At 38.2% G+C, this 62,715-nt stretch overlaps 2 protein-coding genes across 3 annotated transcripts; one reads left to right on the top strand and one right to left on the bottom strand.

Moving 5' to 3' along the window:
- Positions 1–20,783: 20,783 nt before the first annotated feature.
- Positions 20,784–41,528, top strand: LOC132052646 (ATP-dependent DNA helicase SRS2-like protein At4g25120). Of its 2 annotated transcripts, XM_059444283.1 has the most exons (29): positions 20,787–21,082; positions 21,800–22,694; positions 22,775–22,816; positions 22,947–23,110; positions 27,989–28,175; positions 28,681–28,737; positions 28,812–28,917; positions 29,011–29,144; positions 29,248–29,322; positions 29,428–29,553; positions 29,628–29,759; positions 29,858–29,941; positions 30,021–30,134; positions 30,229–30,329; positions 30,653–30,719; positions 31,085–31,135; positions 31,695–31,772; positions 31,944–32,153; positions 32,279–32,317; positions 32,525–32,596; positions 32,715–32,801; positions 32,878–32,934; positions 34,099–34,280; positions 35,437–35,530; positions 35,782–35,832; positions 37,110–37,172; positions 37,282–37,341; positions 40,580–40,642; positions 41,238–41,528. In XM_059444283.1, the coding sequence occupies exons 1-29, from the start codon at positions 20,925–20,927 to the stop codon at positions 41,325–41,327; spliced, it is 3,639 nt and encodes a 1,212-aa protein (XP_059300266.1). In that variant the 5' UTR covers positions 20,787–20,924; the 3' UTR covers positions 41,328–41,528. The 2 variants fall into 2 exon arrangements, 1 of the variants encoding a protein (XP_059300266.1); XR_009414015.1 differs by lacking the exons at positions 35,437–35,530; positions 35,782–35,832; positions 37,110–37,172; ... (1 more) ...; positions 40,580–40,642; positions 41,238–41,528 and having other exon boundaries at positions 20,784–21,082; positions 32,490–32,596; positions 34,099–34,180.
- A 245-nt stretch (positions 41,529–41,773) lies between these two features.
- LOC132052638 (protein ORANGE-GREEN, chloroplastic-like) lies at positions 41,774–47,628 on the bottom strand. The gene is made up of 8 exons (XM_059444272.1): positions 47,312–47,628; positions 46,306–46,420; positions 45,391–45,507; positions 45,090–45,176; positions 44,830–44,906; positions 43,233–43,360; positions 42,656–42,792; positions 41,774–42,040 (listed from the first exon to the last, which is right to left on the bottom strand). Exons 1-8 carry the CDS (start codon positions 47,476–47,478, stop codon positions 41,963–41,965), a joined length of 906 nt encoding a protein of 301 aa, XP_059300255.1. The 5' UTR covers positions 47,479–47,628; the 3' UTR covers positions 41,774–41,962.
- Positions 47,629–62,715: the final 15,087 nt, after the last annotated feature.

The raw sequence follows: 62,715 nt of genomic DNA, 5'->3' as shown, positions 1-62,715 counted from the left end.
TTCATTAACTGTACTATGGTGCCAGGGTTAATTTCTTCCCCTTCGACTGAAGAGCCCAAATTGGCCAATGCATCAGCCTCGCTGTTCTGCTCCCTGGGTACATGCTGCATGGTTCATTCTCTAAATCGGTGTAGTATCACTTGAATTTTTTCCAGAAACCTTTGCATCTGTTCATCCTTGACCTCGAAGACGCCATTCACCTGGTTAACGACCAAGAGAGAGTCGTATTTTGCTTCGATTACTTCGGCCCCCATACTCCGAGCTAATTCCAAACCTGCAATCATAGCCTCATACTCGGCTTCATTGTTAGTCAATTTAACAGTTCTAATGGATTGTCGAACGGCATCCCCGGCGGGGGTTCTAAGGACGATTCCTAACCCGGAACCTTTGAGGTTCGAGGCCCCGTCTGTGTGTAATGACTAAATACCCGAAGCTTTTCCCGAGGTTAGCAAAAGTTCTTTCTCAACCTCGAGGACCATAGCCGGGGTGAAGTCTGCCACAAAATCGGCCAAGATCTGGGACTTGATGGCCGTCCGAGACTTGTATTCGATATCATATCCGCTAATCTCTACAGCCCATTTAGTTAGTCTACCCGATAATTTCGGTTTATGCATGATGTTCTTTAGAGGGTAAGTAGTCACTACACATATTGGATGGCATTGAAAGTAAGGCTTGAGCTTTCTAGAAGCACTTACCAATGCCAATGCCAATTTTTCAAGATGGGGCTAACGGGTCTCCGCATCCCCCAAAGTTCTACTCACATAATATATGGGGAATTGCATACCTGATTCTTTCCGGACCAAAACACCACTTACTGCTACTTCGGATACCGCAAGGTAGAGGAAAAGCTGCTCATCCGCCTTCGGTGTGTGCAACAGAGGGGGGATGGACAAGTATCTTTTCAATTCTTGTAAGGCCTTTTGGCATTCCGGTGTCCAGGTGAAGCCATTCTTCTTCCTTAATAAGGAGAAGAAACGGTGACTCTTGTCCGAGGATCTCGATATGAACTGACTCAGCGCCGCTATCCTTCCGGTGGACCTCTGCACTCCTTTGACGTTATTTACCACCTTAATGTCCTTGATGGCTTTGATCTTGTCCGGGTTGATTTCAATCCCTCGGTTGGACACCATGAAACCCAAGAATTTGCCCGACCGGACACCGAAGGCACATTTCTCCGGGTTAAGCTTCATGTTGTATTTTCGGAGCACATCGAAGGTTTCCTGCAAATGTTTTAAATGGTCCTCTGTTTCTAGGGACTTGACAACCATGTCATCAATATAAAATTCCATTGTTTTTCCTATCTATTCTTCGAACATCCCATTAACTAGGCGTTGGTAAGTTGCACCGGCATTTTTAATGCAAGGGCATGACATTGTAATGGGGAGTCCGTGCACGGTAATAAAAGATGTTTTCTTTTGATCCTCCGGCGCATCCGGGATTTAGTTATACCGGAGTAGGCATCGAGAAAACTCGCATCTCATGCCCGACTGTCGCATCGATCATTCTATCGATGTGAGGCATCGAAAATGAATCCTTCGGGCATGCTTTGTTTAAATCCTTATAATCAACGCACATTCTAAATTTATTACCTTTTTTTGGCACCACCACTACGTTAGCCAGCCAATCCGGGTATTTTACCTCCCGAAGCCTATTTTCAAAAGCTTTGTTACCTCATCCTTTACAAAGGCGTGCTTCTTCCCCGCCATGGCCTCCGCTTCTCGCTTCACCGGGGAAATCTCCCGTCGAGGTGAGAGCTTGTGAGTTGTTACTTTCGGTGCACACCTCGTCATATCTATATCGACCATACGAAACAATCGCATTAGCTTGAAGAAATTTAATTAACTCCGTTCCCGAGCTCCGAGGTTAACCCCGTGCCTGTGTATACCTTTCTATCCGTAGATATTCAAACAAGATGACTTGCTCCAACTCCTCTACGTAGACTTGGTTGCATCCGAGTCATCCCAAGAAGACGAACGATGCGGATACACCAAAATCATCCTCTTCATGCCCCGGGTCCAGCCCCTTCTGCTCCGTTGTTGAACCCGTGTACTTTAGTTGCTATTTAGAGTCCTTGCCACCGACTGATTCATCTTCTTTTTATCCAATTTTTGGGAAGGGGTGACGTTTCCTCGATCGCGAACATCTCTCTCGGGGTTGTTCTCCTGGGATGGTTTTATCCCTCCGGGTCAAAAATTTCGTAGTCGACGTAATGTCGATGGCATATTTGTACCCCTCATGCTATGTATCCATCGGTCTACCCAAAGAATGCATTATACTTTATATCCCCTTCTGGACACATGTAACACTTCGCCATTAACGGGTGTCGTCAATGTCGACCGGCAAAGAAATCTCCCCCTTCGTGGTTTCACTTTCCATATTGAATCCACCGAGCACTCGAACTACGTACGATCTGATCGAGTAGCCCTTTAGCGTTCAACCACTCTCCATGGGATGATCTTTGGCGGCTACTCGGGTCAATCAAAATACGTTTAACTTGCGATTTAAAAATAAGAATAGAGATTACCAATGCATCATTGTGCGGTTGAATGATGCTTTCTGCATCCTCGTTGTTGAAAGAGATGGAACCCTCGGGTACGTAATCCCGGCTGCGCTTCTCACGCACAACGAAAACCTTTATCCGTTTCATCACCGGCCCTCAAGAAGTATCGGTACCCCCAATTATCATGTTGATTATATGCTAAGGTTCCACTGGTTCGGCCTGTTTATGAGATTCCCTTTCCTTGTAGTGGCCTTTAGCTCGTTCACTTAGCGATTCTCGAAGGTGGCCATTTTTCAGTAACCGAGCCACCTCCTCTCTTAGTTGGCGATAGTGTTATATCCCGCATTTCGTACATTGGGACAATCCAAGCTAACCACGATCTTGTTTTAAGGCATAAGTGCTTATGATTTTGTGGTATGGAATATTAAGGAAATTTGGGGTCAAAAATGAATTAAGGAAAAAAATTTATTTCATGAACTAAAGGGGCATGTGGCCGGCCACATGGGGTGTGGGCCATGGCCACATGGAAGCCTAATATATGTATTAAAAAAATGACTAAGTCATTATATTCATCATCTTCATCATTTGAGAAAAATCAAGAAACTTGGAGAAAGAACAAAGAGGCCATTCGGCCATGAACAAGGAAAATCAAGGTCCAAAAATAGCCATAAAAAAAAAATAGTTTCTTCTAGCAAACCCGCTAATTAATTGAAGTGGTCCTTGTTAACGTGGAGTTGTTGTTTGGGCCAACAAACCACTCGTTTTCATCCTTTGCCAACCTTATCTAAGTTGTGAAGTTAAGAAGAAAGGTAAGGTTTAATCCTCTTTTCATATGTTATGCATGGTTTGTGTATGTTGTGGAGTGTGAAAATGAATAAAATTCATGAAAGTGTGGTGTTGATGTTGTGGCCGTGTGTTGTGTTATGGCCGTGTACATGTTATGTTAGGTAGGAGTGATGGATTAATTCTATTTAGCATGTTTGGTTGTTGTAGTGTGTTGAAATGGATGAGAATCATGAAGTTGGCATGTTGAGGTGGTGGCCGAATATGGTCTCACTTGTATGCCAAGGAATGAATTAATTTTGTTTAGTATTTTGGTTGTCGTCGTTATGGATTCTATGATGAAAATGAAGGTTTAATGATTTAAATTGAAGTTGGAGTCGTTTGTAGGTTGTTAGAGAAGATAATGTGATTTCAATATGGTTTCTTGTATTTATGAGAATGAAGTTGTTAATGTGTAGATTGTTGGTGTAGCTTATGAATTTGGAAGAAAGAATTGTGTCGTTGTTGTTCTTATTGAATTTGGAAGATTTCGGGTTATGTTGCACATTGGTTGGGTTGTTTGAATATTGTACGGATTGCTTGAAGTGTTTTGAACTTTGTTTGAATGGTTTCGGATTGGTATTTGAATGTATGAGCATTGGCGTTGGCTTAATTGTATGTGGTGATTTGAATGTAAATGAAATGCCGTCGCATTATATAGAAAAGAGTTACTAATGTTAGAATAAGTTTTGAATCACTTGTTGATGTGGTTATTATGGTCGTTGGCATTGTTGGTTGATTTGGCCAGTCAATTCTGGTTGTTGAATTTACTGTGGAAATGCTGCCCAAATTTCTGTAAATAAAGTGTTAGCCTAGAATTGGATTCCTAAGTGCTTACGACTAATGTTTGGTGTCTAACGACATTGTTGTAGATCTTGGGAAGTCGAGGCTTAAGTTTGGATTAGCTTAGGACGCGGACGAGGTATGTAAAGCCTAACCTTTCTTTCTTTTGGCATGACTTAGTTGTAAGTAAGCTATGCTACGAGCCTCGGGGTAACTCCATTCTTGCGATCCGAGCATGTCTACGATTCTTATTCACTTCTTAATGTTGGCATTTGTAATGTACTAGAATAATGGTCCTTATGTCTTTGGTATGATTGGATTTCAAAGTTGGCATAAAAAGTTTTATTCCTAAAAGGTTCTATGACGAAAAAGGGCCGTAACTTTGCGTGACGAACTCGATCGCCTCGATATGCTCGTAGAAGGCTACGTAGCGTATGATGACTATAATTTCCATAGGCGGGCTCGTATTGGGTTGACGCTCGTCCGTAGGTCCCGCGACTTTCCTTTGTATAGTTCTAACGATTTTTGAATGAACTTAGCATGACTATCGTCTTAACCCTCGAGCGTCGATTACTTACTTACCTATCGAGTCTGTAATGACGATTATGTTCTCGATTTCCATAAGCTACTTCTTATGGTTTTGAAACGTATCCATGATTTCTAAAGCCCTATTCGATATGTTCCCGAGTGACATTCGGGGGAAACTTGATTTGACTATTATTTTGGCTTTTAAATGATAGTTCGTTTTGACTATTCTATGGAGTTTTTGAAATGTTTTAACTGCATATAGTCTCCCACGACTGCCGTGCATACGGTCATATATGTTTCGCCGAGTCCCGGCCGTTATGTTATCGTGCGCACTATGTGATATTCCTCGAGTATGATGTGTCCGCCCCGCCGAGCCCCTCGCGAGGGCCGGTTCCGTGTATATTTGGTGTTATGATGTGTTATGGCGTTATGATGTGTCATGTGATATGCCGGGTTACGGAGATTTGAAATCTTCTGGTGTTATGCTGTGTTATGGCGCCAATTACGGGAGGGCGACCATATTCTAAGAGCCCCATGCATGATTTGTGTTTTGATAAGTAAGTATTTTGGTATTCTGAGTTTTGCATTTACTTTTCTGTACTTCTGGTTCTGATTATGATCCTATTTACTGTTTTTTTCATGCTTTGCATACTCGCACATATTACGTACCGACCCCTTCTTCGGGGGTCCGCGTTTCATGCCGCGCGAGTACGGATACTTATTTGGATAATCCACGGCTTAGATTCTGTTCGAAATTTGTTTTGGGAGCGCTCCCTTGTTCCGGAGCCTATACTTTGGTCCAGATTCTGTTATTGTACATATGTATATGTTTATTCAGGGGTACGGCGGGGCCCTATCCCGTCATATAATTTTGTTATGATTCTTAGAGGTCTGTAGACATATATGTGTGGGTTATGGGTAGTTACTGTTCAGTTGTGTTCGTGTGATTTGTGTGCTGGACGTCCCCCCTCCCCCTGCATTATGATAGCCTCACCGGCTTATGTGTGATATCGTCTGTTGAAAGATGTGATTATGATCTGTATATACATTTGTGACAGCTTTGGGGCGACGTTTCACCTTTCTGTACGTATATGTTATTTGTATACTGTATAAGTTATTCGTATGCTATTTCTGGTTGATGGGTGTGTACGGGTGCCCAGCTCGGGCACTAGTCGCGGCCTACGGGGTTGGGTCGTGACAGATAGTCCTCAGTTCTGTGCCCATGGGTTCTATGATATTCACACATCACGCTCGGATCCCATTGGCCCGGGTCTGACCTTAGTGGTCTCGGCCATCTTGCTTCGCGATAGCACGGCCAATAACAGACGAGGTCCGAAGTGTTGACGTTGAAGTTGTACTCCGATATCCTTGGCAAGTCTTTGTTGCCGTCGAGCTTCCGTCATCACTCCTAAAACGAGAGACCTCAATCGTTCGACGGTCGGGGTCCGTTTATTATCCCGACCGAGGATTGGCTCGCCTAACCCTAGATTTTTCTGACCTGAAGCTTGTCTTTTCCGAATGAGAGTATGGCCGATATCTTTCCCTCGATGGTATTGACTCCGGATCATAATTTTTCCTCGATCTTTCAGAGCTTTTGTTCATATTTACGGGCCCGGGGGGAAGTTCGAGTTGGTCATCCTCTACCCGAATCTTTGATTCGTATCTGTTATGGACATCCGCCCAGGTCACAGCCTCGTATTCCAACAAATTTTCCTTTAGTTTGAACGAGGCCGTCGAGCTCCGAGGATTAAGCCCTTTGGTAAAAGCTTGTGCAGCCCATTCCTCCGGAACTGGAGGGAGCTCCATCCATTCCCTTTGGAACCGGTTAACAAATTCACGCAATAACTCATTATCCCTTTGGGCTAGACGAAAAATATCCGCCTTACGGGCCTGCACCTTTTTGGCACCGAAGATGAGCTTTTATGAACGCATCCGCGAGCATTTCGGGCGAAGGGATTTAATGCTGGGGTAGATGGTCGTACCAAGTCAATGCTCCCTTCGACAGAGTTTCCCCAAACTTTTTCAACAACACGGATTCAATTTCATCCTTTTCAACATCATTGCCTTTTATGGCACAGGTGTATGAAGTCACGTGTTCCTGAGGGTCCGTTGTGCCATCATATTTCTAGATATCCGGCATTTTGAACCTCTTCAGGATCAATTTCGGAGCCGCACTCGGAGGAAAAGGCCTTTGAATGTACCTCTTCGAATTCAGCCTTTCGGAATGGGAGCCCGGATCTCGGGTCCACCCGAGAGTTATATGTTTCCACCCTCTTCTCGCCGAGTCTACTCGCTTTGCAATGTTTCGAGCATTCTCGTAACTTCGGTGGATGAACCGACCGAACCATTACTTCGACCATCCGTGTTTCGTCCCTTCGGGTTCGGCAACACCTTTCGTCCTCTCCCAGGGCGTTTCATCATTTTTGCTTTTGCAACCGGGCTATTGCGACTTTGTTCGACAACTGCCCTCTGTTCCCGCAACATTTCAAAAATTAAACGTAAGTTAATATCATCCGGTATCCGCACTCCCGGCACGTGCCGGACAAAGTAATTAAATTGTGAGTATTTAAGGGATCGGTGGCCGGGGGGCGGCGTTCTCCTAGTTCACGGTGTTCTGTCGGTTGAGGCCCTCCCTCGAATCAACGAGGTTTGGGTCAATGGGATCTGCTGGTAATCCCCGTTACCCACTGTTCTCATTTTCGGCCACAATCTCGTTGTTGTTGACGTGACCAGATTGTCCACTGCTTGCCATTTAGTCCGTTTTTACAGAAATTAGCAAAAGATTTCTTTGAACCAATAGGTAGAAGAGAAAACAAGACTAAAAAACCACTATTATCCTATGCCCCACGGTGGGCGCCAAACTGTTTACCCCGAAATTAGGTAATCAATTGAATTTATAAGTGAGGTATAGAATATGTGGGCAAACTTTAATCTTTGTTGGTTTTTGAGGGAATATATATATGTGGATTCGTGTATAATGGTTTGTAGATATGAATATATGCGTTAATAACTTGGATACATGCGTTGCGTATGTTTCTATGGATGATTAAGTATAGTGATATTAGAAGAATGAAGCTAAACAACAATACTCCACAGATCCGGACCAAAAGAGAGAGAGAGCTTCAATATATTTTCTATTACAATGTTCTTGATCTCAAAAAAGCTAACCCTTAAAAGTAGGGAAATGCCTCCTATTTATAGTTTTGCCTTATGGGCCTTGTATACAACATAAAGCCCTTTTAGAATAAAGTAAACCCTAAAAGGATAAGGTTGGGTCGTACGGTCTGATACCCGTACGATCGTCGGTACAATGTGACAGAACGATGTTGACGCGTGGTGATTTTATAACTGATTAACCGAACTAACGGCCACGATCAACTCGGCCATGTTGAAACCGGACCAACGGTCACGATCAACTAGGTCATGGAGAAACCGAACTAACGGCCACGATCAGCTCGGTCATGGAGAAACCGGACTGGCTATGATGCCGAGTTTGGTCTGGAGATGTCGGACCAAACAGGTTTGCTTTACTTTTCTCGTGTCGGCCGTCACGGCAATTCCATCAGTTCTAAGGGCAGACTCGGTGACCATGCCTGTCTCTTTTTATCTCCGGCCCCCGGTCTCATCGGTCTTTCATATATCCGATTTTTACCGTATACAAAATGCTAAAACCAATTTGATGACACTGCCTAACAGTAAGTATCAGCTGGATCATTGGGGGCACTTATTGTGTTTAGGTAGTCGACAAGGGCGGAGCTACAGTGTACTACGGGGTTTGGGGCGAACCCAGTTGTCTTAGAAAATTCAAGAATGTATATAAATATTCAAGTGCGAACCCATTTACTACGATAAGCTGATAGTTCAGTGGTAAGAGTGACGGAAGAAAAGCCTTTCACCTCAAAGAGCCAGGGTCGAACTTGGCTGTCAACATCCTTTTCCTTTTCTACGAAGCACGCATTAGTTAAGTACATAACCTCATCATCAATAATCAATTTTTCCCTTTGTGCTATATATGGAGCTTTTAAAAAAAAAAATTATTCTTTAGAACATTTGACAATTAAAAAACGAAAAAAAAAACTTCCACTCTAAAACAAAAGCGGCTCTTCTTCTTCTTCAAAAACCACAAAAGCCTTTGCCCACCCGCCACCCACCCTCCGCCAGAGTCCAAACCTCCGGCTAGTGACAGGTACGTATAGTAACTCTTTTAGTTCGTCGCTTCTTTAAATATATTAAATACCGATACTTGCTTAGTTAGGTGATTGTTATACATTAGTTTGAGATCGTTGTCTTGTCTTAAAATTTCGAACCCCCAAATCTCAGATCCTGACTTCGCCTCTGGTGGTCGAGGGTTCAAATCTCCTGAATGTAGCATGACGCATTTTATACATCTGAAGCCTTTTTGTGTGACTCGGTAATTTTTGGGACGAAGCTCCTACTAGCTATGATTTTCACTGTAAGTTTTTCTTGCTAATTTTTTCTTCTTTCTAATTAGAATTTCAAGAAATTCATTCTTCTCTCGATTGTTGAATTTGATAAAATTATTTAGGATTTATATATATTGATCTTTTGATATGTAATTCAATAAAAAGATATTTTTGTAAAGTATCTTTCAAACTTTTAAAACCAAATTTAACATCTAAAAATTTAACTAGCTTGGAAGAAGGGCGGAAAGTCAAAAATCGTCGATAAAGTGAAAGTGTTTATTTCAATTCCTTAAAAGTTGGAAAGTTTAGCATTCAGAAATATTATCCAAACTATGATGCTGCAGTAAGAATAACTTATCTTCAGAGGTAGTTTTCAACGACCTTGAAATCACAATTTTTCGCAGTTTTGTTTTTTTATGATCAATTACGTCATACGTCTTAATCTTTAATGGTTTGTTGAGTATGATGGATTGAAATAAAAGATGCAACATTTTAATATGATGATGTCCTCACATTGATTTGTCTCTTGTTTACATCTTTAAGGCGACGCTACTTATGAAAAATCCTGCGTACGCCACTGGTTTCGTCATGAAAACCAAATATTTTTCACTTTATTTGGAATTTTGAAGTTGGAGTTGTGTTTTTGGTTATGGTTTTTGCTAGTGGTGTCAAATATAGCCTAAAAGATGATAGCCCGCCCAACCAGACCAAACTTTTATGGGTTGGGCTCAAAATAATTTCGTATTGGGCTGATTTTAGCCTAACCCAACGTAGCCAAAAGTGATATCAGCTTAGCTCAATACTAGCCCATCATTAAGATTTACTTAAATTTGGGTTTATTGCTTGAGATTTACTTTATTTTTTCTATGTATTCAATTTTCTTATATCATGTATCTTATAAGTTTGTGGAGTGTTTGATATGAAGGAAAATATTTTCACCAAAATGGTCGAAAATATTTTCCATGAAAAATGTTTTCCCCAAAAATATTTTTCCACGAACAATCCGCGAAAATCTGGGTCAAGTCGGGGCGGTCATTCCCCAGCCCGTTTCAACCCAAGTAACTTTTAGGTCAATGTTAGCCCAACCCAAATATTACCTCAACCCATTTTGATTGGGCCAATTTCAGCCCAACCCACCCATTTGACACCCCTAGCTTTTGCAAAGAATATTTGGTTGTTTGAATGTGTTGAAAGTGAAAAAAATGAAAATAAGGTTTTAGGTGTTTTTCAAATTCCAAATACAACTTCAAGTTGTATTTGGAATTTTCATGGCTAAACATTGATTTCTAAATAAAGTGAAATAATTTTCTGAAAAAAGTGAAAAATTCTCATAGCCAAACGGGTCCTAAGATTTTTATGTAGTATGGCAGCCTAGAGAAAATAAATAATACTACACTTATTTTGACCCAACTCCTAACTCATTACCCAATTTTTTGGTTTTCCACCTGTTGTCCTGTATCCGCATTGGGCACGACTATATTTGAATTTGTGCTGTGTAAGGCCCACTTCTTGGGGAAGCTCTTCCTAGTAAGGATTTTTCCATATCCAAAGCTCGAAACCGAGACGTCTGGTTTAAAAGAAGCAACCCCAACCACTTGCACCACCATCCTTTGGTGGCAACTTATTACCCAATTAAGCCTTATTCTTATTATTTTATTTTTTTAACATAGTAGCCTAAAATTGTGAAAAATAGCTACTGAACATCGTCGACGAAGAGAGCTTTTCCAGCACCAAAATCTCCTCTGACATGATACCAACAATATCGCCGCTGACACCAACCCCACTGTATACAAACCGTATTTCATTAAAATTGTAGTGAAATCGCAAAATAGTGTAAACTAGTACAAGTTTCCTAGAAGTATATCTTCTAATTTATGGTAGGTGATTATGAGCCCGTTTGGCTTATCTTATAAGTTGCTAAAAACAGCTTATAAGCTGTTTTCAGCTTTTTTGAACATTTGGCTGGCCAGCTTATAAGCCATTTTGTGCTTAAAATAAGCCCAAAAAAATAAGTTGATCCGTCTGGCTTATAAGCTGCTTTTTTTAAGCCCAACCAAGCAGGCTCTATGACTTTGTCCTTGCCTCCAACTCATATATTGTTTTGTCCAAAATTAGTACATATACTGAATTAAACTTCAAACAATTGCAGTAATTCAAACTCCAGATTACTAGTTGAAGTTCAGTTGTTATAAGTTGAACTTCAATCCACTTATCTGAAATTTGACTCTGACAATTCAAACTTTAAACCAACGATATGAAGTTTGGTTGTGGATAAAGTTGCACTAATTTTTGATATGTGTACATATTTAATAGGAAGTTTTTGTATGGGTTTTCCTTCAAACACACTAGTCTTTAATTTTTGTCCCTGCTGCTTATTTAATGTAAATATTCAGACCTGTTTTGTTCTAAGATAAGTTCTGTAACATTTTTATCTTAGGAAATTGCACGTTTGCCTCGCTCGGCACAAGTTCTGGAGGAATTAAGTTATACGGCACAAGTTGTGTAGTATTTTTTAGATTATGTTGAGTATTGAAAGTTTTGCCTTTTCCGACATAACTTGTGTGAATGTAATAATACATATGCCGAAACTAAACGTAAACTATGTCGAGCTATATATTATGCCACGCCAAAAGTGCGAAAGACAAAATTAAAAGAGCACAAATTTAAGGGACAAAAATTAGAGTCCGGAACCTAAATGACCCAAAAAAAAGAGCAATTGAACCAAAATAACCCAACAAAAAAAAAGTGGTACAGATGTACCTTTAACGCAGGAATTTCCTGCGCTAAAGGACTTCCATTCTCTCCTTTAGAGCAAGAAATACTCTGCTATAGGACCCAGACATAAAACCATCACCCCCAACACTTAAAAAACAAATTGAGCCCGCCATTGAAGTAGAAAAAAGGTCGAGTCCCACAACCAAAAACGTCATTTTCTATTCAAATTTAGTTTGGAAAGTTTAGATTCTCGGTATATTCAAGTCAAGGAACAAGATTCCAAGGTCGAACTTTGGAAAAAAGAGACGTACATTCGATTCAAACAACTCTACAACAAGCTTCAAACAAGTATTTTACAATGAAATTTTCTCATTATCTTGTTAAATACATTATAATTCTAAGCATGATCAATGTTTCACAGTCTCGAATTTCGGAAAATGGTTTTTTTTTTTTCAGGCAGTTTGGAATTGCCACTGCCCTATTTTTTTTTTTTGGTTAATTGATTATGATTCGATTATGAATTGTTTAATAAGAAAAAAATATAGTAATCTCCTATGAACTGTCCCTTTTTTTTGTTAATTTATTAGTTGCTAATTGATTATGAATTGTTAATTTTCTATTATTTTTTTAATTAGAAAAAATATAGTAATCTCCTATTATTTGTTAATTATGCCATTGTTGATTTATTTATTTGTGAAATTATTTGTCCCATGTTAATTGTTAATATGCTAATTAATAATCTAATTTTATGTGTTAATTATTAATTAGGTAGTTAATACAATTTTTCATTAAATAAATTAGTTCGTTATTTCTTTAATTGTACTTAGGAGAACAATTAGTTAGCAATTAATAAATTATCATAAAATATAATACAACATAATTATTATAATTCACATATTCCCTATAAATGATTAAAACGTTAATATAATTTCACTTTAATTTCATGAATAATGAATAATGAATAATTTAGTTTCTACAGATACGACACCTTCATGGATCCAAACATTTACCTGGGGCTCGATGATAGGTCAGTACTTGCTTTGCAAGATAATCATAGGTCCGAGCTATTATGGGGTTGTCCTATAGGGATAGAGACTAGGCTCCGTTCCCGTAGGCAGAGCGTCGATTCTTTTACTCGAGCGCCCCCCACCTCCCTACATCTTAGACATATTGTTTCGGGGCGGTATCTATCGTTGCGTCTCTGTTGGTCGGGTACAACATGATTGGGGCCATGGTTGAGCGATGGAGGCCGGAGACGCATACCTTCCATCTACGCAATAGTGAGGCCACGATCACGCTTCAGGACGTGGAGGTCATGTTTGGTTTGCGGGTAGATGGAGACCCATCATACTGTCTGGTTGAGCTTCCACCTAGTAATAAATGGGTGTTGGAGTTGACCCGGCTCACCCACTTTGAGCGTGGGGGCCCCACCACTATCTTGGGACAGAGTCGGGTGCAGATTAGTGCCCTCTGTGATTATTTGCTTAAAGAGCCTCCTGTTGATGACGACACTGACCAGGAGATTGTTGATCGTCATGCCCGTTTGTATTTGCTCATTATATTCGAGGGCATCTTGTTTCCGAACACATTGGGTGCCTATGTCAGCTTACGGTATTTGATATTTCTGGAGCATCTGGACCATTTGGGAGACTACAGCTGGGGCGGTGCTATTTTGGCGTACCTCTACCGATGCCTATGTCGAGCGTCTATTGGCCATATCAGCGATGTGTGTGGATTTTTTGCTCTTCTCCAGGTATTATTTTAAGTGTGTGTTCCTTTAATATAAACATACCTCTTAAAACGATGACTAATTTTAATATCGCTTTTGTTATACACGTGGGAAAACCTGCCTTTTCAGCTCGTACCTAGGAATCACCTCTCTCCTGACATGCCCTACGCAACGAGGTAGACGACAAGGTTTGTCCGGGATGTGGATAGTCACCACAGTAGTCTTCCATTCCGAGACCATCTTGATCGCATGACGGACGATGAGGTAAAACTATTTAACTTTGCACTATTAATTTAATTATTTTATTTTCTACTTGCCGATCACTAATTTGTAGCTATATTTTATGCAGCTATTTGTATGGACGTCGTACGCTGCTATTTTGGATGGTTTTCCTGCCTTTTGCAAGGCTGGTCAGGCCGTGTGGATGTCGCGGTATTCGTTGATACACCTGGACATCGTTGAGGACCACATGCCTGACCGCGTCTTACAACAGTTTGGGCATCGACATAATATATCCCCCTGCGGTCGTCATGATCTCGGACACTACATGTGAGACGATCGAGTGGCCATCGATGATGCATTTTTGGCTTTCATGGACGTCCATATCTAGCGTTGGGAGAACAGGTTGGATAGTTTAGCGGAGGTAGGTCATGCGACTCCCATCATAGATTACATGTATTGGTACCATGGGATCACACGTCGCTTGATTGGCAACCCCCGCTCACGTCCCCTGGGATGTAGGGATACGAAAGACTTGCGGCGGTCTGTCGCAGGGTGTTGGTAAGTTTATCGCTCTTGGATCTGTTTAATTGTATTTATTATTACATTTAAAAATTAACTATTTTTTACTATTGAAAACAAATGCAGCTGGTGGCTGTACATCGCACTCGCTTATTGGGGTTAGACCATATATCTATCTCGAGGTTCCGGGGCTTGCTGGGGAGATGGTACGGATAACCGAGGATGGTATCCTGCAAGCAGGAGAGATTAGGCCCATGCATGATCCTGTTCCAAAGGGTCAGTATTAGGCGGCCCGAGGAGGTGGTGCTGCTAGAGGACGCGGTGATAGAGGACGCGGTGCTGCTAGATGATGCGGTGCAGCTAGAGGACGTGGTGGTAGAGGACACCATCTAGTAGATGAGCCAGATGAGGCCGCTCACTTTCCAGTCCATCCGCAGCCGTTCGAGCCCAGTGGTAGCTCAGCTGGACCGTCGTCACCTACGTTTATGCTGGCGTGCCTACTTGCGAAGATACCTGAGTCTTTATCTTAGCCGAGCCATCATACGTACCAGGAGCTACATGATGACATCGATTGGTCGGAGCTTCGCGCATCATTACAGGAGGAGCGACCAGTGAGAAATGTAGACGGTCCTAGGTTTCTTGACTTCACGGAGTTTTTAGTCACTGTTAGTGTTTAGGATACTTATTTAAAACATTAAAGTACTTATTTTAAATATATATATGTTACTTATAATTTCGTAATTTTTCATATTTTAGGATTCGGCGCTAGTGGGTCCATCAGAGCCACTCACTCAGGCGGTTTCTCATAGGCCTGCCGAGCCATATGTGTCTTCTCATCAGTCTGCCGAGCCACAAGTATCTTCTCATGAGTCTGCCGAGCCACATGTGTTTTCTCATGAGACTGTCGAACCACAGGTAAGATTTTTAGTAAAACTTAAATTTATTCAATACAAAGTGAATATTACTTTAATTTTTTAAACATTTATTTGGACCTCGAACAACACACAGCTCCAGCTTCAACCTCTCAGCATCATGTCCATGAGACTACTTCATATTCTGCACCAGACCCACCTCAGGCACCCTCTTAGGAGCCTGACTCAGACACCCGTCGATACACAGGTTTGATTTTTTAACAAACGTTAATGTATTCAATATAAATAAAAATTGGTACTAATTTTTATATATTTTTCAGGTTCATCCTTCAACGTCTGCGGACACATCTCCTGATGATGATGACGTCTCATCTCCCATTGCGGATCACCCTAAGATTCTGAGCGTACCAGCAGTACTAGATCCCAAGAAGAAGCACGTTGTACTCAAGGGGGCAAGGGCGAGGGGAAGGGCGGATGATCATGGCTTAGAGCAACCCCTTATTAAGAGGAGAAAAGGGGATGGGAGACGATGGCGATGGGGATGATATTAGCCTTAGGCCTAAGGATAGTCTCAGCTAGGGGTGGGCATAAATACCGAAAACCGAAAAACCGAACCGAACCGAATGAATTCGGTTTTTCGGTTTTCGGTGTTTCGGTTCGGTTCCGGTATTTTTAAATAGCAAATTCGGTGTTCGGTTCGGTGTTCGGTTTTGAATTTTCGGTTTTTCGATTTTTCGGTTTAACCAAAATTTTAATATAATATTTTTTTTATACCAATATATATTAAAATTTCAGTCCATGAATCACAAATTCACACTTCACAGCAGATATCTTCTCACTTCTCAGTCCACTTCTATGAGGCCCAATTAATTATCCAAGTCCAAATCCATTTCACTAGTAATTAATTTAATTATCCAAGCCCTAGTCCACTCCTTCAGAATTCAGAAATCAGACCTTCAGTGCTTCTCTTCAGTCTTCACGCCTCACTGCTCAGTGCTCACCGCCGCCGCCCTCGCTCTTCGGTTCTTCCACAACTTCTTGACGCTTACCTTCTTCTTGCTCTTGGTTCTTCCACAATCAACCGTTGAACTTCCATGATCCCAATCGGTTGTGTTTCTACTCCCACAAACTTAAGGTAATTTTATTTCCTTCTTATAATTTCTCATTTTGCTCCCACAAACCGTTGTCTTTACATTCTTAATTTTTATTCAAACGAAATTTCAATTCCCCCAAGTTTTAACTTGTACAAGATAGTAGTGACAATTTCCCCAAGTTTGTAATCTCAATAAATTCCTCAATATATCGTAGAGAAATGGGTATGTCAATATCTAAGTTTGTAAAAATGATATGGTATTTTTTCAGATTTGTTGTGGTATTTTTTCAGATTTGTTAAATTTTCTTAAATTATCAGTGGGTTAGGACTTAGGATAATTTCTTGCATATTTGTTGTTTTTTGCTTGGTTCTGTCGAGTGCGTGTTGAGTTGCTCTCCCTCTACTGTTATAGAGCTTTATCTTATAGTTTCTTCTCTTTTTAATTTTTTATAGATGGCGGATGAAACTAGATTAAGTTTGGCCGGTTCAACTGATAGCGTACCTAATACAGATGATAGCAATGACAACTCACTTGACACCGAGCCCCAGGTAACAAAGAAAAGAAAGAATATGAAATCTAGATCAGATGTTTGGGAGCATTATGATAAGGTCATTGTAAATGGTATTGTTAAAGCAAAGTGTAGACATTGTAAAAATCTTTATGCCTAATACATCCGTAAATGGAACAACGGGATTGAGACAACATATAGCTTTGAGGTGCCTACCATATAAAGCCAAGACCGAAACTAGCACTCGTAAAAGATAAATTTTGCATCTACGGATGAGCATGAGCGCGTTGAATTTGATCAACAATTAATTAGGGAGGGCTTTAGTTGAGATGATAATTATAGATGAACTACTATTTAGCTTTGTAAAAGGAAGGCTTCAAGAAGTTTATGCAAGTAGCCCAACCTTTATTTCAAGTTCCTTCCGTAGAACAAGAATAAGGATTGTTATGGACGTTACGATGAATTGAGACTAGATTTGAAGAAGTCTTTTTTAGAGAAACTAAAGCAAAATTTGCCTTACCACCGACACATGGACATCGTTGCAAAGAATTAATTATATGTGTTTGACCGCTCACTATATTGATAGAGATTGGGTTTTACAAAAATATTGAATTTTTGCCCTATCACTAGTCATAAGGGTGAGCATATGGCAGAGGCTATTGGCACTTGTTTTTTATTGGAACTTGGATCGCATTTTCATCATTCTTCGTTGATAATGCTTCTTCCAATGATGTTACGGTTAGAGAATTGTCTAAACAAATAAAATAATTGGGAAACTAATATAATGGATGGTAAGCATCTTCATGTGAGATGTATGGCTCACATACTTAATCTAATTGTGCAAGAAGGTTTGAAGGAAATTGATGCTTCTGTCAAACGTGTTAGGCAAATGGTAAGGTATGTTAGATCATCTTCGGCAAGAAGAGCTCACTTTAAGAAATGCTTGTGAAGTTGAAAAGGTGGAACGTTATAAATCATTAGAGCTAGATGTGCCTACTAGGTGGAATTCCACCTACTTGATGTTGGATACAACACAACACTTTGAGAAGGCCTTTGATAGGTTTGATCTTTTTGATGAGAATTTTAATAAATATCTTTCTACTCATGTTCTTGAAGATGGAAGTGTTGCAGTCCCGTCGATGTGATGATTGGGCGAATGTAAGGAATGTGGTAAAGTTTCTTGAAAGATTTCATGAGCTCACCGTAAAGGTTTCGTGTTCACATTACGTTACTTCTAATGTTCATTTTGAGGATATATGTGAGCTTGATGTACATTTGAAAGTGTGTTTAGAAAGTGAAGATGTTAGTTTGAGTCTTATGGCCGAGCGAATGAGACAAAAGTTCAAAAGTATTGGGGGGATCCCGAAAAGATGAACAAAATGATTTTTATTGCTTCCGTGTTGGATCCTCGTAATAAGTTTGTGTATGTTAACTTTGGGCTTGAAGAGCTATTTGGTGAGGAAGTAGGAAGAAAATAAGCGAAGGAGTGTATGATTATATGAAATCTTTGTTTGGACAGTATCTAAAAAATTATTCAAGAGAATTTCATCATAAATCATCTCCATCTACATCTTCTTCATCTCAATGCTCATCTGATGTATCTTCTAATTTTGACACCTCTTTGAAAAAAAAGCTTTGAGAGCTAAGCTTCACTTGAAGAAACAAAAAGAAGATTCTCAAAGTGCGGGTGCTAAATCGGAGTTGGATAGATACCTTAGTGAAGATCAAGAGCTTGAAGATGAACGTGTTGAGTTTTGATCTTAGATTGGTGGAAAGTAAATGCTCCTAGATTTCCGTTCTTTCGCAGTTGGCTCGTGATGTATTGGCTATTCCGGTTTCTAGTGTGGCATCGGAATGTGCATTTAGTACCGGTGGGCGTATTCTTGATCCATTTAGAAGTTCATTAACTCCTAAATATGTGCACCCTTATTTGTTCTCGCATTGCTTAGAGAAGAGACTAAACCCGTTAGGTGGGAAGAAAGTTTGGAGTATCTTGAGAAACTTGAACTTGGTAAGGTTTTATATAGTTTTGTGTGTTTTAGTGCAAAAATCATATTCTTATTTATGTTGTATGACATATTTGATTAAATTATCTTTAGAGATGGCAAATAGTGGAAGAGATCCTCGCATTGTTGATGTTTGATTGCAAATTGCTATTTTTTGCTACTAGTGGTAAGTTCAATATTTTATTTTGTAGTTTTGTTCTTTTATCTTGAAAGTTATATTCTAACTTTTGGTTTTATCTTACTTCTTATCATGTTCAATCGCTTCAAGTTCAACCATGCCTCCTAAAGCTCGTTCACATGTTCGGGAATACTTTGCGATAGTTCAAGACAATGAAGAAGGCGTAAAGTAAGGTGCTTGACATGCGGTATGATAATTAAATATAATCCAAGAGTGATCGGCACAAGTTCCTTGTTTAAGCATATTGAGAAATGTCTTGAGCGTAACAAGAGAGGCAAATTCGCCTTCAAATTTAAGCTTATGTTTTGAATTTGGTGAATTTCGGACCAAATTGTGATTGCTAGTATTGTGTTAAGACTTAAGACGATGGATTTAAGACTTAGTTTGTGACAGCTAATGTTTTGTATTTGGAGCTAGATTTTAAGAAATTTGTGTTGTTGGATGCTGTTTGTTTTAAACTTATGTTATTTGTGTTGCTCGTTTTTACCGTGTGCCCTGTTTTTTGCTACGTATGTTGTTGCGCTTCGGTTTCCTTTTCAAGGACTGGCTTAAGATGGAGCTTTATCGGCTGGCCGCCGGGCCGTGCTTGGTGGTGCCGGCTGGGCCGCTGGCCGCCTGGCTGGCGGGCTGGCCGGCTCTGGCATTGCCGGCCTACCATTAGTGGCCGTGTGGCCGCCGTTCCCGCTGCCGCCGCGGGCCGCTGGTTGCTGCTGCTGGCGGCCGCTGGTGGCTGGCTGGCACGCCGCGCCGCCAGCGGCCGCTGGTTACCGCGGCCGCTGGCCGCTGGCCGCCATTGCGGCCGCGCGGCGGCCGTGGCCGCCGGCCCCCGCGCGCGCCGCTGCTGGCGGGCCGCGGCTACGCGGTTGCCGCCGGGCCGCGCGCCGCCGGTGGCCGCTGGCCGCCGCTGCCGGGCCGGTGCCGCGCTGGCCGGCGAACACGAATCATTTAGTAACGGTGGCGGCCGCTACTTAACCAATGCCAAAAACCGAATTAGGAAACCGAAACCGAACCGAACCAAACTTCAAAACACCGTACCGAATCAACTAATTGGTATGCGTGTTCGGTTTCCACTTTAAAAAAACCGAAACCGAAATACCGAACCGAACTTTGAAAAAACCGAACCGAACAACCGAACGCCCACCCCTAGTCTCAGGCATACCACATGTGGGACCCATCCACTATAGTGCATATGCAATTAAGTTGTACAGTTTAAGTAAATATTATACATTTTTTGTGTATCTATATATATTTATAAATATTATCTTAGTATTTACTCGTGTGACATCCTAAATTGATCATAAAAAAAATCATGACATGTTCGAAATAAAGTTACGCATTTTTTTTAAAATAACACGAAACCCTAAAACATAAATAACTTAAAGCTAATGACAACAGGTCTTCAAACAAAAACTTACTTCGAACACTTTTCAAACACTAAAACGACAATCCGAAGTTTTGCGTATCCTTGATGTATTGAGTATACCTTATTAATCGTACAAAAATAAGTCGTGTTCTATATAAAATATTGAAGTTCCGAAGTCTCGAAATATGATTAATCTATGGCTAAAATACGTAAAAAAGTGTGAAAATGTAAAAGAAAGAGAGTTTAACCGAAAAAAAAAAAAGAAAAAGAAAAAGGAGCAGGTCCTTTATTTCCTGCGTTAAAGGACTTAACCGTAACGCAGGAAATTCCTATGCTAAAGGTACTTCTGTACCACTTTTTTTTTGTTGGGTTATTTTAGTTCAAATGCTCTTTTTTTGGGTCATTTAGTTTCCGGACTCCGAAAATTAAGTACCACCCCGAAATAAGACAAAATTAAAAGAGCACAAATTTAAGGGACGAAAATTAAGGACCACCCCGAAATTGGAAATGTGCCAGACGTACCGCCCAAAGCACGGTCCAATAGAAGTAGGCTCAGTCATCAGCCCATAATAGTTTGAATAATCCTCCATTCTGATTATGGGAGGGAAAATAAAAGCACAACACAGTAAAGAAAAACCATACAACAAGGGGTAGAAGAAACATGAGTGGAGAGGTAAACAACAAGGAGAATGTGGTGGCTAGTGGTGGCGGATTAACGGCGGAACAGAAAGCTCGAATTTCTTCAAAGTTTAGAGCTGCTAAGGCACTTCTTGCTCGCAAAAGACCACTCCATGATTGCTCCAATAGTTCCCTCAATAAGTACGCTTTTCTTTCGAAATGATTATGTGTTTGCTCTTCTTGATAATTATAAATTAGAAACATTAGCTATATTCTTTTTGTTAGGGTTTCAATCAGATAGGGGAATAAAGAAAAGGTTCAATTAGAAGAAAAAAAAAAAAAAAAAAAAAAAGAGTAAGTATTTGATGTTTGCAAAAAGTAAAGTCACGCAACATTTGAAGTCCCTTAAGGAGAACACGAAGAAGCCTCTTAAGAAACTGTCTATTTCAAGTTGAAAACTTCGGAACGCATCATTACACTAACCAAAATTTGTGCATAGAATCCCCAACGTCTCAATTGTAGAAATTTTCTTCCTCCATAGTAATTTGCCTGTCGACAAGATTCCACTCAGTAAGTCTGTTGAGGTCGTGATCTAAGTTCCATTTCCCATCGAGAGGTTATGATACTGATAAAGGGTCCTATTCTTCCCTTTAGCTATGGAATCATTTAATAGCTCCTTGATTACTCAATTCCAAAGCATTGATTTCTTCTAATTTTGAATGTTGTGGTATTTATAGTAGTGACCTTGGAAAATAAAGGTACTAACAGTTAAAGTTGATCTGGAAATTGTTTTCTATTTCTTGTATGCTTATTTATTGTTTGTGACATGCTTCAAGAGGAAGTTTGATGTTTGTCACAATCCTTCTTCTTTGTTTAATGTTTTGATGTATCTGGTATTCTTGATTATTCTTGTCCTAGAGTTGGGAAGGCTCAGAGAACTGAATCCTCGGATCGGATTGGTGGTGATAAAAGGTTCCCTCTTACTGAGATTCCGATGAACACTCCGTCTCCCATTTCTGAGAAGGGTTCCAACAAAATGCTCATTGGTTTTACCACTGTTAAGGGCTCACAAGTCAGTGAACTTGATAGCAGCATCAATGGAAGGAATAAGTACGAGACACAATTTCAAACAGTTGAAACTTTCAAGTTGTCTAGCAACAGAAGTGAATCAGTTGAAGCTAAACTAAGTGAAAATAGCGGAAGTGTTCAAGTGGAAAGTAAGGTTGAGTTGGATGCATATAAAACTCCAGTGAGGCAACCTGGATTTTCTGGCTTGGGTGAGTCATCTTTTTCATCAACTGTGCTAGATGATGATTTTGATGAACATATTTTGGATGAAATAGATGCTTTATGTGAGCAAAACTCAAAAGGAAAGCCTGAAATGAAGAGGTTCAACAGCGTTCCTATTGAAAATCATTACATAAACAACTTGGACAAGGAGGATAAGTTAAATCCCGTTATTTCTAGTGATAGTTCAGGACATGAATGCATTTTGATATCAAGGGGCACTCAAGAAAGTGAAGTAGAAAGATCAAAGAGCAGCAAACCTGATAACTCAAATCTTGCCAGTTCAGATGAAACTTTTAAACTTGAATGCATTCTGAATTCAACTGGTAATCAAGAATGTGAAGTAGAGGAGCCAAGAAGTTCCAAGGCCACAGATACTGGGAGCAAGCTGGAGGCAACAGATATCAGGAACATGCCTGAGGATTATATAAAGTATGTAGAGTCGCTGAATGACAGACAGCAGGAGGCAGCTTGTAGTGACATTTCAATCCCTCTAATCATTGTTGCTGGACCAGGAAGTGGCAAGGTCTTTACTTTCTCATTGTTTAAAATGAAATTTGTCTGTCTTCGTCAATAGTTGTTTGATTTCTTCTATTTGCATGTCAGACATCTACAATGGTTGGGCGAGTCCTGATGCTACTGCACAAGGTAGTGCGATGACTATAAGTGCTATCATATCGTTATACCTTTGTCAATGCCATGAATGGCAAGTGATGGATCTTGTCAAGTATTTACTTTTGAGTTCTCTTCCTCTCTCTGCCTTTGCTTGTTGTTATAGGGTATTGGTCCATCAAACATTCTTGCTATGACTTTTACAACAGCAGCAGCTTCTGAAATGAGGGAGAGAATCGGAAGAGTTGCAGGGAAGACAGCAGCAAAAGAGCTCACGATCAGCACGTTTCACTCGTTCTCTTTGCAACTTTGCCGCATGCATGCTGAGAAGTACATATATCTTGACTTGGTTCCTAAATATTTTAGCAGTTTTGAACTGAAAGAAGAAATCTTTTGTTTTCTATGCCTCTTTGTGTTGAAGAAATGAGTCTCATGTAGCTCAAATACCTTCAGTTTACATGTCTTTTTAAGTTTGACTGTTTAGCAAACATTTATGAGAAGATGGCAGAAGAGAAATCCAATTAGAAAGTTGCATACTGAATTTTCTGAAACACAATGATTGCCACTGTTTTGGACTAATTACCATTAATTGATTGAGTACAACAACAACGACATACCCAGTGTAATCCCACAATTGGGGTCTGGCGTTAATTTTTGAGTAATGTCCTAATAAACCGGAAAGCACGGGGTAATGTAGGCTATTACCGTTGTTGAGTTAGTTTGTCATATACTAAGATCAAGTTATTGCTAGTGAATTCCGTAATCCATGTTTCTGTACTGAAAATATAGACTAATGCAGAGCTATGACTTTTGTCTTTTTCATGGTTCAAGAGTGTTTGTCCCGCGGTAAGTTGTACCTCCTTCTGTTGTAGTAACATATTTTACCTGGTATACTATATTTGCCACTCAATGGACTGCTATGGAAAATCTGATTCCTCTCTCACTAGCAAGCTATGGTAATGTGATTTGACAATAAATACACCATCCCTACTCTCGCGTCATCTCCACAAATCAGCAATCATAAGGAACATTTTGCTTATATAATATTTCAACCAGACCTTGGAATTCCTCCACTTCCAGAGATCCAAATAGACTGCTATGGAAAATTTGATTCCTCTCTCACTAGCAAGCTATGATAATGTGATTTGAGAGTCAACACACCATCCCTACTCTCGCGTCATCTCCACAAATCAGTAGTCATAAGGAACATTTTGCTTATCTAATAATTCAACCAGATCTTGGAATTCCTCCACTTCCCAGTCCTGAAGGTTCCTTTTGAATCACTAATCCCAGTGACCTTCCCCTGCGTGTGGCCCACGCATTTGTTGTACCATCATCTTCTTTTGGCACGATATACTATATAAATTGGGGAAACAAACTTTAACTCATTCTCCCCACACCATTATGCCCCCAAAAACTGAACTGACATCCATCATCCACCTTGAATAGAATGTGTCCATTGAACTCCTCCCACCCCTTCATAATTTCCAAAGACCACGTCCAAACGAAGCTGGAATGTTTCTCGTCCTCCACCCCACCCCCCATCTTATCATATTTCTTCGCTACCACTTCCCTCCATACAACATTCCCCTCCACTCCAAACCTTCACACATTTATTTTCCTAGTAGCGCCTTATTGAACACCTTAAGACCTTTCACTCCAAGTCCCCCCTTCATCGATGATGTGATAGCTTTCCTATTCACTAAATGTAACTTGTACCATCCGGGGTATTTCATAAGAAATTTTGCTGAAGTCTTTCCAACTTACCAATCACGCTGGTTAGGGCTTGCAATAATGACATGAAGTATGTAGGAACACTAGGTAAAGTACTCTTTATCGACACCTTGTTCCCTCTATCTGAGAGGTATTTCTGCTGCCAACCTGCTAGCTATTTCTGGACTCTCTGCACAATGGAGCCCATACTACAATATCCTTGTTTGACGCACCGACGGCAACACCAAGTAGGTAGTGGGTAGAGCACCGACTTTACAACTCAATACTTGCACCAACTCTTCAATGTTCCCCACCTTACCACTGATATAATCTCACACTTACCGAGGTTGACCTTGAGCCCTGAGATAACCTGAAATCAAATAAGGATCCGCAAAATAAAAGATGGGATACCCCTAGATTGGATGCCCCCTGAACGAGGCACTGAAACCTCTAAATATTCCTCCCGCAACAGCCCTATCCATCATCTTACTCAACGCTTTCATTTTCAATATGAATAACATGAGAGATAAAGGATCCCCTTGTCTCAACCCCTCGAGCTATCAAAGAACCCGCAAGGACTAACCATAACAGAGAATCTCGCGTTAGAAATGCAAAATGTGATCATCAGCACTGCCCTTGTGCTATCAATACCAATGTTACCAAAAAAAAAAAAAATGTGATCTATCTTCTCCATTTATACCCAAAGCCCATCCTCATCATGATGAAATCCAAAAAATCGCAGTTCACATCATCAAAATCCTTCTCAAGGTCCAGCTTACATAAAATTCTCGGTTCTCCTTTCTTCTTTCTAGAGTCAACCACTTCATTTACTACTAGCGCTGCATCCCACATCTGTCTCTCTTGCACAAACACATTCTGGGAAGTTGACTCGGTCTCATCCAACGCTTTCTTAAGTATTTTAGAAACACCTTACATATAATCTTATAGATGCTTCCCACTAGATTAATGGGTCTGTAGTGTCTGATGCTCGTAGCTCCATCCTTCTTTGGCACAATAGTGATAAATGATACATGAAGGCTCCTTTGAAATTCCCTAGTTTCTTGGGAATGTCGCAATGGTCTCGGGTTAGATCTCCTTAACCAAGTTCTCCAACACTATCGAAGAAAACTAAGCGAATCCATCCGGTCCTAACCCTCGGTCGGCTCGGCGGCAAATCGACTTGAGCCTCGGGGTGCCCTTTCGTCTCAAGTTCGAAACCCGCCGGGTGCAAACAATTCGAGGGCCACACGGACCTGGGAAACCGACTAACCGTGGTGCACTTGCGGGAAACTCCTCGCCGAGGCCCTCGGCACCCCCGGATTAGTCGGGCTCAAAGAGACTCTTTACACCCGCTGTAATCAAAAAAAAAAAAGAATCCATCTGGTCCTAAAGCATTATCTCTCGCACAACTGTCTACAACCTCCCTCGCCAACCGCTCACACATTCCTGCCCTATCTGGTTGAAATCCATCCCCTAGCTTAGCTCTCCCGTCGACATTTTCTTTGAACAACCGTTCATAAAAACCCACAATAGCCCCACTAACTTCCTCCTCCCCCTCAGACACCATCCCGTTTACTTCTATAGATTCCAAATGACTGCTCCTCTTATTTTCTACCTCTATCCTGTGAAAAAATTTAGTATTAGCATCCCCTTCTTTTAACCACAACACTCTTGAGCCTCCAACTCATTTTTTGCGCAATGGCCAGAGAGGCTATCTCATTTTTTATCTCCTCCTCCCTCCCTCTCTTACCTTCGCCTAGTAACCCCATACTTTCCACTCGTTCCACCTCCCCCAGCTCACTTATGAACTCCCTCATTTTAATTTCTACCCTCTCAAACACCTCTTTGCTTATATCTCCTTTGAGCATTTTCAACTTCCCCGCAAGCCGAAATGAAGGAGTGCCCCAAATGTCATAGATATCTCCATGGTCTGTCTCCTTAAGCCGGTCCATACACTATGCCGGAACCCCACTCTACACTGCTCCCTAAATTTATAACCCGAACCCCCATCATGAAGTCACCCTTTCTCACCTCTACCACCTCCATTTTTCTTTCATCGAATAAGACTAAAATGCCACCTGCACTGCCCACTGCCCAGTCTCCAATCACACTTCACCCACCGTCCCCCAAAATACTTCTCACACACTCATCTGTCTTCACCTCCATCTTAGTTTTCTGTATTCACAAAAGATCTGCCCCCATTCTCTAAGTCCCGCTGTGATGCTTGCCCTTTTGTTAGGGTCATTCATCCCCTCCCACTCCAAGAAATGATTTTAACTTCCATAAACAACATTTTTAGCCCTCCCCCGACCCCCTCCTCTCCCGGTGTTCCAAATCCCTCCCTGCTTCCGAACCTTCTCTCGTACACCACCAAACTACTCCCTCCCTCCTTCGCCGACTTCGTTTCTCTCTCCCTTCCCCTACTACAGACTCCTTCCTCCATTCCCTTACCCCTTTTTCCTTCTTGCTCGATGTCCATGAGCAGTCCCAATACTTTCTCCCCCATCCATTCTGTGAATCTTCTCCCATCTTCAACAATGGCTAAAGAATAGATATTTTACTTTACGCTTCCTTCACCGCCATTGTCATTGTCTAACATTACTGGGTTAGGCTTTTGCTGTATTTAAAACTGTCCAGTCCCTTCATATTCTCTTTTAGAGGTTATCTTCCTGCTAAGACTGTATAATCTTTTTTAAGTTGATATGGTGGAACTGAAAACGAACTTCAAAGCACATGATTACCTACATCCAACTCCATGTGGTGGGTGAAGGGGGAGACTGGAGAGAGATAGGGAGAGTGTGTGAAAAGATTTTAGGTTCAGGATCTCTTGTATTTTCGGGGATGTTAGTAGTCTAACTGATTTAAAAGGCCAAGTAGAGATATACACTTACATCAGATTTTATAGTTGGCTGAAGGGGGAGACTGGAGAGAGATAGGGAAAACGTGTGAAAAGATTTTAGGTTCAGGATCTCTTGTATTTTCGGGGATGTTAGTAGTCTAACTGATTTAAAAGGCCAAGTAGAGATATACACTTACATCAGACTGTATTCCTGCTAATTGGATTGGAAGATTATGATCCAAATTAATTGTTAATGATATGATCTATTTTAAGTCTCGATTAATTTCGATATCACCTGGAGTATTCGTTCTCTCTCTCTCTGTCTCTTAATAGGTATAATAATTGATTATGTTGGAAATTAAAAAAATAGAAGTTCAAAAACTAACACCTTTTGCTCAAGGCATAGGCCTCGCCTTCACCTTAGCCCTCTAAAACATTGTTTGGAATTTCTCTCTCTCCTTTTTTGATTGATGAAGTTCTCTCTCTCTCTCTCTCTCTCTCTCTCTCTCTTTTTCTCTCTCGTTCACAACTAATCTTTTATCTGATTTCTTCTTCAGCTTAATACCTATCTGTCACATAGAATGTAGTTCATTGCAATGTATCAGTTTCTTGCGGTGATAAATTGTCTAAATAGACACATGTTAATTCATTAATAGGTTAGGCAGAACACCTGAATTTCTCATATATGGACATGGGCAGCAGAGAAGAGCTGTCATTGAAGCAGTTCGTTTACTGGACGATAAGAAAAACAGACCTCATGATGAGCTTTGCCAGCTTAATGACATGAATTCTCCTCAACATTTCAAGGAGAGATCAAAGAAATGGTTAAAGTTTGTAAACCAAGTAAGTGTTTTTTGGGTTAAAGACACTGTTCCACTTACGTTTGGTCACAAAATCTTGCTGTCTTTTAAGTCTATATTTTGTCACAAGAAGGACACAACTTTGACTAGTTTATCTGAAGTATCAATCCAACAGTCTTTTGATGTTTAACATTTATGCCGGGTACATGAAGAGTAACCTTTATTTCCATTAGAGAATGCAGTTTCTGCAGACTCTGCTCCATAGGAGTGACAATATTTGGATATGCTGATTTGGAAAAGATTAAGTTTCTGTCTATAGCATATAAGTGAACTATTTGAACCTATCAAAAAAATAATATTATTGAACTATTTGAATATATACAAATCAAACATATTTATACTCTTCTCCTGGGCATATTAATAAATACTATGTGTCAAAACTGAAATCTCTCTCTGTACTTTTTTCCTTTCATATTCAAATAGGACAGTGTTGTTGCATGCTTAATGGTTGTTATATTTGCACTTACATCACTTACACTGAAACACAGGCCAAGTCTGCAGGAAGGACGCCTGAAGACTACTACAAAATTGGAAATGAAGCTGGAGTAAGCCGATAATCAGGGATTTTTGGTATTTTGTCATTCATAATTCCTTATTCTGATCTTGGAATATTGATCAGGCTGCAGTTCTGCTAAGCTACAACGATATATTAAAATCATGCAATGCTTTGGATTACCATGACCTGATCAGTTGTTCTGTCAAGCTCTTGACTGATTTTCCAGAAGGTTGACATAAGTGTTTCATAATAGACTGTAACCTAGTGCATTGTGATATCCCAGTTGTCTGAATCTGTTTGATATTCGTTTCTTCAAATGAAGTTTTCGAAGAGTGCCAGGAATTATGGAAAGCAATGGTGATTGATGAGTTTCAAGACACAAGTGCCGTGCAATATGGACTTTTACGTATCCTTGCATCGCATAAACACATAACTATTGTTGGTGATGAAGATCAGGTAAAGCTAGTCTTTCTTACTTTATCCAGTGAAACAACAAGTTCTTTACTTCTTTTTCCTTTCAAGTACCTTGCTGCTCAGAGTTTTCAATATCATTCTGCAGTCCATTTTTGGTTTTAGTGGTGCTGATGCCTCTGGATTCGATTCATTTCGGAAAGATTTTCCTTTGCACAAAGAGGTTTGGCAAACTTTTTATTATAGCTTGTCTTTTTAGTCCTTGTTTATATGAACTTCGGATACAGTTCTGATAGTCTCCTTGTGATGTACATCAATCTCTGTTCAGGTCAGACTTAGTAAAAATTACCGGTCCACGCGTTGCATTGTAGAAGCTGCATCATTTCTTATACAAAATAATTCGAAAAGGTGCCAATCAAAACGTGTTCTTACAGATAATTCCGTTGGATCTAAGGTAAATGATTTTAGCATTCTTATAAAGATAAACATCCTCGATAGGAGTACCTTTTAACATATGGCACTTTGCAGATAACTGTCAAAGAATGCTGTAATGAAGAGGCACAATGTTCGTTTGTTGTTGATAAAATAATAGAGATTACCTCTGATGTCACAACTGACAAGTCCTCTTTCGGTGACATAGCAGTTCTATTCCGGAGGCAGGTCAAGCTTTTACCCTTTGAAAAAGCAAACTTGTTTAAAAAAAAATGCGGGTTTTTGGCTGACTATTTCTGCCTCTGTGGCTTCCTGTTATACAACAGGTGTCAGGAAAAATCTTTCAAGCGGCATTTCGTAATAGAAAAATCCCATTCAATGTTCATGGTGTGGCCTTCTATAGGAAAAAGGTATCTCTCACCTCCAATCACTGCCAGATAGATTCATATGCTTTTAAATAGACATTCACCCAGTATGTTCATGCAATAGGTGGTCAGGGCCATCATTGCGATGCTTAGAACAACTTTGCCTGGTTCCGATGATGGTTCATTTCGAAGAGTATTCAAGGCCTTACTGCCTTCAGAAAAAGAAGAAAAAAAGAAGGTTGTCCTCCCTATCTATTTTGCTTCATGCGTGGGCACTATGGCTGTTCAATGTCTATTTTATTAAAAGCTTTTCTCGACATTTTCTGTCCTAGGTAATTGAACACATTGAAAAAGTTTCTACTGTAAGGAAAAGTAGTTTCATCTCAGCAGCACGAGACATATTTAGTGCTAAAGTATCTGGCACATTCAAGAGGTTTGTTCTAGAACTCCTTGCTGTGAAGCTGTCGATGATAAATGATCCTTTTAGTAGTACTAGCTATGATCTAGGCTGTACATTTTCTCAAACACTATCTGGATTTCCATATTCTGCTTTGCCTCCCTACACTTATTCTGTTTCTTTTTCTTGTCTTCTGAAAACAAAGAAAAAGCTTTTGGTCCTTTGATTTGGCTTGATAATGAGTCCAACACAGGCAACTAGCCACAAAATACCTAGTTGCTCATTTAATTTGTAATTTACTCTGAATTAGTCTTGACTGTACTAAATGGGATTATTAATTTGTCTCTATTTATTTATAGGAGTCAACTCACTCAAGGGCGGAAGGTGTTGCTCATGATAGACATGATTTCGAAACTCGTCTACAGGGTAAGTTTTTGAATCTTATGGATAATTCTGCTCTATTTGGGTGTAAATCATGTGAAGCTTTACTGATATTTTATCATGTGTGCTGGATTGCCAAAATTGATTATCTATCTGGACAACTGAAAAGGCATTTTCAAAAGGCATTGATTGATTATGCATGTAGCTGATGTTGGTTTATACGATATAGGGTTTCATTTGTGCAATTTGGTGCTGAGATTTTCCTCATTACCAGAGTGAAACTTTCTTGGATAAAGTCTTGGATGTAAATGATAATTTATCTGTGTACAGTGAAATATCTCATACTTTAAGGGTCATATGGGGTTTGCTCAGACAAAATTCTTGGGTATTACTACTTGTTTTACTTGCAGGAAGAGTCAATTTCAGCTGTCATTACTTCAGTGGCTAACATGATACCCCAGGTTGGTCCTTGTATTATAAACACACAAACTCTAAAAAGTTATATTTGTATAAAGAAAAAGAAAGATACACTCCCTCCGCTCCATTTTATGTGGCAGCATTTCTTTTTTAGCCCATTCCAAAAGAATGACAGCTTTCTAATTTTGCAAATAATTTAACTTAAACTTCTTGTTTTACTCTTAATGACAAGCTTTTATGACCACACAAATGCTATGGCATATTTAAGACCACAAATTTCAAAAGTCTTCCTTTCTTTTTAAAACTTTCATGTCCAATCAAACTATGCCACATAAATAGAACGGAGGGAATATATGATTAGAAGTTCCCTACAATTGCCCGTGGAAATCTCGATGAGAATCTCTCACTTCTTTGTCAAATCAAATCTTAGTCAGTAGCTCATTACCTCCACCATCTATTTATTAATTTTGATTATTTCAAGCTAATGAAAGTTTCTTTCCATTAAAAAAGTGTCTATTTCAAGCTAATAACAGCGCCTTTTCAAATTACAGCTTTTATACTATAAGAATCTTAATCTTTTCACATGTGACTTCCATTCTGTAGAAATACCTTCTTGAACAGCGGGCAGTTCATGATAATGATGGAGGAAAGTTGCTTAACGAAGATCATGATGTTAGACCTGTAAGTGTAATATGTTCTTTTGTGGTCTTGTTCCTTTTGGTACGTTCATTGCTAATGCATGCTACTGGTTGAACTTTTTTTATCTTCTTTCTTAATTTCCCCTCTGTATAAAAATTGTTGCAGCAAGTGAAACAAGCAAATACATCAGAAGCTGTTTGTTTAATGGTGCAGGTTCTGCAATATCTATTGGACGACGTGTCTGATTTCCTAAAAACTTATAAGAATCCCATAAAAGGAGAAAGTGAATGCAAAGCAGAAGGACAAGGTTGCGGCAACATACTTAAAGCTTTTATCGATCATATATCTGAACGGGAGAGTGAAAATTTTCGTACAAGGAGACATGATAACAAAGACTCTGTTACAGTCACGACAATTCATCAGGTTTCTGAATTCTCTAGCAACACGTTCTTTCATTTTGCTTCCTGATACTTCATTCCAATGTCCATATTTTGTAAAATTAATTGGATTTTCCCTTTTTCATTTCTTCCTTTTGATTTTGTGTGTAGTCAAAAGGCTTAGAGTGGGATACGGTTTTCATAGTGAAGGTATGATATGAGATCCATGCTTTCAATATTGTTCTTATTCTCTGTGTATCAAATGTTACTTCGCATTAATTGGGCAAGCAAGGAGAGTGGTAGTGGACTCCCCTTCCCACCCTTTTTAGTCATCAGAGATCTTTTATTCTCTATAACACCATTATTATTTGCAATGGGAAAGGTAATCTGGAGCTTATGCTCGCATCTATTGGTCAGGCAAATGAATCTGAGATTCCCTTGTTACATGAATTTAATGGCATCACAAATGAAAGGAGCAACTCAATTGAGGTATTTATGTTTTTGAAATTTGAACCATTATAGTAAATTTGTGCCTTCTATAATAAATACTCTTTTTTATGCAGTTCTAACATAACTTTTTTTTTTTTTTTGTTCTTTGCAACTTTAGGAGGAGAGACGCTTACTATATGTGGCAATGACTCGTGCACGGAAAAAGCTTTTCATTTTGTATGTAATTATGGATACAAATTGGCAGGTGTGATGAACAGCTTGCTCTTGGTGATACTTATCTTTATTATTCCTTTCTCAAGTCTATACACACTTGCTTTCAGGTTCTTCAACCTTCACGTTTTCTGAGAGAAATTCCTCGTCATCTTCAAGAGACCCAGGTAGAATGTGTTTCAGTTATAAAGGTCTTGTAAACGTTGTTTCTGGCCGAAAACTGCAACTTTTCTCAATCCATCGGGCTTTCTTACTTGCTTGGTGCCCTATCTTGCCAATTTGTTCCATTTTTGTACGTTAGTAAAGGCTTTTTTTTTTTTTTTTTTTTTTTTTGGAGTCAAAGGTAACCAACGTTAGTAAAGATTTTATTAATGAGAATAGCCAGAACAAATGAAACCACAAACACTTCTTCAACTTCAAACTTCAAATACAAACATCAAACGAAGTGATTAACGAATCAACTCTTAATTGATCTGCATAAGCTTCTAATATGCAAGTTAATAGGCTCATCTTTATGGCTGTTATCCCAAAAGTTTGAAGTAAAATACTTCTTAAATTGAATTGCTTTGTTTTGATAAATTAGCATGTGCTGGAAGCTGAAAAAGATCCTGTTCTTTTTTACAACATTCTGTTTTCTATCGCAATAGTCTGATTAAGATTATATTTTTGATAAATAAGCATCCAGATAAGATTATTAATTAAAATAAGTTGCCTCATTGACCATGAAACCTTTTATGTGACGTTTGTTTGAAGTTTCCACAACCTGAGTTTGCTTTTGAGTTTTTGCAAAATGTGGTTGTCGGAGTTGTTTTGCAAAATGATTAAAGTATTTTTGAAGATTTTGAAACTCATTTTTTTTTGTTTTTAGAGCTTCTGAGTTAAAAGAGTTTAGAAATCTTCAAAGAATGTTGATACTTTCTTTTTGCAAACACAACTCAACAAGCATTTTCTCCAAAAACTCAAAATGAGTTTGGAGACAGTTTTTGGAAACTGTAAAACAAACACCGCCTTAGTCTATAGCAACTTATCCAATCCACTATCATTTTTTGGTGGACAAGATGCTCCTTGACTTTCTGCAGAGATTGCAACTTACCACTTCTATTACCTGTTTAAAGATGATTTTGCTTGTTTGACTTGCTTAATATTTGATATGTAAACACATATTAAAATTAATTCATCTGGAGCTAATGGGTTTTCAATCACTACCTTGCACTTTTGCCAATTTTATTATGAGTAAAGTAGAGCAACTGTCATTGCATGCTTAATTTGCTTTTCCTGTTTTTCCTTGTAGATCAAACAAATACCTTCTTGCTAACAGTCTTTTCTTATAGGAAGAGCTGACCAATCACCAAAAACTCCAGGAGGAAACTCTTCAGAGTGGTTCAACCGAAAAGGTGGAACCTATTGATCATAGAATAACACTAGATGATCCTCTCAGTGATCCAGTTGACGGAATGTCCAAAGAGTCAATTGACACAATGGAGCTATGCAATTCCAAAATCTTCCTGAAAAGGTTTTCTTCATTTAATCATCTTGATGAGTAGATAAAGATATTAGTTCCCTTGTCCCAAATTGATTGTCATACTTAGAGCTGTAAGCGAGCTGAATTGAACTTACCCATTAACGAGGCAACTTCACTCTGTCAAGTTTCTACTAGCTCGAACTCGAGCCCGTTCTTGTAGTTGGTTGATGTAGAGTTTGCTTGTATTGTTTAAGTTGTCTGAATGAGCCAATAAAGAAAATTTTAAATGGAAACAAGACTAGCGTTACATGCTAAATACATGACAAATGGGAATTTCTTATCAAGTAACAAATGATACTCGCTCCGTTTCAATTTATGTGAACCTATTTCCCTATTAGTCCGTGCCAAATGAATGACCTCTTTCTATATTTGGAAACAATTTACCTTTATGCAATGATTTATAGCCACACAAAATATATGAGACTCATTTAACACCACAAGTTTAAAAGTCTTCTCTTCTTTCGTAAACTCCGTGCCCAGCCAAATGGGTTCACATAAATTAAAACGGAGGGAGTATATAAAAATCCAAGTTTTCTGAGAATTTGTGAAGAGTAAACAAGTTAAGTCAATCTTTCACAAGCTTGACTCATGTTAAATGAGCCTGACAGTGGGTGCAAACTCAGTTTGTTTATTTAAATAAACGAGTGTTCAAGGTTTACTTGTGACATATCAGGCTCACTTTACCGTTGGTCGTACTTGTTGATTAGTAAAATAGCCTACAATATGTTTTGTTTATAACAAATGGAGCCTGCAAAATTTGCAATAGCTTATTATGTGAAAGGTGACATGAGTCTGTTAGATAACATGGAATTACAAATCTCAGCGCAGGCAAAAAAACACTAGGTGATTTCTTCCCATCTGATTAAGCCTTGGTAGATAGAGTTTACCTAGTACATGTGTGGGTGGGAGGCTGGGAGCTAGCAGGTACTCGATAGAATAGTCGAGGTGCGCACAAGCTGGCCGAGATCGCACAAGCTGACTGAGACACCACCGTTGTTAAAAAAAAAAAGGAGAGGATAACATGGAATTATTTTGTCCTGATAACGGTAAATTAGGACACTTATGATTGGACAAAGAGACATAAGAATACTCCTGTTCCATTATTTTGAGCCTAACTTTCATTGAATTTCTGAACTGATCTGCCCAGATTTAATGCGGAAGACCGAGCAGTTGTATCTCATTTGTTCCATCAATGGGCCAAAAAACCTGCATTTCAGGAACCACAGAGGTTGCTTAACAAGGTCAAAGTTTTTCATTTATTTTATTTTCTTTATGATTGGGTAATATTTCTTAGTTAAGGGGAGCAATATTAACATTTAACTTCATCTATCTAATATTCCAATGCATCTTTAGTCAACACAGGCAAAGACCCGCTTATGGATGTTGGCAGATGGCAAGAATCATGCCACATTGAAGTTTTTAGAAGCAGTTTATTTCATCACTGTAACACAAGGTTGGATCTTAACGTATCTGTTCTTTTTGGCATTTTCAGGTAGGTTTTGTCATTGATGAGCGCCTTAGAGTCAAGAAGAGCACTCACAAGGTCTTAGCCCTGGTTTTCTCCATGTCTTCATCTCAATTTTGACTGCATTAGTTCAGATTAATTAATAACATGACTCTAGACAGTCTGGTAATTCATTCCTTGGTATTTTTCTTTTATTTTGGGGCAGCACATGCCGTTGCTAAAAGGTCAAAGCTGATATTTATTGCCAACACCAAATGACCTAAATGCCAAAATAAAATTAGATAACCAAAACTAGTGATCTATTTCTTATTTTAGGAAGCCCACCAGTTGCACCTCTTCTCCACCAAAATCTTCCCGTTTTCTGCGGCTCCTCCTCAGTAGCCACCCCTTTGCCATTTACTAGTCTCTGGGATTGGGGGCGTGGCTATTGCCTATTGGAAGGATAACGAGAAACTGGTTACCTCTGGTCTCCAGAAGCATGATGCTTTCTGTTTCCTTTGGTACCGGACTCTCCATTTCTCCTCTTGTCGAATCTCTATCTTCAGAAAATCAATAAAAATATCAAAAAGAACATGTGCCACCTAACAATAAAACAGCTTTGTCTGTGAAACTTAGTATCTGCCACCTCAAGGGTTCTATCGTCACATTCCACGCCTAAAACGACCATCCTAGACAAATCCAAAGCAGCACTAGCCCCACTAATCATAGCATGCTTGTGCTTCGATCAAGTACTATGGTGCAGAAAAGGATGAACCTAAAACTGACATCTGCCATAGGAGAGTCGGAAAGATTATGCGCGATAGATCATTAATTTCAAGTTAGAACTTAGGACTCTCACTTAAAGTAGCTCCTCTCACTATTCCACGTTTCCATCAAGTTTCTTCCATCATATGCATTCTCATTCTTACTATTCACAGCTTAAAGATACTAAACAGAAGGACATACTTTTTCATGCGTATTTCTAATTAAAAAAAATCACTATTCAATTTGAAATTTGGAAACTTGAAGATTTTGAATTGTGGCTCATCTCAAATTTGGAAGCTTGAACAATTCAATGTTCTTGATGAGGAAAATGTGGTCGAAATCATAGATACTCGTAGCTATACTTACCATTTATTCAGTTTATGTTCATCATCTTTAAAGTTGACTTACATGGTAGCTATGCTTTGATTACTTAGACTAGGCATGGTTTAGTGAGGATAGAATTCTGGAAGTGAAGTAGGCATATTATTTTCTGACCTGACTGCTGTATTACTAGTTAAAGAATATTTGTGATCAAGTTTTACCTCTTAATCTTTCTGAAATTTATTTCCACGTGTTCAATGTGCTCACATGTCTTTTTGTTGATTTTTCAGGATGTTTTACGTGCCTTAAAGTCCTCATTAACTTGTGAGGAAGCTTTGCATTATGCTGAATCTGTAAGTTAGCATTTCTATCCGTGGTTTTGTAAGCACATCAAGTATGGATTTATTCTAAAGAACCGCAATGTACTTAGCATCTCTTATCAAAGATTTCTTGTCCGGTTAGGTGTTGACCTGGTTGAGAATTCCTGCTGAGAAGCGTGCTTACTTAATGAGAGAGAAACAGGTATCAGCTTAAACCCAATCTCCTTTAGTTCTCATGCAAGTTAATCACATACATTAACAAGTGAAAGGCCATGCTGGAGAACATAAATTCATGGTGACCATATTTGCACATTAATTCATAAATTGTCATCATTCTGCTATTATAGTGCTCGTTAAGCATATGAAAAACAGTAGTTAAGTTCAAGAGTTGCTGTGATTATGTCACGCTCCAAATCTGTAGGAGCATAACTGGAACCGATGCCTTAAACTTTGACCACGCAAACCAACATTATTCTTTACTAGACATAACCGCTGCATGGATAACAAGCATAAACGGTTTAATATCATTTCCTTAAAACAGAAACATGGCACCAATGGTCTAAACATTTGAAATACACACTCCATCCATTTCAATTTATGTGAACCTATTTCCTTTTTAGTTCGTTTAAAAAAGAATGATCCCTTTTTAAGTGTAGAAACAATTAATAAACTTCTTATTTTACCCTTAATGAGAAGCTTTTATAGCCACAAAAAGGTTATGCATGTTTAAGATCTCAAATTCTGAAAGTCTTTCTTTCGTAAACTCTGTGCCTAGTCAAGTAGCTTCACATAAACTGAAACAGAGGGAGTACTATCATATAACCAGAATATATCATTCTGACATGTCATGTGAGACTTCAACATAATGGAGCCTCCATGACACGACCAATGAAGGAATGCTCATTGCTCGGTATAAATCTCCGGTTATATCAAAAGAATAACAATAAGAGTCAGGCAACCCGATGTGGGGCTTACCAAAATCTAGCTGAGTAGGGAGGGAGATGGCCTAGCACATAGTATACCTGCAACCTCAATATTAACACACCGCCCCGGCTAAGGAGTGCGAGTAGAACTTCCTGGTACCCAATAAGTATTATAGACTCCCTTACTCGAAGGATGGGACAAGGCTTTGTATAAACCATCAGGCAATAGATGTGCAATTCAAATCCTTAAAGAAATTTCATAATTAATAAAGCATGTGAAGGTTTAAACATACTTTGAAAACTGAACATGTAGCCTTAGCACTTTTTCATAACTTAACATCTATGATAACTTTAAACTGTGAGCAGCAACAGTACTGACATAACTATAAAACCACCATGTGTACATCCTGGTGTTTGATCTCTGCCCGACCGGCTAAGCTATTTCACCATAATGCCATATGGTTTCGACGTAGGGGTTTGCTATATAAGGTAGCCGCCATTCCTTGATGGTCATTTGACCACATTCCTACACCGATGTGTAGTTTAATAATTGAACACATGTCCAAATACCCTCTCAGTTACCTAAGGATACTCCTCGAAGCATTTATAACGTCATTTGGCACCTTTGACCCTCGAACTTAATCTCACAATGTTCTTGTTTCCCAACATACCATTGGTCTCGTGAAAACATAATGTAAGTGTTTCAAACGTACTTTTAGCTCAGATGGAAATGTATTCCGTTCATGAAATCATTCTCAATGGAAACATTCAATGCAATACTTGAAACAATATGGGAAACACTTACATCATGTCAAACTGGCATTTGAAACAAGACTTTAGTAAAATCAGATGATGTATGCTTGTTCCCTACAAACATATTAACATTTGAAACATTTTTAAAATTTAGAAGGCATGAATTTTGAGGAAAGCCTAAGGTGAGGTACATTTCTACTTACCTCAAACATTTACTCAATCTAATTTATGCTCCGAGGTGTTCGTCATCTCACGATCTACATTAATTGGACTCAACTCGATCATTGTACTTCTTTTCTTAGCTCAACAATCAATAACTATTGGCTCAAGCTTTCCAAACCATCAAATTCGGCCCATTTAGGTGTAATGTAGTTCACCCGTCCAATTCTTGTACTTTCATTGAGTCATTATTGACATTAAGGTCATTACAATTAATAATTTCTAAAACCCAATCACTATTCTTCATCCTCCTCAATTTTCTACCAACCACCATTAATGACCATAACTAGGGTTCATTTAGTATCAATTTCCAACCTCCAACCAACCAGGGGCGGAGGGAGGAAGGGCCAAGGGGGTTCATCCGAACCCAAAACATGATTAAAATTATTTTTAATGTATATATAGTAGACGTTGAACCCTCTTTGACGTCTTCGTGTGTTTACTTTTTCATACTTTGAACCCCCTTTGTGAAAATTCTGGCTCCGCCACTGCAAACAACACCGTAAATACCATCTACCATCATTCCTCTTTTTTTTTTTTTTTTTTTTTTTTTTTTTAATAACCGTGCTACCTCCCACCAACATAATACCGAGTAACTCTGTCCACCAAGGCTTGGAAGATGGGAAGAAATCACCAGGGTTGAGGTGATGGAATTACATCAACTTGACTAAATCATGACAATCCAACTTGTGGGTGTTCTTGACAACTTTGAAGATTTGAGGAGATTCTAGTAATTTCAAGTTATAATAGTGTTTTTAATTGTGGTTATGGAGCAAAATTATCATAAAACATAATTGAATACTAACCTTAAAGTGGTAGGAATCCCCCATGATTCGGATTCCTCTTGTAGATAAAAGTCCTAACTCAAAATCTCATAATTACTCTCGCTTCCTGTAACTGAGCTTATTATAGCCCAGGAATGGAATGGGAGATCACGTAGCGAGAGACATCATGCGCCTGCTTCCAGAAGTATTCTGCCTCAACCATTTTCCTGGGGCCTGCTTTGCTAGCACTCGTGCAACACAAATTTTCCTGGGGCCTCACTCGCTAGCACTCGTGCAGCGCGCAAAGCCTTTGGCGAGGCATCCTGCGCTCCTGGCCAGCCTCATCGCGACGCAAGGGCTGGCGTGAGGCAGCTCTGGGACTTACCTTAGTTCTTTTCCATTTCTCCTTCAATTTTTGGTCAATATTTCCATTTCAAACACATTCCAACTTGTAGCATATACATATTCTACCTTGTCCCAATTAGTTCACTACTCTCGTATGGTCCGCATACACCTCGGGGTTACTTTAGTTACGTCATTAAAGCCCGTAATTGGTCCAAATTAATTATTAAAAATCACAGGGCCTTACAGATTTCATAAGCACAATGCGGATGGATGAGGTTATCGGCAATCCATCCTTTTCCTTTTTCCAGTTCATGAGCCTTTCCCTATTCCCAGTACACTTAAAAGAATAAGAAGACGAAGAAAGCTTAGTGTTTGTTTTGTGCTGTTTCCCAAGATTATTATTCTTTACTTGTTAATCACACATTTTCCCTTGTAGGAGCACTTCCAAAAACTACGGATTGAAAGTGCAATGGGTTCATCAGCACCAACTCCCAAACAGGTATGCAGAATTTGTTATTCCCTCATCTTCTTTTGTTTTATACTCTTTGCCTTTACAGTTTACAAGAACAATGACGGAATTGTAAGTTTAACCAACTATAACGCATTAACAGACAAACGTATGTACTTAATTTGAAATCTATAAGCAACTTTGTGTGTTCTCTTCAAACTTAGGGAGAAGACGTGGACAGTGCAAGACATCCGCAAGTATGCTTTAAATAAGATGGGAACAGTTTGAATATAGTTGCTAGCTACTGGATAGAGTACTTAGTCGCCACATATTATTGCCAGTTCTTTATCTTCTTATGTCTTAGTCATACCCACCATCGTTTGTACTATTTAGTGGTTTATAATAAATAAAGCTTGACGGGACTAGGTTTTCCTTAATGGTGTGTCTTTCACTTGTTTTGGTCGATCTTCGATTAAATATAGGGAAAACATTAATAATCATGCACATGATTTGCTGCTACAGATTTTATAATGGTCACAAATTTTAACAATAATCAGTACCCCCACACAGTAATATTGCCTGTAACCAAGGGCATGGTCTTGGGGCTTGGGGTGTCTCATTCAATTGCTTTGTTCCCTTGTTGCAGATTGCATATCTTCAGAGCCTAGGATGCACTATGGTTCCTACATCCCGTCTCCATGCGTCACGGTTGATTGAGGAATATAAATCGTTGTAGCAAGAGATTGAGAATTGACGCAAAATCCCTTAATTACTGAGATTTGTGCAGTGTTAGCGTCACTAGCACCATCCTCAGTTAGACTCTCTGCAGGTCTACAGGGAAACGAGGTCCACTCCTACGGTTATTGCAGTGCTGTGATCTTGAGGTTTTCCAGAGTCTGGTTGGAGCATGACTGGTCAGAGGGAACGGTTCTTGTTCGTATGGGTCTTGGCATTACATTATTTATAATGTTGTACATGGTTTAGATGCTATTATTTCACTTGAGTCAGCATTTATCACTCGTGCGCCTCGCAAATCTGTCTGCTACATATTTATATATATGTGAAACTCTTATTTCACTTTCACTGCTTGCTTTTGCTTTATTCCTGGTAGCTTGTTAGATCGGGAGTATACTCGTATATATAAATCTACAAACCCCTGATTGGTGGAGATGTGGACTAGACTTGCATGCCAAAAGCAAATCGTGTATTTAGAGGTTCAGCATTATTCGTCCTTATGATGATGACCAAGATATTCTCATACGAGTCAAAACTGACTCTTTTTAAATAGGTGTAGTTCATTTAGCGGTGATGCTTCATCTAAACTTCACATATTCAATGTCAAAAGTCCCAGTAAAGAAATCTATATTCTATTTAATCGAAGGGGTCAATTCGTGGATCGTGTTCACTTGCCATAGCCATCCCAGTACAAAGGCACGTAGGGCACATGACCTGCCAAAGATAGAAGCTCAACTTAATTTCTTCTTACTGAATAGATAAACTAGAGCGGAAAATCCAAAGAATGATACATCCAACAAAAATACAGAACGCTACGAGGTGTACTGATAGGAGATCTACAAGATTAACATTGTCTTGTTAGTAGACTAGTGTTAATGAAGGGCCAGCGAAGAGTCTCTGGCGTTAAGTGGTAAATGAAGAAATCAATCAGCACATTCCTCTCCTCCAGTTGAATCTCACAACACCCCCCCCCCCCCCCCCCCCCCCAAAAAAAAAAAAAAAAACACTGAAAACTCGAGTGCTGATGAAAGATGATAAGAAGCCAAACATTAACTAGGGTCAAATCATTATTTAACTTGACAATGACGTCAAATGTTGAGAACAACTGTCCCCTCACCCCCACCCTCCCGGAGCACAATGTTTAACATTTTATAACATTTTGCAAAGATATCTTTCAATCTACTTCCATATCACGTTGAATTGGAAGACCACATCACTTGAGCATTGGTCAGAGATGTTCATTTTACCCAGTCTAATTGATTCGCTGTAAAGAGTGGAGAGTGGAAAATTTGGAGCCAAAAAATTTAAACAATGTTGTATTACACTCACCTTTCCTGAACCTGAACAGTTGGGACACCTCTCTGTATTAGGTGGTGACAGAGGGTTGTCCGCTCCTTTAACTGTGGAAACAGGTTCGATAAGAACAAGAGCTCCAGTGTTGGAACATCGAGCACAAGCAAGATATCCTGCATATACATTTCCATTAGAAGCAACCATCATAAGAATTAACGTATTATAATTGCTACGCCGTTGGAATTTGCACTCGTATTCGACAAAATTTTTATCTCCTTCAAAAGCAAAAAGGAATCATGAATTATTAAAAAAAGGTTACTTCCAGAAACCATAACATGATAATATTGCATTCTTTCCAATTAGTAGTGACTCATGGTAGCAAGGAAGGTGCAGGACCTTCTGATGATAGCTGAAAGAAGTCAAGCACTGTTTACTTTTGAGTGGTAATCCACAGAAAACTTGAAAAGGATGTTAATAAGAGAATAAGACTTGAGTATGGCAACATCGTGGTCTCCAGAAAATCTGGTAAAAGTCTAAAAGAACTCCGATAGCTTGAACCAATTTGCTAAGTGAATAGACTTTTTAAGTTTTGAATAAATAACAGATTACACACCTGTTCCAAGACAGTACTTGCATCTCTTATGTTCCTGAAGTTTCACATTATTGATTTCAACAACCATCAACGCAGAGATCACCCCAACTGCACCCCCAGAGAATGATGCCACAATTGGATCGACCTGACTGCAAAATACATTGAAGTAACTATGAAATTGTTGTGAACAGATACACGCACAAAGCATTACCCTAACAAAGAATTAGATCTTTCAGGTATATACGATAAATAACCCAAACTTGAAAATTTTAATAAAACTTAAAAAAGATGACTTCATTAGCTTTATATCACTTTCTGTTTCAAAAGTGACTAGCAAGTGCCATCACGTTCCACATCTATCCAACTTAAATAGAAGCTTGTGAGCACTGAGCATACCGGTTTTCTCACCGTAGTTTCTCTTAGAACTACTATTCTCTAATAATGGCTAATAATGGATCACTGAAGTTTAGTCCTGCATTTGCTTTTCTTCCAGAACTGCTGATCTTAAAATCTCACACGTGTCCTCCCTCAACAAACAGTAGAAGCAAAATTGAAGGAAATAGAAGCTGCAGATATTACATAATTACTCGATGCGTTTCCTATTTGTCTCCTGTATTGGAGAATGTTTTTCAAAGAATGCAACTAATCTCTCTCTTATTTTGTGTTTTTTGTTTCTTTCAATGGGCAACTTGTATGGAGGAGTCCATAGGGAACTTCTGACTTCTCACAAAGTTGAGTTCCTCAACTCAATTACACACCTGAAGTTTGAGAAGCAGTCAGAGTCCTCCTGTGAGTCTTTGTTTGGAGAATTTTTGCAAAAAGTTTTTTGAAGAAGTTTTGGGAGAAAACTTTTGTGCTAACGTGTTTGGATAGCTGTTGTGTTTGAAAATTCGTGATTTTTTCTAGAGTGGAGGAAGAAAAGTTCCGATAAATAACTGCCTCTCGTTCTTCATCGAATAAGAGCCCGTTTGGATTGGCTTATAAGTTGCTTATAAGCTGTTTTCAGTTTTTTTGAGTGTTTGGCTGGCCAGCTTAAAGCCATTTTGTGCTTAAAATAAGCCCAAAAAAATAATTGGGCCCGTTTGGCTTAGCTTATCTAAAGCAGCTTTTTTTAAGCCCATCCAAACAGGCTCTAAGTTATTTTTGGAAAACCTTAACAAGCGATTTAAAAACTTTCAAAAAGCTTTTCAACAAACTCTACCATAGATATTACCTGCATATATCATAATTGTCTCCATGCACTAATTAGAACTCAGTACTAAAAGAAAAAAATTATCTGTAGTGTGACTGTAGTTGTGAAAAGGGTGGCACATTTGTTAAAAAATTATCAAGAATTCTACCAAAACCAACAGGAATACTATGACATAGTTTTGCACACACATAAGTACCCTTTAAATTTTCATTTTAGAATCCTATGTTTACGGAACTTATAGCTTTAGTAAACTTAATTCAATATCAGATGCTGATACAGATTACTACCAGCGAGAACATAATTCTTTTACCAATAGTTTTGGACATTTTGTTTTAGTGAACCTAAATTTTATGAGGCCATTGTTTTTGGTGGTAGAGAAGTGAATATACTTCATCACTAAATAAACATACAATATCATGAACATACCTCAGTTGCATTGGTAGATGCATGCTTCGGATAAAATCAGCATATGATGTGCCTCCTAATCCCAGTTTTAGCTCCAACTACAGCAAAAAATAAGCAGGCTTTAGATGGTAAGAGTAGTGAGCTTCATAAGGCACATATAGGAGTTTGAACTGATTGTTAGCATCTAAGAACTCCTCAGAAATTAATCAAATTTTCACATTAAGTCGATCGGCCAAACAATAACAATAATAAGAAAGATAAAATGCTAAAAGAAAACTCACACTAGGTGCTAGAAGTCCACCAAAAAGCATAACTCCAGCAATGAGGGAGAAACAAGTAGCATAATATTGCTTAAGATTTGCTGATGTCTGCAAAAAACATTAAAAATGTCACTTAAGTACTGCATACCCTGCATTGCAACCAATCAAAAGGAAAGATAAAAAGGAAGTTCATGAAAATCCACACAACTTGGAGAGCAAACGAAAAAGAAAGGATCTCGTTACTTTATGATAACTGAAACATTAGGTTATTATAAGTTGCTGACCACTAAATAAAAATTTTGCAACAGCAAAGAGTACTTACAAGAGGCGGCAAAAAGGGAATAAATGATGGGAAATTAGGAAGATCATTTTCTTGTGCCTCTGTTAGTATCCCGAGCTCAGCACTCTTTATCCTTTGTTGTATTCTTAGCCGGCGTACCTGCTCAAGTTTGAAGATAGAAGGAATAACAAATTTGACACTGAAAGAACATAAATATCTAATTATGCAACTATAGCAGTAAAACCTCTTTGTGCTCCACTGCTAACTCAGAGCAGGGACAACATGGAAAGAAGTATAGATACTTCAAATCTCATATAGGAGTTTGGCCAAAATAATAATGGTAACACCTCTATTTGTGATAGGCAACACAGAAACATTGAGAGGCAATATTGAAAGGCATATTGTGTTCGTATCAGCTAAAGCTCAAACGAACCAAAATAAATGATACTCCGCTTTTGTAGGCAAAAGTGACACTGGCAGTTAACACAAACCAGCTTATGTACTACTGTGTACATTATTTTACCGAGGTCATAACTGTAACGCAGTGACGTGTCTCCCACATCATCATATTTCTTATTAGGAAAATACTTGTTGATACCAAAGTGTTTCACTGAACCAAACAATTTAACCTTAAGCATAACGTCTTGCATTTTTTTCTCTCTTATTAAGTCATTTATACATTTCTCCAGTCATTAATGTGAATTATATCGATTAATAATTATGATAAAAGATATTCGCTATGTTCAATAGTATCTTAAACAATATAGAGTTATCATTACGTTTATTACTATAATTATTTTCCCAATTATATCATACCTCTTAGAATTTAGATTAAATGATTAGTATTCTAAAACTGCAAACCTACACATATAGCCAAGTAGATATAACAGTTCCACTCTCACCAAAAGAAGGAAAATAACACAAGATCTGAATGGAAAAAAAAGAAAGAAGACAGACCTCCTCCATATGCAAGAATATCTTGTTTCTTCGACTTCTAATATTATCTCGAATTTCTTGCAACTCCATTTTGGCAAAGTCCTGTACTGTCTCAGGCCCTTCTATTATACAAAACCTGTAAAAATCAATCCCACCATCTCCAACTATCAACTTATAAGTCCCTTACATCAAAACGTGCCAACAAAGAATGAATCATGAGTTAATGGTCAAAAACACACTTGAACAGTCGTTTTTTTGCGCGTTTCAGACCCCAACTATCGGTTGTTCCCTTTTTCTACCTGAACTATATATCACCATCTGTAAATTAAAATACACCTCGAAGTTGATTAGGCCAACTATCAGTTGTTCCTTTTTCCTTTCACTATCAGTTGTTCCTTTTTCCTTTCTCCTACCTGAACTGTGATCATCTATGTATTAAAACACACCTCGAAGCTGATGAGATTAACTATCAGTTGTTCCCTTTTTCTATTAGAAAAATAGAAAATATGATCGAAGGAGAAATGGCTTTGAGGCTTGGACGAACACGTATACCAATTGGGGAAAATACAAGCAATTCCCTTCAGGATACAACAACGCTTGTATCATACCAGATTTTTCTATATACTACTTCAAGAGTGTCCTTATATTTTTATAGAATTTAAGAGATGACTTTTCATGAATAGTCATGCTCTTTCACGAAGAGACGTGTCCGTTCGATTTAAGACCTCTTATATTACAAATTTTCTAACAATCTACCTCAACTATCACCATCTATGTATTAAAAACACACCTCAAAACTAACTAGGCCAACTATCGGTTATTCCCTTTTTCTACCCGAACTATCAGCATCTACTCCACTAAGTGTGTTTTAATATATAGATGATGAATAGAAAAAGGAGTAGATAATGATAGTTCAGATAAGCAAAGGAAACAAGTAATAATTAGGCTGTAAAACTCGCCAAAAAGTGATAGTTTTTTGATCATTATCTCAACAATAATTAACTTTCCATAATTATTCAAAAAATACCCGGCGGCGTTTTTATCAGAAGATTCAGAATCCATAGAAGTAGAGAATGAAGAAGAAGCATCAGCATCAGAAGCCATGGATCGCCATTTAATATTATTTCTAGGAAAAGATGAAGTGGAAGGACAAAACGGTGTCGTTGAGCACAGCATTCTACCTGCCCACACCATTTCTCAAGACACACAGAAAAATCAGATCATAATTTCATGGAGTAATAAATTAATTAAGAGCTAATTTGGCCGCCTCACTAAGACCAAAAACAGAGGGACAAGAAAGAGCATCAAGCTTTGTTTCGGCGGTAAGTGGTGGGTATTTTTTTCTAGTTAAATCTACTAGTAGGGCCAAACTGACAAAATACTAGAAATTATTTGGTGGTTTATACGTGTCATTGGGTCATTGTTGTTCATTTGTAATGCTGGTCCCACCTAATTAATGGGGGTGGATTAGATAATTTTTGTTTTTTGTTCCTCTTTGGAAATTTATATTGTTTGGATTATTAACGGGCAATCTGGTGCATTATCAAGGTCTGGAAGGACCACAACCAAGAGAGTGTGATATAGACGGCTAAACTAATGCAAGTATTAATGGTTGCTTTTACGGCTTGAACTTATGAGGTCCTGACCTAAAAGTCACACGGAGACAACTCACTGTTGCTCCAAGGCTCTCCTGTTGCTCCAAGACCCTCCTTTAGAGACAATTTTACTGCTGCTCTATGGAGAAGTAAAACTTTCGGAGAAAAAGGTTTGTACCAAAAAGTGTGTTTTAGATAGTTTAATTTTTTTTTTTTAATAATTGTACTTTTTATTTTTATATATAGTTTATTAATGAATTCGAATTTTGATGCTTATCATATTTGATTGAGCACAATGAATTCGTACTCAAATAATCTTATGGTTATTATTGAAAGATAAGATTATTTTATTTTATATCTATTACGTGAAACGGAGAATGCAAATTTTTTTTTTAAAAAGTCAAATTCAATTAAAAGAAAAGAAGAATAAGAAATAGGAAGGGTACACGAGTGGCGTGGAGGGTGTGGTCATAGTTACGTTCAAGAATAAAAATGTCAATGGTGGGAGTATTTGGAAGAGAGTCTTTTTCTTTATAGTGCAGCTTAGCTTCATGTATGGATAACTTTGCTTTCATTATACTACACAACGGAAAAATAATATAAGAAGGGGACAAATATGTCGAAGTACTCATTGTGTATGATTTTCGTAGTCCCTATTTTTTTTATTTTTTTTATTTGGGGTTATTTATTCCCTCCCTGCAAAGAGGTTTAAGTGATTTTGATAGGGAAATATCCCTCAGTTTCACGTCTTTCCATTCATGCATATTGCATTTATACTTTCAGTAATATACACTTACTATTAGTAGTTTGTGTTGCAAATTTTACTATTATTTTTGGCTTAATTCTTAAGGTGTAATTCTCACTACTCCTTATCATTATGTTGGTGGCTTTCACATCTTCATAACCTCTTCTATAATCTCCCACACCTCCATAATTTTCTTCATGATAATGTCATGTTTAACGCAAACTTTTGTAAATAATATACATAGGAGCATGAGATGATGTATGGAACCAGTGTTTTTAGAGGTGTTTTTGGGGAGAGTTTCGGAGCGGGGCGTACAGAAAACGCTCCAGGGCGTAAGTCCCGGGCGCAAAAGCGTAAGCCCCGGGCGTAAAGGCATACGCCCCGAGCGTTAAATTTGATTTTTATTGTTTTAAAAGTATTTTTACTATAAATTATGATTTTTATTATTGGTATAATGATATTTATACTTTATGTTATCATGTTTTGTACTGATTTTTCCTAAAATATATATATATATATAAAAAAAAAAAAAAAGCAACTCGCATAGAAAACAACACTGCCATAAATAAATTTTCTAAATGATTATGCCTGAAATTGATATGATAGAGATTTCATATCACTATGTTCCTTAAGCAACTTTATTCATTTATTGTCATTGCTCTTACACTTTTTTCCCTTTTCCTTCTTTGGATATACAAACAAAAGTCAGTGCAAATATTAGTTGAGGTCGGCAAGGACTAATAGATCTAGAGATTGATGATCAAGTGAATGAAGATTTCATTTTAAAGATTATCTAGGCTATTATCATTTTTTTGTGTTGTCACCTTTCTCAAATATATTTATCATAATTCTTTTTTATATTATTGGTGATTTATTCGAATTTATTTGTAGAATTTTAATGAAAACTTTACTTTTGCTTATTTTTTAGTAATAAAATTATAAAATTGAAGATACATGAAACATACGCCCCGTAGATCCATGGGACTTACGCCCCGTGTCTCGAGACTTACGCCTCGCCCCGTGCTGCGTAAAACGCCTCGCCTCATGCCTCGGCCTCTTAAAACTCTGTATGGAACACCTGAAATAAATAAGAAAATTCTCTTGTGTTTTCATGTTTAATAGTGTTACTTTGAGCTTGATTTCTTAACACGTTGTCAACAAGAGCTCTAATTTATTTCCTCTCACCACCTCCGGAAAAAAAGACCAAATAATTTTCAATGGCGATTGTTTTCTTTTTGCTAACAAATACCCCAATCTTAAGTTGGATTCAAGATGAGTAATGAAGAACTTCATCTCAAACTATACTAATTAGAGAAAAGAAACATTTCTCTTATTTGATTATGAAAAAGGCCTTTATTAATATGATATTTGGTAGTACAAGATCAATTGAAGGCTCTGGAAGAGCAGACTTATCACTGTCTGAAGGAACACCATTAAATATTAATAATGCATTATATTGTCATAAGTTACAAATAAACTTATTGAGTTCCAAAGCTATTCGCCAAAACGACTACTATGTTGAGATCATCAACGAAGGAATTGGTGAATACCTTTATATTACTACCAATAAAAGCGAAAAAATGTGTTCATGAAAAGTTACCCCAATTTTCTTTTGGGTTGTGTCATACGAGTATTGGTGTGTCATAAGTTCGCATTTTTGTCAACTTGTGCTATTTTTTAATTATAAATTCATGCCCCATTTGTGTGATTAATGGAGTAACGATGGTTTGAATGATATAATTTTAGATTTTGAAGCCTTTGGGAAGGTTAACGATTGGAATAGTTTCAAGTATTAGAGAAAATTGAACATGAAAATCAAAAATTAAAGAAAAGGAGGCTAAAAGAGCAAAAATCAAAAGTCTGCGCAGGCCACACAGGCCCACTCAAGCATCCAAGGAGAATAAGGGAGATTGAATGGGAGCTTCTGGCCAGATGGTTGAGTTATGTAGCTGAATCTGAAGGGTGTTTTTACCACAGTTTTTGGACGCGTATAAATAGAAATTAGGTCATTTTCTTAGGTAATATTTGTATGTTTTATGTTTGGAAGAATAATCTTTGCTACTTCGGGAAAGATTGGAAGAAATTCATCATAGAGTTTACATTTTCTCACTTAATTGTCTTTAATTATGTCTATCTTTTCCTTTTCTCTTACATATTCATTTTGAGCACGAACAGTTAAGCTCTATAGCTGGGGTTGTAAACGCTTGTGGCATTAATGCTAGTGGGTACTAGTTTATGTTGTTTATTATTACTTGAATTGTGATTATCTATTTGCTTATATGCTTGGAAAAGTAGCAATTGAATTCGGTGTTTAACAAGTAGCAGGATTTGAACTTATTAAAGAATTAATATTGCTTGATTAAGAAATTAATCTAGGTGATTTCTACCTGGGTCATTATCAATTGGGTTTTAAACTTTTGAATTTGGAAAAACTCTTATAAGCTTGCTAGAATTAATAAAGTCTAGTGAGTAATCAATAATTGGTCCACAATCACCAATGTAAAGTATTTAGGGAAGATACCCAAACCTATGAACTAGGTCATAACCTTGGTTCTTCTCTTTATATATAAAACAACCTTTTTTTTTTTTTTTTTTTGCATTCTAAAGTGATATATATATATATATATATATATATTATTTTTTTTTTTAATATTTTTTTTAATTTTGGTAAATAAAGACTTTTATTAATACCAAAAGTGCAACATTTACAAAGCCATAGCCTGGATACCTACCAAAGTTATCTAAATCATCAACACCAGTACCCTATACTGCCAATATGCATTTTGGCAGACAACTCAGAAACACAAATGCTGCAACATACAACGGATTCTCCTAGGGGCTCTTAGATTACAAACAATTGCAATAGACTTAGCAATACTCTCCAAGGTGTTGCTTGTATGTTCAAATCTCCTCATATTCCTTTCCATCCATAGGTTGTGCACAGTTTCAGCATATACTAATTTGAACAATTGAGCTTCTCTAGACTTCCCTTTAGCATTCTTTAGGACCCATTGATAATGTTGTTCCAGTTGTGAGCTCTGACAGGTTGGACATGTAGCCATGTTAAAATTCTGCTCCACAAGCTCACAGTAAAATCACATGTAGCAAATAAATGGTTTCTATCTTCATCACCTTGATTACATAGAATACACTTGGAGTTAACCTCAATTCCCATTTTGTAAGTCTATCAACTGTGAGCAATCTTCTTTGTACCATTAACCACACAGTAAAGATAGCTTTTGGTCTTGCATTGTTCTTAAAGATCAAATTTACCCAAGGAACTCTTGGCATAACCCCCAGAAGCTGCAAGTAAATTGATCTAATGACACTCTGTCCAGTTTTTTGGTGTACTGGAACCAAGGGCAGGTGAATTCTAACTTACAGGATTTTCCTAATTACCCAACAACCTGCTTAGGTACCGGTGCATCCATAAACTGCTGAGATTTAATATAATAAGTGTGAATCCATTTTATCCACAATTTATCCTTCTTCTGAGCTAGATCCCCGAATGTTGATGTGATTGCAGCTTCATTCCACAAGCCTAAGTTGATAAGATTCAGCCCCCCTACTGACTTTGGAGTACACACTTTCTCCCAGGCTATCAAAGCTTTTTTAGTGATGGTATTCCCACCAGACCAGATGTAGCTTCTATAATAGGCTTCAATTAACTTGACTACTTTGACAGGGGTCATGAATAGCTGTGCCCAATATGCTTGCATACCAAATATAGTTGTCTGTACCAATTGTGTTCGTCTAGCATAAGACAGTTTTTTGGATGTCCAAGATGCTATCTTTGTTGTGATCTTGTGAATCAGAGATTGCCATCGTAACACAAATTCCTTTTTTGTAGATAAAGGAATTCCAAGGTATTTAAATGGTAACTCTCCAAAAAGACTATACTTCAAGAAACCCAAAATTCTGGCTCTCTCTTCCATTGCTACCCCACCATAATAAATAGAGCTTTTATCTAGATTTGCATGTAACCCTGAAGCTTAGTAAACTGTGTGAAACATTTGTGGAGTGCCACTATAGAATCATAGTCTCCTCTAGCAAAATCACTATATTATACCCTATTAAACGGATTAGGGCACAAAATACCCCTTGACTAGTAGAAAAGGTCTAAAAATACCATTAGTCTACCTATTTTGCTAAAAATACCCCTCGGTTCACCTTTTTGGCTCACTTATGACTACCTGTCAACACTAAATTAAAAATATATATATTTAAATTCCACATTGCATTTTATTACTGGTTCAATTTTAAACTCTGCCCCAAATAAATAAATTCACCCTCCCAATTTTCTCACTTACCCTGCTCGTTCGGAACTCGCCTGAAAAATATAAAGAATCACCGGAATAATCATTTTCAGCCCTTTTTACCGTACTTCATCATCTTCTTGAAAACCTAACAAGGGTGATTTTGAGATTTATCCACAATTACGAAGCCGACAATTAACTGAGACCGTTTTCTAAAATTTCCCAGAAACACTCGAGAAAAAATTAGCAACCCAGAAACAATAACACAAAATAAGGTTTTTATTGGGTATTTAATATCAATCAACAGAAACTCAAGAGGGGTCAGTTGAATCAAACAAAGGAGCTGTTAATTGATTTGGACCAAGTACTTACACAACTCACAAACATACTACTAATACTTGTATCAAGAATTTGAATTACTTAGTTCGACCTTTGGATTGGAGTGGAGAGATTGAAATCAACTTTGTGAGCTAGGTCATAGCCAAGCTGATGAACACTGGTGATGAAAGTGAGGTTTAGAGGGGATGTCACCAATAGTAGCAGAGGGTAGAAAGGAGGAAGGAGGGGGTACGTGGGGTTTAGAAAATAAGTATTTTTATTTATTTCACATGCCCATTTGTGGGACTACATTGAAAAGATGTTGTTGTTGTATTTTTATTTATTTTCTTGTTGAAAAATAGCTTCTTTTTTATAATTTATTTGCAAATTATTATTTTGCACCCAAATGTCACGTCCTCTTTTTATTAGTCATCATGTCACGTTACCCGCAAATGTATTACACACACTTTATAATTTTATATGATTGTCAAAAAAGTGTCAAATTGGAACAAACTTGATGTAGTCTTGAGTGTCAATAAGTACAAGTCTTAGTTATGGTGTCTAAGTGAAAGATGTTGCCAATCACAGGTGTCTCCCGATGAGTTCAGTCTAATATAGCAACTAGTGAAGTAACCCGCGCTTCGCGCGGTTATAAACTACATTAATAAATCTGCAATTGAATTTCTATGAATATACTAACATAGAATACATGAAATTTTCTTGTATATACATATGATAATTATTTATAAAATGATCTATTAAATGTAGATCTAATTAGAACTACATTTTTCATTAGCATACTTTATAAAGAGGTGAAAGAAAAAGAATATGTGTGTGTTGATGTGCCGTGAAATTACGGCACATTCGATGCCAACTGCTTAGTCTTTTGTGAATCCTCAAGTACTTTTGATGTCGTTTCTCGTGTTTTAGTGTTGATTTATAGAATAACAAGTGTTGGAAGCAACTTGAGGCAAAATGAAGCAAAACCAAATAAGTGAACCAAAACATCACCCATGAGTCGTATTTACCGTACGCGAGTCGTGCAGGAGCATCCGATTTACAGATGGCTAAACCGAAGATAGTGGCGCAAGACACGCGAGCACCACATGCGAGTCGTATGTGGTGTATGCGAGTCGTACCTGATGCAGCAGATGCTGCACCACAAATTTGATTTACGAAGTTCATGAAGTTTGGTGCAACTTGCAACTCGCAGGTTGCACATGCGACACTAAGTGCGATTCGCACTAGATGCGCAGGGGTATTTTTGTCTGGAAATTGTTCCCGTTTTGGAAAGTCTATAAATAGATTTTCTAGGATTTTGGACTCATTATTCTACAGATTTTAAGTTATCATTTTGTGGAGCTCATTTATTATTGTTTGGTGAAGCTTTTAAGAGATTCTTTTACTTTTGTCTTCTCCATTCAATACTTTTGTAAGCTTTATGCATAAACTTTTTACTATTGCTTTACTTTTAATGAATATTAGTGGCTAAACTCTTTGGCTAAGGTTGTGGGACCAAATGTGTTAGTTATGTGATTGAATTTCATATTTATACTTCATTTATATGCTAATGATATTTTCTATTAACTCTTCATGCTTTAATGTCTTGTGATGGTGTACAACATTACTTGTGCTTTATTACCATTACTTTGCTTGGAAAAGAAAGTAGAGGTTAGGAAAAGAGTTAATAGCAACAATTTGGGTCATTAAATCCATTTAATAGCTCGAGCTAGGAATAGGAAAGCTAGTTGAGGCTAAATGGGTGTTCTCATATAAAACATTCTAGGGCTTTAAAGCCTAGGATGAAATTTGCTAATTTGGTTGGAAAACTTTTAGCAAGATTCACGTGACCCTTAGTTTAATACATATAGGCATATGAATAAGTTGAATTGATATCCAAGCGAATTACTTTCCATTGGAACCACAACCTTGGTCCCATTTACCAATAGTTTACATCTTATAACCACTCTTAGTCTTTAATGAACAAACAACAACCCAACTACTATTATATTCCCCTCCCTTGAAATATAGAATAATAGTCGAGCGTTACACTTGATAAGTATATTTCTTCATTGTATTCTCTGTGGGATTCGACCCCAACCTCGTTGGGTTCTATATTTAACAACGACCGCTTATTCCTGATATTAAAGGTGTAATTTGGGCGTATCATGTGTATTGAATGACTTTGATAATTGAACTAGTGAAATTGTCCGCACTTCGCGCGGTCATACTGTACAATAATAAACTTATAAAATAACTATTTTAAAACTTATGGTCCTGAAATAGCTCATGCAATAAAATACCCAATAGACATTATATATCAATCTCGCTTGAAAAATTTATACCTCATCCCTTGTATTCGCAAGATAAAAGTACATCTTCCATAAAAGTGAAAGTTGGAAATAGTTAAGTTATATCTGATCTTTAGGCCTCGCCTTTCATAGGAAAATAAAATCATATGGCCTCTATTAATATTGACAATTAGAATAAAAAAAACAATAAGAAATTTTCTATAGATTTTCAAGTTTCAATACCATGACTATACATATGGCACTATCACTAATGTTAAAATTTTGAAAGATCAAGTGTTTCACCATCATTACCAAAAAATTGTAATGAAACACGTCTTCTCTATCTAATTTAGATGCCAAATATGAAAAAAAAAAAAATATTGCAACGAATAAAAGAAAATCTCGTCTAAACTGTAGCAATTATTTTAAAAATTGATACGGGAACGTAACACGCTAATGCCTCATGCACCTTTAAACTCTGATGTTTTAACCGGTAATTAGTTCCTATATAACTTGATCACCAATTTACTTAGCTTCTCGTAACAAAATAATTTGGCATAACATCTTTAAAAAAATTGAGTACTTCCAACAAATACACTGCAAGCACGGAACAATTCAATTAATTAGATTGTGAAAGCCATTTTTAAAGCACTATCGTAAACTATATAATAATGCACAAATATGAACCCCATTATTAGCTAGTGTCCAAAATGTGTACAATACGTGCATATACACTATTTCTCGTTAACTTGTCCGTATTTAAATTAGAGGAAAAAATGATCTATAATTTTTTTCAAACTACAATCACGAGAACAATTGATGTGGAATCGGCATCCATAAGCTCGATCAGCTCCCTTCAAGTTCTAAATTATTGCACTTAAAATCCAAAGAAAAGTAACACTAAACTATATACAGGTAAAATTCTATCATATAAAATGAAAAGAGTAAGTAATTCCTAAAGTAATTATTTCAAATTTCCTGTGACATCTTCTTAATTAACTTTCTTTTTCTTGTCACATTTTAAACTTTTTAAAATTAGATTCCGTCTGAAATCAATTCAAATAAGGGAGAAATGTAGTGTATCAAATCATGTTAACACTATATCTAAATTCAGTTAGCTCAATCCAACAAATTCAGAGGTCGATGAAAATTTTCAAGTATGTGAGAAATTATACTTGATACCTACATTTTTTCCGGACAAAGAAAAGATATGATCAATAAGTAGCAAAATATTACGTACTCACCGTAAATCACCAGAGTAGGATGAAAATTTCAGTAGCAGTGCCAGTATGATGCCAAATAAAAATAAAATAAAATAAAAACTGATCGGTTACCTATATCTGTTGCAGAGAGGAGGTGCAAAAGAGAAAAAACAGTAACAAACGTTTGTAGTAGTACAGACATAGAAAACAATAAAGAATTTAAACTTAACTCACGATGTCCCCTTTAGATTGGATGCCAAAATATGAATCCCATGTATTCATTTAGCAATCTTGACAAACCACAATCTTGATGAACCGATAAAAGATGTAGCATAAAATATATAATGGAATGATACTCTTGCAAGCAAATAGATAAATTATACTAACATTCGAGGTCTACCTTGCAATGAGTAGTAATGGCAGCCATGACTCACTTGAACGTATTGGAAGCTTATTATGTTTCAGTATTTGAATAAGAAAATCTGGTGAATGATGGAGTTTGTAGGGATTCTTTTATGTATCCTCCATTAAAATGGGATATGGAAGGTTGTGTCATTCCATTAATGGGTAATATGAAAAGGCTAGCAAAAGATTTGACAAACTCATAACCGCATTATAGCCCCACTTATTAGATTAGAAGCAATGTCTCGTAAGTTAGACTATTTTTTCTTAAATATGAGAATTAAATAGGAAAGATAGTTGTGAGGACTAGTTTAAAACCAAATGTGACTGTTTTCATTTTACTTTACAACTTTTCGCGCCTTCATAATTTTCATTGCCTTTATTTATTGCAGTTAGTAGTAATGGTAGTCATTTATTTTTAAATATGAGAATTAATTAGGAAAGATAAAAAGGAGACTTCCACTGTAACGACCCGTTTCATCGTTACCGTGATTTCCGAAATATTCGCGACACTGACTCTTTGAGACATACTGGGTCCTTCTTGCAATTCTAAAAACCTTTAACTTGATCGAGAAATCGTACGAGTTGTGTATAAAAATCGGATCCGGGGCCACGCGCACCCGCCGGTACCGCGCGTCGTCCCTTCCATGCCGCCCCCAAAGGCGGGGGGCAAAAAGAACGGTTGGTTTACCGCAGTGTTGCAATGTAGTCGATTTCTTCATAGATCGCAAGCCGGGTTTCCCTGTCGTAGAAGCCGGGTACCACCGGAGCGGCGTCTTCGACCGCAACAAAGGTTACGAGCAAGTGATTTCCCCCTATTTAAGTGACATTTCGGAATTAACTCTATTTTTCAAAACCCCAAAGAGTCCAAATTTCTCCCTGAGAGCTTCGTCACACCCCAATTTTCGTTAGGTGGCGACGACGGGCACCCGACCCTGGCTTGGTGGCCGAGCAAAACCCGCCTCGACTAACGTAACACTCTTACCCATCGGTCCACAAAACATAGCATACACACGTAATGAAAATTTTTCAAAAAACATACATGCCTAGTTTTTTTTCAAACCAAATAAAATCGTAATATAAGGCATAACATAATATTTTGCTTATATAGCCGTCGTCAAACACATCGGTAACATAATACATACAAAACACACGGCCATACGTAGCCGCCACAAAATAATTCGACATATCACACACTGGACACCGCAAAGTCTCTATCATAACTTCGAACACCATACAGCACTCGACTCGGCAAAGACTCCGAGGAAACCTGCAGCTCGCCAATCCAACCGAGTATCTTCTCGCTAGCATCACCGACTATCCGCGGGGTACTGCGCGTACGAAACGCACCGAAGAAAGGGTCATGACAACATATGTACCGAGCATGTAAAGCATAGCATACATCAAACGAGGTCATAACTAAAGCAGGAAGACAGAAGCTAAGTCGTAATAACACAACTATCTAAGTACTTACATCCACACACAAATCATGCATACTCATACCGAACGCATCGTAATCGTCATACGGAATGGAACGACAAGAATCGATGCGGATCCGCCTCATCATCGGTGATCAAACTCATCATCGGAGAACAAACTCATCACACATCATCACATATCAAACGCGCCCATAGACCCGCGCACGAACGTGGTCGCCACCCTATCCGGGCGCCACAACACAAACATAACCCAAGATTTCAAATCTCTCCGTATCCCGAACACAACACATCATCACAACACATCATAAGCCATATCACAAGATAACTTCATAAACTAATCCGCCCTACGAAGTAGGTTCCTGAACCGTAACACAAAGATAATCGAATATATCATAGTGCGCACGATCATATACGCCTTGATCCCAAAGCAGTAAATACGTAACGCACGAAATGCATCGTAAGTGACCACACGCATATCGTACATCATCACGTACTCAACCGAATGATCGTAACGAACCCTTCTTTTTTGAAAATCCAAAACCATAGTCAAAACAAGTTTTTTTTTTCCGACTTCGCTCGTGAACATGTCAAACCGAATTTTAGAAACCACAATTATGTATCCAAAATCATGGGCATAAAATCCTTATTTCCAACTCGACACAAATACATAAATAAATAGTCATAATGAAGAAAATATATTAAATTTTCCGAAAAAATCCATAAAGGTAGCAGAAAGGCCGCGGCCCCACGGCGGGTGCCGACCATCCGAGCCCGACTACGAGGGTAGGAATGATGTCTTATGAACTTACATATTACAAGGTACAAGCGTGCGTCGTATGCAAAAGTTACGACGTTTAGTCGTGAGTCGTTTAGGCATATCTCTTTTCAAAAACAAAACTTTTTTAAAACCAAATTTTTTGAAACGTAACTTCTTTGCAACCTTAGAAATTTAGTCATACAAAAGACGGGGATCGTAACTCGACCGCATTAAGGGTACGAATAATAAGAAACATATAAAAAATTCGCTTACGCAACACTTCAAACTCAATCATATCCAAGACATACGAACATACCAAGGATGCCAACATCAAGCAAATACGAATCACAAACCTACTCAAAATTTACGAATGGAGTTACCCCAAGGCACAAATCATGTCATACCTTAATCCGTCTGACATCCAAAAGAAAAGAAAAGCTTCACATACACCGGCTTCTTTTTCCCTAAGCTAATCCAAACGTAGTTCGTCTTCTCAAAATCTACAACAACATCAATAGCATCAACATTGTCCGCTAAAGGATCCAATCCCAAACCATTGCTTTTTCTACCGTAAATCGGGCAGCATTTCCCCCATATATTCACCAACCCCGAGAATTCAACCGCCAAATCGTCAACAACAATACCAACAACCATTTCAAAGAACATCAAGAAGTAATTTCAAACGCATTCTAACACTAACAAGTCATTTCCACATACTTCGACAACATTCCAATTATATTCAACTTAACTACATATTTTCAAACTCGCTTACCAACGATCGCATATTCGAATAACAATTCAAACCTTTCAAACACAAATCAACAACATTTCACAATTCACAAAATTGTTCAAACAATCCAACCAAAACATAAGGCAACCCGAAACCCTCCAAGTCCAAGGAAATATCAACAACGCATTTCTTTTCTTCCAAACTCATAAACCATACTAACAATTTCACACATTGACGACATTATCTTCCACCAATTCATGAAACCACATTAAAATTTCTTAAGGTTCTAAATCAGCCCACCAACAATTACAACACCAACTTGGCACATTAAGCTCTTATTTACCTCATTGGATTCATGACGACAACAACCAAAACATACCAAATAAAATCAATTGCCATAAGCTACCAAAAACAGCCCCTATTCGGCCAACCCTCAACCTACACCATTCCATAAGTTTCATTCACTTTCTACACATTACCATAACACACAAACATATACAATTAAATCACTATCATCACACCATACACACAACACACGGCCAACCTTCAACTTTCACAACTCAACTTTAACATCCATATTTTCATGATTTTAATTCATTTTCACACCACAACATCCACAACTATCAAATTACATCACATAAAATCGTTCATGCTTACATCAACAACATACACCTAATGCTACAACTCCCAACATACAACCTCTCATGATTTTCCATCCATTTCCATGCACCATAACACGTTCAACACATCCATAAAACATGTAAAGGATTAAATCTACCTTTTCTTTTAGCTCCTCCCTTTGTCGCCGAATTTTCTTCGAAATTTTTGGAAGTTTTGATGAAAAAAATGAGATTTTAACACCTTAAAACGGACTGTCAAGTCAAAGTTTATCGTAGCTACGCATCAGAAAGGGGCATCAGAGGCATCGTAGCTGCATCGTAGCGGTACCAGGCTAAAAGGCTGAATACCGTTTCTTCGCGTTTTGTCAGCTTCAGTTTGTAACGTCTATACCTTACTCCGATGTCCTATCAATGAACGGTTGGTTGCATTACAAACTAGACTCGACGAACTCATTTTAGGACTTTGAACCACCTTTAAAACTCCACATATACTATGAGATGCGCCCAAAGTTAACTAAAATCCGTCCCGCGTTTCTCAAATTTTCGATTAACTTATTTTCTTCAATTTGCTCATCCCGAAATATTCCGAAATCTCCACATACATGATATATTTATCACTTATTACACTAATAATGGCCAATGTTCCCGTGTTTCAAAAATATTCTTTCCCGATTACGACTTACGAGATCGTAATTCACCCTTTTTCTTCGTTTCGTACGTACTTTCCATACCAGGCCTTCAAAACATCTCATTACTACGATGAGGTACACGTCAAACTCATGCTCTGAAAACGCGGGGTATAACAGCTTCTATGGAGCCAAAATTGATATTTTCTTGGGAAAGGTAATCCCGTTAACTCCCCCTATTCATTTCTTCCTATTAGTGATTCTTATTAAGAGTCCCTCATCTAGAAACCACAAGAATGGGTATCACAATCTCCTAAGACTTAAAAAGATGATTGGTTAGTTGTTCTTAATATGGATTCATGGATTTATTCTCTTGTTCATCACCTTAGAATGGTTACTAACTCTAGTTTCTCATTTCTACTAGATTATAGAAACGGGTTCCCTCTATGAATCTCTAAATGGATTTCTAAAATGATAGATAAAAATGGCAATTCGACTCCAGCTAGTGGCTTGAAATAGTTGACATTAGTCATGAATGGAGGTTAATAAATCACCTAGTGTCGTTATGAATGAAATCTAGAGGTAGGCTAATTTTCCAAATTTACCTTATCAATTCGAAGTCTTTTATAAGAGTTCTAATGATGACTTCTATTTTGGGTCTCATGATGGTATCGAGTTCCTTCGTGCGGATTACGACGTGGTGAATGAATTGAAGAACCAACGGATGCTCGTGGCACCCGCTCGGCCTTGAGGTAGTTTACAACTTTCCTTTGCGTACTCCCACAGTTTCATATTCATGTATTGTAAGATCCGAGAATGCACGCAGGGAACTGGAGATCTGGGACGGACCCACAAGACGGTATTGTCGTGATTCGGTGTGGTTCCGTAGATTCTTTAGGATGCTTGAATTGGTTTTCGAGTACTCATGGTTTCCGCCGTGACTTGGAAGGGGTGGTGGGGTTCATACTTTTATGGGAGGGGAACTTTTTTGGGGGCGCGCCGATTGGCCATACTATTATAAAGGGGCCTAATCAATATCAGGGTAAAAGTACCAACGATTTTGAATTAACCCCAGATTCGGGTAAAAGTGTGGCGGAAGTATATTATCAATTGAAGGGATTGATAGGCGGGTGAAAGTTGGGGAATATTATGTTTGACCCAGTTCTATTGCCCGGCTTGAACCCGTGTTGTTGGACAAAGGATCCCGGTTTTTCCTTCGATTTTTGGGTATTGTAGATTCCCCACCGGCCGATAATGCCAGGGTGTAGTTCCTTTTGACTTGTGTGTTCCCTTTATGATAGCTTGGGGGACCCATTGGGGACTTGGACACCCCCATATTGCCGGGGGACCTTTGTCGTGTATTTGACACTTTATATCGTTCGACCCTTGTTCGGTACTTGTGATATCGATCTAATTATTGAAATTAAAATGCATTGCACGCACTTCATGA

Source organism: Lycium ferocissimum, chromosome 1, assembly GCF_029784015.1.
Source record: "Lycium ferocissimum isolate CSIRO_LF1 chromosome 1, AGI_CSIRO_Lferr_CH_V1, whole genome shotgun sequence".
NCBI classification, from domain to species: domain Eukaryota; kingdom Viridiplantae; phylum Streptophyta; class Magnoliopsida; order Solanales; family Solanaceae; genus Lycium; species Lycium ferocissimum.
The sequence above is the reverse complement of the archived record's forward strand: the minus strand, read 5'-3'. Positions and strand labels throughout refer to the sequence as shown.

Bases quoted from the DNA above. Each gene is read 5' to 3' on its own strand.
- LOC132052646 (XM_059444283.1), top strand. From the start codon at position 20,925: ATGAGTGGAGAGGTAAACAACAAGGAGAATGTGGTGGCTAGTGGTGGC. The intron at 29,554-29,627 runs GTAAATGATTTT...GGCACTTTGCAG, and splicing joins ATAATTCCGTTGGATCTAAG to ATAACTGTCAAAGAATGCTG. The intron at 32,154-32,278 runs GTTTCTGAATTC...TTTTGTGTGTAG, and splicing joins CAGTCACGACAATTCATCAG to TCAAAAGGCTTAGAGTGGGA.
- LOC132052638 (XM_059444272.1), bottom strand. From the start codon at position 47,478: ATGGTGTGGGCAGGTAGAATGCTGTGCTCAACGACACCGTTTTGTCCT. The intron at 46,421-47,311 runs GTATTTTTTGAA...TGATTTTTACAG, and splicing joins TCTGATAAAAACGCCGCCGG to GTTTTGTATAATAGAAGGGC. The intron at 45,177-45,390 runs GTAAGTACTCTT...TGTTTTTTGCAG, and splicing joins TTCCCTTTTTGCCGCCTCTT to ACATCAGCAAATCTTAAGCA.